General features: G+C 40.5%; 1 protein-coding gene and 2 long non-coding RNA genes across 3 annotated transcripts; 2 read left to right on the top strand and 1 right to left on the bottom strand.

The window, feature by feature from the left end:
* Nucleotides 1-848: 848 nt before the first annotated feature.
* LOC141362973 (uncharacterized) lies at nt 849-43,135 on the top strand. The gene is made up of 11 exons (XM_073865299.1): nt 849-1,207; nt 1,366-1,482; nt 5,813-6,124; nt 25,585-25,887; nt 35,003-35,299; nt 35,663-35,701; nt 36,211-36,507; nt 39,256-39,300; nt 39,652-39,948; nt 40,127-40,165; nt 42,873-43,135. Exons 1-11 carry the CDS (start codon nt 1,024-1,026, stop codon nt 42,926-42,928), a joined length of 1,986 nt encoding a protein of 661 aa, XP_073721400.1. The 5' UTR covers nt 849-1,023; the 3' UTR covers nt 42,929-43,135.
* On the bottom strand, nt 29,723-31,396 carry LOC129447579 (uncharacterized). The gene is made up of 3 exons (XR_012368503.1): nt 30,919-31,396; nt 30,528-30,583; nt 29,723-30,028 (listed from the first exon to the last, which is right to left on the bottom strand). It is a non-coding gene; the product is annotated as an uncharacterized lncRNA (long non-coding RNA).
* Nucleotides 31,792-32,898, top strand: LOC129443997 (uncharacterized). The gene is made up of 5 exons (XR_012368501.1): nt 31,792-32,020; nt 32,125-32,178; nt 32,276-32,366; nt 32,441-32,559; nt 32,643-32,898. It is a non-coding gene; the product is annotated as an uncharacterized lncRNA (long non-coding RNA).
* Nucleotides 43,136-60,948: the final 17,813 nt, after the last annotated feature.

The following is a 60,948-nucleotide window of genomic DNA, read 5'->3' as shown; positions in this document are numbered from 1 at the left end:
AGGAACACAATGTGAAGTTCGTCACAACATGTATGTAGCCCGTTATGTGTGTGGTTCGTCATTTCAAAATATGTGTTCGCCGCGTCAAGTGAACCTGTGTGCATCACATGTCTTGTCAAAATAGGTGCCTGCGGCACACTTGTCTAAAGGGTTTATGATAAAAAAGACTATCGCATTTGCCAGCCCTACTGAAAAATCAAGCAATTTAATTTATGGCCTTTTTTGAAGCTCAACAGATACCTAATAAGGTGTAAATGGTCCTGAAGAGACGTAAAGGATGTTTTGGATAAGACCATATGAAAAGCTGGTAGCTGGTAACCAAGCTGGGTGACCAGCTTATGCTGGCCTTAGCTGGATTTTTCAGTAGGGAGATATCTGCTAGAGATGCAATCCACTTTTAATCTCTGCATTTGTGTATCTCAAAATTGATTTCTGTTTTTCAACAGGTGTGTCTGGTGATCCAGATGAAGTGAAGTCAGTGACGGTGACGGCTGGAGATTCTGTCGCACTACAAACTGACCTTATTGAGCTACATGAGGATGATGTGATCTGGTGGAGGTTTGGAGAAGGTGGATCTAAAGATCTTTTAGCTGAAATTGTTAAAAATAAGATCTGGTATGCACGTGGGAGATTCAGAGACAAACTGCAGATATCAGGCAGCCAGACTGGAGATCTCACCATCATGAACATGAAGATCAAATACTCTGGACTCTATGAAGCAGAGATCAACATCAACACTGGGACAGTATACAAGAGATTTCATGTTACTGTCAATGGTGAGTGTGAATATGTTTGTCAGGATGTTTGCTTCACAAATTAATATTAATCAGCTTTCTTAATCTGTCTGTGTTACTGTCTCTTGTAGAGTCTCCTCCTGTTATTAAAGCTGGACCAAATGAATTGGCATCTTTTACAGTGACTGAGGGTGAATCTCTTATTTTACCCTGTAATGTTCAAACACAAAGAGATGCTCTGATACTGTGGAGATTTGGAGATGAAAGTGCTCTCATAGCTGAAGTTGATATGGAGGACAATAAGATCTCATATATAGATGCTGATGGGAGATTCAAAGATAAACTAATGCTGAATGATCAAACTGGAGATCTCATCATCACTGACAGCAAACCTAAATACACTGGAGTTTATCAACTAAAGATCAGCAACAACAAACAAGCATTATACAAGACATTCAGTGTTATTGTCAAGGGTGAGTATCTAAAATCTCTTCAAATCATGAAGAATCACCATTTGAATAAAAACATTTATCAAAATTAAAATGTGAAACTAAACATTTTATCAAAATTCTGCAACTTATAGCAAGAATATGTGTATATTTAATCTATTTGTCTCTATTTATTACTACAGAAGCAGGTTTGTCATCGGGTGTTATAGCAGGATTATGTGTTTTCTTCTTCCTGGTTATTGCTGCTGTTATTGCTGCTGGATTGATTTTGTATCGTCGCAGGATCTCTGAACTCCAAAGTAAGTTTAATCTTCAGTTGATACAGCAATAACAAACAAGTGAAGAGTTCAGATGCAAAAGCCGCTAAACGCAACCTCTATCAAAAATGAGAAAATGATTGTTAAATCATTCTTGAATCAAAAGATGTGCAGACCACTGGACCAGGATTTTAGAATTTTAGTTACGAGATTTTGGGAGCATAAAACCCACAGACACAAGAAGTGCAAGCTGCTTCAAGCTTATTTATTCTTGTCACACAGTCAGCTAATGTAGGAAGTCTAGGTGTGTGATGTACATACCAATAAGGCAAGAATGTCTGTTTTTAAAGAAATGAAGTAAATCAGGTTGTAAGCTCTTTGGAAAATTACTAAGAGACGAGACACAACCCTTAGGGGGCGTGCATACCAACGCTTTTACGCCCGCGGCCGGCGCATGTTTTCAATTGTTTTCAATGGAAGCTCAGCGTTTTTCAAATAAACCAGCAGCTAGAGGTTTTCTTCCGCACTGACAACCGGCGCCCGGCGTTTTTTCCGCGCTCAGCGCTGAGCGCCGAGAGTTGAGAAATGTTCAACTTTGGAAGAAAGCTCCGCCCGTCAATGTCAGTTCTCACGCAGCCGTCCAATCACAGTGTAGGTGGGGCGGGACAAATATATCAGCAACCAACCGTCTCACAGCTGACGTATCAGAGCTACCAAAGCGCTTAGCTGAAGAAAGCTGGCACTCAGCTGAAAAACAGCTGGCATTCGGCGTTCTCAAGGCGTTTTCAGCCGCGTTTAAAAGTTTTGGTGTGTCCAGCCCCTAAGAGACGAGACACAACCCTTAGGGGGCGTGCACACCAACGCTTTTACGCCAGCGGCCGGCGCATGTTTTCAATTCATTTCAATGGAAACTCGGCGTTTTTCAAATAAGCCAGCAGCTAGCGGTTTTCTTCCGCGCTGAAAACCGGCGCCCGGCGGTTTTTCCGCGCTCAGCGCAGAGAGTTGAGAAATGTTCAACTTTGGAAAAAAGCTCCGCTCGTCAATGTCAGTTCTCACGCGGCCGTCCAATCACAGTGGAGGTGGGGCGGGACAAGTATCACAGCAACCAACCGTCTCAAAGATGACGTATAAAGCGCTTAGCTGAGGAAAGCTGGCACTCAGCTGAAAAACAGCTGGCATTCGGAGTAGTCAAGGCGTTTTCAGGCGCGTTTAAAAGTTTTGGTGTGTCCAGCCCCTTAAAGTCTGTGTAAAGTCCAATATTACATGTGTTCTCAGATTGCAGCAACACAGACAAATGTGATATTAATGATTCAATTTGAATGAGGAAAAAAGCAAGTAAATAAAATAAGTTACCACACCCACTCACGGGAAAGCTGCCACCTCTCTCAACTCTTAAATACTCGTGTGTGTGTTAGGGTTCAGTGTGTCATAGAAACAATTGTCGGAAATGACTTTACACGGTCTGTAAGGGGTAAAACTAATGCTGTAGTATAACTGATGTGAATCAAACATGTAATCACAACAGTTTAATTGATCGCTTATATGCGCACATATTACAATACTTTCATCAAATACTTTAGCTTCAAATCTGCTTAATCTCGGCTTTAGTCCAATTAGAAATATCGGTTTGTTGGCAGAATATGTTAATGTGATGTTGATTGTTCAGCAAAGTACTTGAAGTGCACTGAAAACAAATGTGAAATGACCATGGATTTACATTTAAACTTGCACCCCTTGTAAGTACTTGGACATGAATACAACATTAATGTGTCATGTGCATCATAGCGCCCCAAACATGCGCTTAAGTTTCTTCACTTTTACATTTTGAATTCTGACTTTCATCATTTGTAATGTTTCTAGTTGCATTTTTAGTGATTTTGTGAGTGTTAACAAAATTTTTTGCAACGGAAGATTTGTTAAAAACCAATTAAATGACTGAAGTAATATAAAATAAGGCTGAATATTCACAGAATAATACACTTTTGAACCTAAACATAAGAGTCTGATAAAATGCTCATTTACAAGAAAACATGTCAGACGCATTTGGAGGGTTTTGCACAGTGGCGTAGCGTCTGGGCATGCAGGGTATGCACGTGCAAATGGGCCCAGGCCAATAGGGGGCCCGCCCCAGCTTTTAATTAAAACATTTTTTTTTCAATTAAATTTTTATTTCTGGCTGCAATAAATATATTTTTGTATGCATATCATGTGTAGTGGTTTCTTATTTCTCCATAATGTCTAATTTCTCCGTTTTTTGTTTGCGTTTATAATTTTTTTTGCACTTCGCGGCTGCCATAGACTACTACGCTATAATTTTTTTACATGACGCATCGCCGCGCCAAAAAAAAGAAAGAAAACAGAGTGTGAGAGGTTAATATAGCGGCAATCTACATGAACATTAAGGATGGACAAGTATAAACATAAAAGTGGGGCCTTAAAGAGAAAAGAGAAGGCGGAGAAGTTAGTCACGAGTCAAAAACTACCTAAAACATTTCGTTTTTCTTTACTTAAATCTACCCTTTAAAGTAAAAAAGTAAAGTAAAAATATTTGACAACCTTATTAAAAGTATATGTTGTTAACAGACCTGCGCGCCACAGTTAACAGTGCCAACGGTCAAGGTTGGGGGGGGGGCTTTGGCTTAAGGGGGCCCGTAAATTTGTTTTGCATATGGGCCTGGGACTGACTTGCTACACCACTGGTTTTGCAAATGTTCCTTCAATTTTCTTAGGTGTAATTGTTTGTTTTTATAGTCAATATTTTAATTTCAGTTCTGCTTAATTGATTTAATGTAGAAGTAAATTCAATCTGTGGATGTTCAAGATTGAGCTTAAACTCTTTTAGTCTTACAGTACTACGGTGATTTCGGTGACAGTTTTTGTTATCTGTTGAAATGTTGTAAATCAGGTTTAGTTTCTTGCACAAACCTATGGTTCCGCTTCATAGGACATGAATCTATCGTCAGAGTCTGCAGGAATCTAACATTGGAATACTATTTTTTTTAATTTTCAAAGAAAATCACCCCCAGACTAGGGCTGTGCCGGTTTCAGAATTGGTGATGACGGTTATGACGTGAGTCAAATGTGACGGTTCGTCACATAACCGTCTGGGGGGGGGGGGGGTTGGTTTGCTTGTTTAAATGCTCGTGGATTGACGCGTAAGTGTCATTTTACCATAAAATCATGAATGTGATGCCAAGTGTGTTTTAAATAGTAATGACTTTGAGAAATTTAACAGAAAGCAATTAAATATAAAAAAAACACTGTTGCCAGAAGACTGCGCTGTCACTCTCTGCCCAGCAGAAATGAATCCTCTATCTAGCATAATAATCTTCAGAGAAACAGATTTGTGCATTGGGCTTTTAATGTCTATAATTGTGTCTATATCTGTCATAACACGGACCAGAACAGCACGAAAACAATGTGGATTAAAAAGCGTCTTGAAGAGGTTTTGCTCATAAATGCATGTAAAATAAAGTAATGTGAACTTGAGATTGTGACTGTTATTAAACTGCGCCATATGCGCTGCAAACGCAGCCGGTGTAAAAGCACAATGGCCACGCGCGGCAAACGCTCTCCGCATACGCGCTGCTCGGTGCTCATGCTTGCGATGTGAAACCAGCATTTGAATAAACTAAACACTGATTAGCTACTTGCTCTACGTTTATTTACAATTAACAGCAAGACAACTAGCAGTGAATGTGCTTTCAGGAGAGTTAGTAGATTAACATGGGAGGATTTGAACTTGAAAAGCGGGGCGGAGCCTTTCCGCGGTTAAAACATCTTGGTCGTTCATGTTTATTTGATTCTATAAATTAAATAGAAGGAAGAGATGATTTGAAAGTTGAGACTTTGTTTAATATGTTTAATCTCAAAAGTAACCAAAAAGTGCCCTGGTCTCTCCTGTATGTCAGCGCGTTGTCAGTGTCTGCTCCGCTCTGTATTTTTCATTGCGTGACGTGATAACATGGTGGAGCGTGTAACACAGACTGTTGACAATTGTTTTTAATTAGTATTTAAACATTCTTTATGATATATATTTTTTAATATTTTAATAACACGGGTTTGTCGGTTATAGTATTCTAATGACGGTGTTCAACTATAACCGTCGGTCTCACGGTTATATAATAACCGTCACACCCCTACCCCAGACTTAAATTTTATTATGAATTGCCAAGGACTATGTTAATGTGCTGCTAAGGCACTTGTGGAGAAGGAGTTTTGTTAAATATCTATAAATTAATATTAAACACGTATTGTCCAGTTAATTTTAATTTTGACAAATGTTTATTGATTTGAACAGTTGGTGGTGAGAACTAATAGCCATGTTTATATTTCTCTCTGTGTTTTTCTCTTCTATGTGTTGCTTTGATAGATAAAGTAAAGTCAATACCAGTAGTGGAAGGAGAATCTGTCACTTTACACACTCATATTACTGAACTACAGGAAAATGCTGTGATTGAGTGGAGATATGGAGATGACCAGATCATAGCCAAAATCGAGGACAAAAAGATCACTATAGATGATGAAGTTATTGATGGGAGATTCAAAGACAGACTGGAACTGGACAGTGAGACTGGATCTCTCACCATCACTGAATTCAAAGCTGAACACGCTGGACTTTATGAAGTAAAGATTACCAGCAGCAAAGGAACATCAATCTCTAAATTCAATGTTTATCTTGGAGGTTAGTAGCTCAAATCTACGTAACGATAATTAATGTTTGTAAATCCGACACAATTTCATGGCAATTTGTACACAATTTATGTGGGGACTAATTAATTTTGAGTGCATCCCAATTAAGGGGCTGCAGACTTTGAATGCAAGGCTCGATATATGATGTTTTATTAACGTAGTTCGGGAGGAGCACGTCAAATAAACCACTTAAGTACTTCCAGCTGTCTATAATCAGTAATCAACAGATACTCTAGTACCACCAGATGTCCTCAATCAGTAATCATCATATCTACCCAATCAGGACAAAGGCAAGCCATATATAAGTCACAGTTTGACTCTGCAAAGATCCTCTGCAGTCTTCAGAAGCTCTAGACCATGGGTCTCCAAACTTTTTGTTAGCAAGGGCTACCGCAATGGATAAAATAATCTGGAGGGCAACTTTTTGATATAGTCTACTCAAAAATGTTTGTTTTACTTGTTAATATGTTTTAGTATTGTTTAAAATGTTAACATGCATAAACCAATCCAAGCTAATATAGAAAATATGTAATAAATAAATATTACAATTGTCTAATAATAGAATGTGCTTAGACCCTTGCTCTAGAGTAGATGTTACAGTCTCCAGCACGGCCAGATCATGCTATGGATCATCAGCAACAGCCATCGGCAACGCATGGCAACCTCGCAGCGTGAGCATGGCTCTGCTAGCGGCTCAGACCCAGGATCCTTCTCATTCTAATCATGTTCTGACTGGAAACTGTAGAGCGAGGCTGCCTTCGCTACCGGCACAGGCCCGGAAACCCTATTTGCTTCCTTCTTCCATTATTCGCCATTCCAAAGCGTGAGCATGTCTCCGCTAGTGGAACAGGCTTCTCCTTCTAATCCTGTCCTCCAGCCGTGGCCTGACCGAAAACTGTAGCGTGAGGCTGCCTCCGCTACCGGTACAGGCCCGGACCCCCTATATTCTTCTCTTCCTCCGTCCATTATTCACCATTCCTAAGCGTGAGCATGTCTCCGCTAGTGGAACAGGCTTCTCCGTCTAATCCTGTCCTCTGGCTGTGGCCTAACCGAAGACTGTAGTGTGAGGCTGCCTCCGCTACCAGTACAGGCCCAGACACCCTATATTCTTCCCTTCCTCAGCTTCCTTCCATTATTCACCATTCCTAAGCGTGAGCATGTCTCCGCTAGTGGAACAGGTTTCTCCTTCTAATCCTGTCCTCTGGCTGTGGCCTGACCGAACACTGTAGCGTGAGGCTGCCTCCGCTACTGGTACAGGCCCGAACGCCATATATTCTTCTCTTCCTCAGCTCCCTTCTTCTATTCTCCTGCCCCCCAAGCGAGAGCCTACCTCTGCTTGGTGGAATTTGTATAAAGTGTGTAGTACGTTTTCACCAGCAGGTGGTGCCATATCTAGGCTTTTCTAGTGCTTAGAAACAGTGAATCATTGAAGCAATTAGATTCGAAGCTTCGCTTTACCATCAGTATTCATTGCCCGGCCTCGAGCACAGTTTAAACCCGGCTACGTTGAAAGCCTCCCGTCCCAAAATACTATTTGTGACGACTAATGATGTCTGTTTAGTTTGTGAACGAATCATTATCTTGAACTGGTTCTTTAAGGCAAACAAGTTAAAACCGTTCCCCAATTCGGACTGAATCATTTTAAACATTTGTGTCTCCAAACAGCAACGATCCAGAAGTTACTCACTTTCAGACCTGCTCAACAGCCACCCCGACTCGAAATAAGACAATATTCCCGTGCATAATCTGTATTCACCATACATCTTGGGCATGCATGTAACGAATAGTAAGTGTTCAACATCAGTACGCTTCCATGCTGATACCATTTTGCATAAACTGAGGAGATGACTGACGGGCAAAATGTAAGTTTATTTAACATTAACATAAAATGTATAAAAAAATCGCACAATATCAGCCAGTGGTCTGTTATATTAAACAGGGTTTTCATTAAAGCATGTAACAAGGTGTTAACCCTAATGGCACAGGTACACCTCAAAGACGTCTATTTGATGTCTGCGTTTACATCTGCAAGACGTATTTAGATTTTTTGCTCATTTGCAACGCGTCTCTGAGACGTTTCCTAAAAGATGTCATATCGACATGTTGAAGATGCCTGCAAGACGTTTTTTAATTTAGAATGCATATAAAGCAGCTCATTCTTAAACCTTTGTAAGATGTTTTACACACCAGATGTGTTCCAGATCTCCAGATCTTTAACAGACATCTTGCAAACGTACCTATCTGGGAAACGTCATACGTACACGCATTCAACTTACTGTCGTATAAAGATTATATTTTAGTTACTTAAACACGGCTTTTGATAAACGCTATCCAAGATTTTCTCTTCACTATTATAACATTGATCAAGTTGTAACCCTGATCAAAAACATCAGTCGTGGTGCTCGGCTGGCAAAGTAGGTATCACCTGTGCATTTAAAAGTGATGCTCAGTCATCTGGATTTATGGGATAGAGAATTTTTACTTGCCTGCAAAGATACCAGAGATTTTTTTATATGCTTCTAGAAGCATTTGATGGGTTCCCTTTCAGTCGGTCACTACGACGTCACGTCGTGACCGACGAATTGGGAACTCGCTTAGAGAGACCAATCTGCTTCGAATACTACTAAAACGCCAATGAACTTGGCATTGAGATATTTGCATAATGCTGGCGCCGCCCCGCCAGGTGCGTATATAAGCCATAGGTGCAAATGTAGAAATCAGCTTTTTATCGCTTCGAAAGCCGGCTTTATCTGACTGAGAAGCTACTATCTGCTCTTCTGGGAACGGTTGCTGAAGTTGATTGACAAGCAGTACTAACACAGCGGACGCTCGCAGTATTCCACTGCTCTGCATATTTTTTGTTTTGAGTTTAGTGTGTGCGTTGCCTTTCCCTGTGCGCATCATCAGCTGAGCACCAAAAGAGTGATTTCCCTAAAAGAGTGATACGTGAGAGCTCTGTGTCTTTTTAAAGACAGCCACTCTCTCGTATATTCGGAGATCAGCGTCCTTTTCAGGATAGCTTTTCCTCCGTGCGATCTTGGGTGCGAGAAGTACAGGGATTCCAGTGACGGTCACGAGCGCTGTCTTCGTGCTTGCGCATCGAGCACTCCGAGGCTGCGTTCGTGGAGAGCTTTTGTTCTCTCTGTGAGAGCATAACTCTCTTGGATTGCGGAGCCGACTGTCGTTTCTATGGGAACGACGTCCGCGCCTTTGCAGTGCTGAACGCCGCCATGGTGCGGCTGTCAAGCGCTCGCAGGACGTTCTTCGCATCACTACGCTGAGTAGGACGGAGGATGCGTCCTTCACCTACCGGCCTTCTCATCCTCAGCCGGTTGAGGCTCCGGTGGAGACTGCAGAGTCGTGTTCTGCGATTTCTGCCGAATCCATTGGACCTCCTTCTGGTCCCGTCACTTCTGCAGCATCAGAGGGGTGCCCATCTTTTCCCTCCGAGGCGGAGTCGTCCCGGAGATGGCGGCCGTGCCCGCTCGAGCGGCGGAAACGGTAGAGTTGGAGGGGTTAATCCCTCTCCGCCCGAACCGTCCCGCCCATATGATTGGTATTTCGGAGCTGCCCGGGCCTATATGGTCCTCACCTCCTGCCTTTCCCGACGGCACGAAGAGCTGATGTGATTTGCGGCCGTCTCGGCCGTTCAGCTTTCACCCCTCACCTCCCTCACCTACGGAGCCGCTAAGGACGGGGATCCCTTCAGTAGAGCGGGGGGTTGCGATGCAGCTGCGTTCCTGGGGGGACCACCCAACCCTTCCCTCCCGTGTTTGTATAGACAGTCGTCCGGTTACGGGCGCTGCCCATCAGGCATGCGGAGACGTGGCTTCAGCCCTGCACGTAATAACGTCACTGCAGGTTCACCAAGCAAAGGCTTTAGAGGTTTACGAGGGAAGCCGCGACCTTCAGTCGTGCGATGTCCACCACAGTGTTCAAGATCGCCACCTTTGGCTATGTCTGGCTTACATGACGGACGCAGACGAGAACAACTTCTTGAATGCTCCTGTCTCACAGACCGGCCTCTTCGGTGAGCCCGTGGAGTCGTACAGCTCCGCTGCGAAGACTGAGGCGATCTCCTAGGTCATGCCCCGGCAAAAGAGAGCTGCCCTTGGTCCACCACGCCGGCTCCTCAGTCTGCCTCTCACCGTCGGCGTCCTGCGGCGGCCACCTCTGCTCCCCTCCTCGGACCCCATCTCGGCAGCGCATGGGAACCGGTCGTCAGCAGCTCGCCCCGCCCGCTTAGCCGCTTCCCGTGAAAATCGGGAGTTTAAGTGGCCAGTAACGGGCGACCCGGATTGGCAGAGGATCACTCTTCAGGAGACGGTGATTCGCTCCTTCCCCCGGTAGAGGGTCGGGTGGTAAATTCTTGGTTTGCATCTGTTCCACCGGCTGTCCAGCCGGTACCCACTTAACCACACATAAGAGTGCATTCCTCTTCCCTCTCCAGGTCTCCAGAGGATCGAAAGAGCCGTGAGCGGGCACACCAGCTCACCCTATCTCTCCTCTATCGCCAGCGGGTGTTTTTCCGGAGTCTGCGCTCTCCGCGCAGGAGACCAGACGACCGTCACCCTCAGCGGGCTCAGGTCAGTGTCACACACACACATACTGTAGATGTTTATGCTGTCACAGCAGACGCACCGGCAGTTTCACCTGTCTCGCTTCGCTGCCCCACCGCGGGTACTTCGGTAGTGTCGTTAATTCTCCTCGTACGGTCCCTGGATGCTTCGCTTCAGTTCCCAGCCCGTCTCGTTGAGTTTTACGCACTGTCGGCCTCGGTTACGAAATACAATTACCGGCACTCCCCCAAATTCTCAGGCATTCATTTCACTATAGTGAAAGCGTCCGATGCACATGTACTGCGTGCAAAAGTCGATGTCCTGCTGGCGAAGGACATTTCGAGCCGGTCCCTCTTACCGAGAATGATGATAAGGTTTTTTCCAGCCTTTATCTCATATTACCCAAAATACGCGGTGGGTTACGACCGATTTATTTACGCACCGGCTCTACAAATGTGATCCTTTAGGATGATACGCCGAGGCTCGTATTTCAATATTCAGATCGGTTTGCAGCCTTAAACCTGTAGACGTGTACTTCATGTGTCCATCTCCCCTCGCCTTAGACCGTTTATTCGCTCTGCGTCATGGGGTGGGCATATTAATACCAAGTACACCATTCGAGCTGTCTCTCTCTCCCCGTGTCTCCATGAAAATGCTAGTCACGGCATTAAAATCTCCGAGAGAGAGCGCGTTGTTCGCATTCTGCTTATATTTACGTCAACTATAATGGCTCGTTCTTGGCAGACGTGCGCGAACACAGAGATTTAATGCTTCAGCATCTCGCTCGTTTAAGTCATCAGGTCAGCTGGGAAAGGAGCAACTTTGCCCCGTGCAGAGGATCTTTTTCTCAGTATGGAAATAGACTCGGTCGATTTATTGGCGTGTTTTACAAGAGCGCGCAATCAGTCAGTTCTGACTTGCCTCGGTTTAATTCGAGGGAAGTACGCGGTCTCTCTGAAACAATTTCAGAAGCTCCTGGCATATGACAGCATGCTGCAGCTGTGACACTGCTCGAGCTGCGTCATATGAGACCGCTTCAGCATTGGTTTTACGATCGAGTCTCGAGGAGAGCGTGGCGCAACGGCATACACTGTGTAACCATTACACCTGCGTGTCATTTCAATTTTACCGCGTGGCAGACCCAGCATTTCTTATAGCAAGATATGCCCCTGAGTTGGGTCTCCTGGCATTCTGTAGCACATACGATGCCCCCAGCACGGGATGAGCAGCCACGTATGACGGGCTTGCAGTCTCAGGGGTGTGCATAGCACCCCAACTGCCGCGAGCGGTGCGCTGTATATCTGGGACTTGTACGCTCCGCTGTGGAGATGCGAGGGAAGGATGTATTAGCCGACACCGACAACATTGCGACTGTTGCGTTATTTACCGTTAAGGCGGTTTTTGCGCTCTCGTCACCTGTCGCATCTCGCTCGTCATCTCCTCCTTTGGAGTCAGAAGCATCTGAGGTCCCTTCGTGCCATTCACATCCCGGGTACGCTCAATACAGCGGCTACACGCTTTCCCGAGCTGCGCGCACCGGCGAATGGCGACTCCACCCCCAGACGGTTCAGCTAATTTGGAAGAAGTTCGGTCGTGCGCAGATATATCTATTTGCGTCACCGGACGATACCCACTGTCGCCTGTTTTATTCACTAACCGAGGGCAGCCTCGGCGTGGATGCGTTGGCACACAGCTGGCCGCGGGGGACGCGCAATACGCATTCACTCCAGTGAGCTTAATCGCACAGACACTGTGCAAAGTCAGGCAGGACGAGTAGAGCCTTTTATTAGTCGCCCCGTACTGGGCGACCAGGAATTGGTTTTCAGAGTTAATGCTCCTCGCGACAGCCCCTCCCTGGCGAATTCCCCGGAGGAAGAACTTTCTTTCTCAAGGAAGGGGCACATTATGGCACCCGCACCCCGACCTGTGGGATTTCCATGTATGGTCGTTGAGTGCGCGCAAGGTTTAGGTGATTTATCGCAAGCGGTATCTAACACCATCGACGCGGTACGAGCACCGTCCACAAGACGGGCTTACGCGCTTAAATGAAACCCTTTTCGTCACCTGGTGCTCTTCGCAATGCGAGGACCCCAGAGAATGCTTTACATTGTGCTTTTATATATCTTCAACATAGGTTAGATGGTAGGCTGTCACCCTCCACCATTAAAGTTGATATCGCCGCTATTTCTGCTCATCACTCACTTATTAACGGCAGATCAGTTGGCCAGCATGATTTGGTTATTAGATTTTAAGAGGCGCTCGCAGGCTAAACCCCTCGCGCCCTCCCTCTATTCCTCCGAGACCTGTCCATGGTGCTGAAGCCCTACTACAGGTACCGCGTTCGAGCCTTTGCAGTCTGCGAGTCTGAAGCTTTTGTCAATGAAAACTCTGACTCTGCTAGCATTGGCCTCCGTGAAGAGAGTAAGGGATTTATATGCATTCTCTGTTGACGATTCGTGCCTTCAGTTTGGTCCTGCTGTCTCACTGAGACCCAGACCAGGCTACGTGCCCAAAGTTCCCACCACTCCCTTCAGAGATAAGGTGGTGAGCTTGCAAGCGCTGCCCCCCGGAGGAGGGCAGACCCAACCATGGCTTTATTATGCCCCGTACGAGCGTTACGCATCTACGTGGATCGCACACAAAGCCTTAGGACCTCAGATCAGCTCTGTTTGTTATGGTGGTCAGCAGAGAGGGAAAGCTGTCACTAAGCAGAAGATGTCTCATTGGATAGTTGATACTATCGCCCTTGCTTATAATCTGCAGGGCATTCATTGTCCATTTTATTTGGGAGCTCACTCTACTAGAAGTGTTGCCTCATTTTGGGCATTCGCTCGTGGTTCCTCGCTAACAGACATCTGCAGAGCTGCTGGTTGGGCGACACCTAATACGTTCATTAGATTTTACAGTGTTCGTGTCGAGCCTGTCTCCTCTCGTGTTCTTTCCTCGTTAGGGGAAGCACAGAGAACAGGCTCGCAGGTCGGCTTGCAGCCTCCGACTGCTGCTCCAAACTGAGCTCAGTATGGAAGGCCATCGAGGCAAAAATGCGTAATAATTTGTTTTGCCTTCCTCCGCTGCCTTGGCAGCCTGATGTTGCGGAGCATCCGCTGCCAGCCTTTCACTAGCTGCATCCTCGCGAACCTGTGTTTGGCTCGGGCATCCACATTGCGTCCCACCGGGTTCCTTTGTGAGTATTTTTCCGTGGGGTTAATCCTACTAGCCCACGTTTCCCTCAGCAGAGCACTGCTTTGCTTACACAGCCACGGCTGTCATTTATACCTCAACTACGGTTGACTTTCGCCCACCAATAGCCCTTAACGGGGCGGTGGCTTCCGCAGCGTCCCTATACCGCTCAGATAGGGCGCTTCCCAGTCGCTGGCACTACTGTGGGTTAAAGGAACATCTAGTGCCCGGCCTTCTGCCTTAAAACCTAATTCTCCTTATCCTTAAGTGGAACCGGAGGGCTTTACGCAGACACTGGAAGAGGTCAGCCCTCAGTGGCGTTTTGGTAGGGATTCCCAATTCGTCGGTCACGACGTGACGTCGTAGTGACCGACTGAAAGGGAACGTCTCGGTTACGTATGTAACCCTCGTTCCCTGAAGGAGGGAACGGAGACGTCACGTCCCGTCGCCACAGGGCTGCTCCCTGCTGTTTATCGGCCGGTCACACTTTCCGGCTTTCTCAGCGAAAAAGAAGCTGATTTCTACATTTGCACCTGTGGCTTATATACGCACCTGGCGGGGCGGCGCCAGCATTATGCAAATATCTCAATGCCAAGTTCATTGGCGTTTTAGTAGTATTCGAAGCAGATTGGTCTCTCTAAGCGAGTTCCCAATTCGTCGGTCACGACGTGACGTCTCCGTTCCCTCCTTCAGGGAACGAGGGTTACATACGTAACCGAGACGTTCTCCTTAACAACTTTGCAATTCCTACGTCGTTCACCTTTTAGATGATTTATTAAACATCTCGATCCCAGACTGCATTGGCTTGATGCTTAACCTGCAGCCACAACTTCATCCATCCATGATTTACAGCAGAACCGGACATGATAGCTTTTAAAAACAATACAATTATCAACCTTGCGTGTGTGTATATATTGAGGTCGTGCACTTGCTCGTCCATGCATGCTTTGAATCTGTCATTCAGCGCCTGGAAGATCGTTTTCAAGTTTCATCTATCTTAATAACTTTTTAACACCAATCAAGTTCCAAACTTTATCTCTTAATAACCCCTTTTAACATTAAGCAAGTCTTGCATTTTATTTTCAAAACGAAAATTACGCAGTGGAGTCGCCGGTGTTGGATGTATGCTGCTGGTGTTTATAAGAGTGCCACCAGACCTAGTAGTGGTGCCCGTGTGTGCGCTGGCAGGGTGGATTCGATGCTGGTGATTTTGCTGTGTTCAGATTCAAACAATTTTGAGATCGTTACGAATACAAATACAAACTCCGCTGCTCACCCCTAGTCCACATGCACTGACCATAAAACATAATACAATATACCATACAATACAAACTATACAAGTACACAAAACATTTATAATTTATAAATATCATTATTATCATTATTATTAACCAACATCAATTCAAAAGTCTGATCGACGTAGGATTTCTTAAAGCAACTAAATTTACACACAGCCAGCTATATTGTATACTCAATAAATTTCATGCTGCAACAATTATGTTTTCCCTGCTCCCGCAGAAGTTTAGTTTTTCAACCGCCGCAGTGATGTTTCCTATGCTCTAACGGAGGGTCAGTTTTTTCCACTGCTGCGGTAGTGATGCTTGCTCTAACCGCTTCCACATCAAAAAACCGCACCAAACTCTTATCAGCAAACCAACTCTAACCCGTTCGATTGTCGGAGGGGCTTAGCCATACGATCGCAGGGAGTATTGAACTCTCTTGGGATGGTGCTAGAGCCCTCCCAATTGGTAATAACTTAACGTATTCAAGTCTACATCAACAGGGGCTTACCCGCCCAATCCCAGCGAGTATTGAACTCCCGTCAGACGGCGCAAAAGCCCTCCCAATCTAAAATAACCAAACATTCACCTCGTTGTCAGCAAGGACTTACCATCTAATCGCAGCGTGTATCGAACTCCCGTCGGACGCCGCAAATCCCTCCAAATCTAAAATAACCAAATGTACATCTCATCGACAGCGGGGGCTTACCCATCCGATCACAGTGAGTACTGAAGTCCCGTCAAATGCCATAAAAGTCCTCCAAATCTAAAATAACCAAACATCCATCTTGTCATCAGCGAGGGCTTACCCGTCCGATCGCAGTAAGTATTGAACTCCCGTCGGACGCCGCAAAGCCCTCCAAATCTAAAATAACCAAATGTATCAAAATCAAATAACCAAATGTACACCAAGGCACTCTTCTTAATTATAAAACCGCTTTAATAAAGATGCTAGTTCATAATGGAACTTAAAAATACCACCAACATGTTTCGGCCTACATCCAGGCCTTCAAATGTACCAAATGTACACCTTATAGTCAGCAGGGGCTTAACCGCCTGATCACATTGAGTACTGAAGTCCTGCCAGACGCCGCAAAAGTCCACCAAATCGAAAATAACCAAACATCCACCTCATCAGCGATGGCTTACCCGTCCGATCGCAGTGAGTATTGAACTCCCGTCGGATGCCGCAAAGCCCTCCAAATCTAAAATAACCAAATGTATCAAAAATAACAAAAGGACACCAAGGCACTCTTCTTAATTATAAAACCGCTTTAATAAAGGTGCTAGTTCATAATGGAACCTAAAAATACCACCAACATGTTTCTGCCTACATCTAGGCCTTCAAATGTACTAAATGTACACCTTATAGTCAGCAGGGGCTTAACCGCCTGATCACATTGAGTACTGAAGTCCTGCCAGATGCCGCAAAGTCCACCAAATCGAAAATAATCAAACATCCACCTCGTCATCAGCGATGGCTTACCCGTCCGATCGCAGCGAGTATTGAACTCCTGTTGGACGGGTTCCGATCGCAGCGGTAATTGAACTCCCGTCGGATGCCGCAAAGCCCTCCCAAATAAATTTTCCACCTCATCGCCAATGGAGGGCTTACCCATCCGATGGCACTGAGTATTGAACTCCCGTCGGATGGGTTCCGATTACAGTGAGTATTGAACTCCTGTCGGATGCCGCAAAGCCTTTCTAATACAAATCGTCCACGTCATCGACAAACAGGGTCTCACCCGTCCGATCGCAGCGAGTATTGAACTCCCGTCGGACGGGTTCTGATCGCAGCGAGTATTGAACTCCCGTCGGATGCCGCAAAGCCCTCCTGATATAAATTGCCTACCTTATCATCAGTGAGGGCTTACTCGTCCGATCACAGCGAGTATTGAACTACCGTCGGACGGGTTCCGATCACAGTGAGTATTGAACTCCCGTCGGATGCTGCAAGACCCTCCCAATATAATTGATTCACCCCATCATCAGTGAGGGCTTACTCGTCCGATCGCAGTGAGTATTGAACTCCCGCCGGACGAGTTCCGATCGCAGCGAGTATTGAACTCCCATCGGATGCCGCAAAGCCCTCCTGATATAAATTGCTTACCTTATCATCAGTGAGGGCTTACTCGTCCGATCGCAGCGAGTATTGAACTCCCGTCGGATGGGTTCCGATCACAGTGAGTATTGAACTCCCGTCGGATGCTGCAAGACCCTCCCAATATAATTCATACATCCCATCATCAGTGAGGGCTTACTTGTCCGATTGCAGCGAGTATTGAACTCCCGTCATGTGGCTCTGATTTTAGCGAGTATTGAACTCCCGTCGGAGGCCGCAAAAAGCCCTATAAACCGTCTACATAATTTTCAACCGAGGCTTTCCTGTACAATCACAGTGAGTATTGAACTTCCGTCAGACGGTTCCAATCGCAGCGAGTATTGAACTCCCATCGGATGCATAGCAAACACAGCCAACATCAGCCTCATCATTTCTATTTTTGGGGGGTACAGTTCCCGGCTGCTGTCCGAATAAGTTAATTTAGCTTTTTGGGGGGATACTCTGCGTTCGGGCCCATTTCCGAGCTCAGAGCCCTTTCCCCGGACAGCACGCCAAATACGTTTACTAATTTAATCTAACCAACTTATTTGTAAGTGTGAACTCGTGAAATGATGTTTTATTAACGTAGTTCGGGAGGAGCACGTCAAATAAACCACTTAAGTACTTCCAGCTGTCCTCAATCAGTAATCATCATATCTACCCAATCAGGACAAAGGCAAGCCATATATAAGTCACAGTTTGACTCTGCAAAGATCCTCTGCAGTCTTCAGAAGCTCTAGACCATGGGTCTCCAAACTTTTTGTTAGCAAGGGCTACACAATGGATAAAATAATCTGGAGAGCAACTTTTTGATATAGTCTACTCAAAAATGTTTGTTTTACTTGTTAATATGTTTTAGTATTGTTTAAAATGTTAACATGCATAAACCAATCCAAGCTAATATAGAAAATATGTAATAAATAAATATTACAATTGTCTATTAATAGAATGTGCTTAGACCCTTGCTCTAGAGTAGATGTTACAGTCTCCAGCACGGCCAGATCATGCTATGGATCATCAGCAACAGCCATCGGCAACGCATGGCAACCTCGCAGCGTGAGCATGGCTCCGCTAGCGGCTCAGACCCAGGATCCTTCTCATTCTAATCATGTTCCGACTGGAAACTGTAGAGCGAGGCTGCCTTCGCTACCGGCACAGGCCCGGACACCCTATTTGCTTCCTCAGCTTCCTTCTTCCATTATTCGCCATTCCAAAGCGTGAGCATGTCTCCGCTAGTGGAACAGGCTTCTCCTTCTAATCCTGTCCTCTAGCCGAGGCCTGACCGAAAACTGTAGCGTGAGGCAGCCTCCGCTACCGGTACAGGCCCGGACCCCCTATATTCTCTTCCTCAGCTTCCTCCTTCCATTATTCGCCATTCCTAAGCGTGAGCATGTCTCCGCTAGTGGAACAGGCTTCTCCTTCTAATCCTGTCCTCTGGCTGTGGCCTAACCGAACACTGTAGCGTGAGGCTGCCTCCGCTACCGGTACAGGCCCAGACGCTCTATATTCTTCCCTTCCTCAGCTTCCTTCCATTATTCGCCATTCCTAAGCGTGAGCATGTCTCCGCTAGTGGAACAGGTTTCTCCTTCTAATCCTGTCCTCTGGCTGTGGCCTGACCGAACACTGTAGCGTGAGGCTGCCTCCGCTACCGGTACAGGCCCGAACGCCATATATTCTTCTCTTCCTCAGCTCCCTTCTTCTATTCTCCTGCCCCCCAAGCGAGAGCCTACCTCTGCTTGGTGGAATTTGTATAAAGTGTGTAGTACGTTTTCACCAGCAGGTGGTGCCATATCTAGGCTTTTCTAGTGCTTAGAAACAGTGAATCATTGTTGAAGCAATTAGATTCGAAGCTTCGCTTTACCATCAGTATTCATTGCCCGGCCTCGAGCACAGTTTAAACCCGGCTACGTTGAAAGCCTCCCGTCCCAAAATACTATTTGTGACGACTAATGATGTCTGTTTAGTTTGTGAACGAATCATTATCTTGAACTGGTTCTTTAAGGCAAATAAGTTAAAACCGTTCCCCAATTCGGACTGAATCATTTTAAACATTTGTGTCTCCAAACAGCAACGATCCAGAAGTTACTCACTTTCAGACCTGCTCAACAGCCACCCCGACTCGAAATAAGACAATATTCCCGTGCATAATCTGTATTCACCATACATCTTGGGCATGCATGTAACAAATAGTAAATGTTCAACATCAGTACGCTTCCATGCTGATACCATTTTGCATAAACTGAGGAGATGACTGACGGGCAAAATGTAAGTTTATTTAACATTAACATAAATGTATAAAAAAAAATCGCACAATATCAGCCAGTGGTCTGTTATATTAAACAGGGTTTTCATTAAAACATGTAACAAGGTGTTAACCCTAATGGCACAGGTACACCTCGAAGACGTCTATTTGATGTCTGCGTTTACATCTGCAAGACGTATTTAGATTTTTTGCTCATTTGCAACGCGTCTCTGAGACGTTTCCTAAAAGATGTCATATCGACATGTTGAAGATGCCTGCGAGACGTTTTTTAATTTAGAATGCAAATAAAGCAGCTCATTCTTAAACCTTTGTAAGATGTTTTACACACCAGATGTGTTCCAGATCTCCAGATCTTTAACAGACATCTTGCAAACGTACCTATCTGGGAAACGTCATACTTACACGCATTCAACTTACTGTCATATAAAGATTATATTTTAGTTACTTAAACACGGCTTTTGATAAACGCTATCCAAGATTTTCTCTGCACTATTATAACATTGATCAAGTTGTAACCCTGATCAAAAACATCAGTCGTGGTGCTCGGCTGGCAAAGTAGGTATCACCTGTGCATTTAAGAGTGATGCTCAGTCATCTGGATTTATGGGATAGAGAATTTTTACTTGCCTGCAAAGATACCAGATATTTTTTATATGCTTCTAGAAGCATTTGATGGGTTCTCCTTAACAACTTTGCAATTCCTACGTCGTTCACCTTTTAGACGATTTATTAAACATCTCGATCCCAGACTGCATTGGCTTGATGCTTAACCTGCAGCCACAACTTCATCCATCCATGATTTACAGCAGAACCGGACATGATAGCTTTTAAAAACAATATACAATTATCAACCTTGCGTGTGTGTATATATTGAGGTCGCGCACTTGCTCGTCCATGCATGCTTTGAATCTGTCATTCAGCGCCTGGAAGATCGTTTTCAAGTTTCATCTATCTTAACTTTTTAACACCAATCAAGTTCCAAACTTTATCTCTTAATAACCCCTTTTAACATTAAGCAAGTCCTGCATTTTATTTTCAAAACAAAAATTACGCATTGGAGTCGCCGGTGTTGGATGTATGCTGCTGGTGTTTATAAGAGTGCCACCAGACCTAGTAGTGGTGCCCGTGTGTGCGCTGGCGGAGTGGATTTGACGCTGGTGATTTTGCTGTGTTCAGATTCAAACAATTTTGAGATCGTTACGAATACAAATACAAACTCCGCTGCTCACCCCTAGTCCACATGCACTGACCATAAAACATAATACAATATACCATACAATACAAACTATACAAGTACACAAAACATTTATAATTTATAAATATCATTATTATCCTTATTATTAACCAACATCAATTCAAAAGTCTGATCGACGTAGGTACGAGGATTTCTTAAAGCAACTAAATTTACACACAGCCAGCTATATTGTATACTCAATAAATTTCATGCTGCAACAATTATGTTTTCCCTGCTCCCGCAGAAGTTTAGTTTTTCAACCGCCGCAGTGATGTTTCCTATGCTCTAACGGAGGGTCAGTTTTTTCCACTGCTGCGGTAGTGATGCTTGCTCTAACCGCTTCCACATCAAAAAAGCGCACCAAACTCTTATCAGCAAACCAACTCTAACCCGTTCGGTTGTCGGAGGGGCTTAGCCATACGATCGCAGGGAGTATTGAACTCTCTTAGGATGGTGCTAGAGCCCTCCCAATTGGTAATAACTTAACGTATTCAAGTCTACATCAACAGGGGCTTACCCGTCCAATCCCAGCGAGTATTGAACTCCCGTCAGACGGCGCAAAAGCCCTCCCAATCTTAAATAACCAAACATTCCCCTCGTTGTCAGCAAGGACTTACCATCTAATCGCAGCGTGTATCGACTCCTGTCGGACGCCGCAAAGCCCTCCAAATCTAAAATAACCAAATGTACATCTCATCGACAGCGGGGGCTTACCCATCCGATCACAGTGAGTACTGAAGTCCCGTCAAATGCCATAAAAGTCCTCTAAATCTAAAATAACCAAACATCCATCTTGTCATCAGCGAGGGCTTACCCGTCCGATCGCAGTGAGTATTGAACTCCCGTCGGACGCCGCAAAGCCCTCCAAATCTAAAATAACCAAATGTATCAAAAATAACAAAAGGACACCAAGGCACTCTTCTTAATTATAAAACCGCTTTAATAAAGGTCCTAGTTCATAATGGAACCTAAAAATACCACCAACATGTTTCGGCCTACATCCAGGCCTTCAAATGTACCAAATGTACACCTTATAGTCAGCAGGGGCTTAACCGCCTGATCACATTGAGTACTGAAGTCCTGACAGACGCCGCAAAAGTCCACCAAATCAAAAATAACCAAACATCCACCTCGTCATCAGCGATGGCTTACCCGTCCGATCGCAGTGAGTATTGAACTCCCGTCGGACGCCGCAAAGCCCTCCAAATCTAAAATAACCGAATGTATCAAAAAATAAGAAAGGGACACCAAGGCACTCTTCTTAATTATAAAACCGCTTTAATAAAGGTCCTAGTTCATAATGGAACCTAAAAATACCACCAACATGTTTCGGCCTACATCTAGGCCTTCAAATGTACTAAATATACACCTTATAGTCAGCAGGGGCTTAACCGCCTGATCACATTGAGAACTGAAGTCCTGCCAGACGCCGCAAAGTCCACCAAATCGAAAATAATCAAACATCCACCTCGTCATCAGCGATGGCTTACCCGTCCGATCGCAGCGAGTATTGAACTCCCGTCGGATGCCGCAAAGCCCTCCCAAATAAATTGTCCACCTCATCGCCAATGGAGGGCTTACCCATCCGATCGCAGTGAGTATTGAACTCCCGTCGGATGGGTTCCGATCACAGTGAGTATTGAACTCCCGTCGGATGCCGCAAAGCCTTTCTAATACAAATCGTCCACGTCGTCGACAAACGGGGTCTCACCCGTCCGATCGCAGCGAGTATTGAACTCCCGTCGGACGGGTTCTGATCGCAGCGAGTATTGAACTCCCGTCGGATGCCGCAAAGCCCTCCTGATATAAATTGCCTACCTTATCATCAGTGAGGGCTTACTCGTCCGATCACAGCGAGTATTGAACTACCGTCGGACGGGTTCCGATCACAGTGAGTATTGAACTCCCGTCGGATGCTGCAAGACCCTCCCAATATAATTCATTCACCCCATCATCAGTGAGGGCTTACTCGTCCGATCGCAGTGAGTATTGAACTCCCGTCGGACGAGTTCCGATCGCAGAGAGTATTGAACTCCCGTCGGATGCCGCAAAGCCCTCCTGATATAAATTGCCTACCTTATCATCAGTGAGGGCTTACTCGTCCGATCGCAGCGAGTATTGAACTCCCGTCGGACGGGTTCCGGTCACAGTGAGTATTGAACTCCTGTCGGATGCTGCAAGACCCTCCCAATATAATTAATTCACCCCATCATCAGTGAAGGCTTACTCGTCTGATCGCAGCGAGTATTGAACTCCCGTCAGATGGCTCTGATTTCAGCGAGTATTGAACTCCCGTCGGAGGCCACAAAAAGCCCTCCAAATATAAACCGTCCTAATAATTTTCAACCGAGGCTTTCCTGTACAATCACAGTGAGTATTGAACTTCCGTCAGACGGTTCTAATCGCAGCGAGTATTGAACTCCCATCGGATGCATAGCAAACACAGCCAACATCAGCCTCATCATTTCTATTTTTGGGGGGTACAGTTCCCGGCTGCTGTCCGAATAAGTTAATTTTGCTTTTTGGGGGGATACTCTGCGTTCGGGCCCATTTCCGAGCTCAGAGCCCTCTCCCCGGACAGCACGCCAAATACGTTTACTAATTTAATCTTACCAACTTATTTGTAAGTGTGAACTCGTGAAATGATGTTTTATTAACGTAGTTCGGGAGGAGCACGTCAAATAAACCACTTAAGTACTTCCAGCTGTCTATAATCAGTAATCAACAGATACTCTAGTACCACCAGATGTCCTCAATCAGTAATCATCATATCTACCCAATCAGGACAAAGGCAAGCCATATATAAGTCACAGTTTGACTCTGCAAAGATCCTCTGCAGTCTTCAGAATCCCTCCACCACCCCATCACCTCTCACTCACCAGGTTAATTCCTAAACTGGGGGGGGGGATACTCTGCGTTCGGGCCCATTTCCGAGCTCAGAGCCCTCTCCCCGGACAGCACGCCAAATACGTTTACTAATTTAATCTTACCAACTTATTTGTAAGTGTGAACTCGTGAAATGAAGGCGGCAGACTACAAAGCAAACTGAAATAAGACGGTCTAGCCTAAGGGGGAGTTGCGTCACTTGATATTGATATGACATTAATTCACATCACTAAAACATCATTTATAATAGTAAAACAGTCACAAGAACCTTTCATTTGCAAAATATGCACTTTTATTTAACTTCAGTTTTGAATGTTTATTTTAAAATATCCAGACGTCATGGGCGCACATTGCATCTTGGGATAGCCAAGGCTTGGTGCATCCCAATTCAGGGGCTGCTGCCTTCCAAAGCTGCAATTGAAGGCAAATAACGCCTTTTTTCTCCCTAAAACCAAAGATCCATCGATGTCCATAGAGATGTATCCATAGATGAAGGAATCACTCTGTGAATCCCAATAAAAAGTGTTTATCCCTATGCTTGTCAAAGTTCACCGGTCTTGAATGTAAAGTTAAGTGCAACGATGTCACATCGTGTAGATGATTAACATACACTTAAAATAAAGCAATGAAAATAAGTATTTCTCTGGTGTGATCTGTTTACGAGACTCTTCTACCATTAAAAGGAAGCAAAAACACACTTTGGAACTGCAGTTAAGCACTGCAGCTTTTTAATTTGGAAAATTGATCATTTATTTTATTGTGACCTGACAATTAAAGCAACACAAAAGAGTTTTTCTTTTACATTAAAATAACGCTTCCAAAACAGTTTCAGTCATTCATTCACTCTAAACAGGGTGAACAGCACTTTCACATTCGCTTTGCAGCCCTCTATCGGCCAAAACCAAACTAAAGAAGTTTCCAACCGTCGGGTAGCGGTCCTGTAGTCCGAGTGAATACTACAAAAACTTGCTTTACGGCAGACCTACAATCCAATCAGAGCCAGCTATGCCTCAGTATTTATGACAGTGGGTAATGGCAATTACGCTTCTAACCTGTAGGGGGGCAAAGAGCCAAAACTCTTTGGTGTTGCTTTAAAACACCTTATGAGATATCCCCACTGATATATTTAAGCAGCATGCAAAAAACATCTCAAAAACTTTTATACAGTACTGACAAGAGCAAAGTCCAGTAATAAAGCGAGTGCTCGTAAAGTGTTAAGATTAAATGGAAAAGCAGTAGTATATAAATATAGTTTTATTAACTTCCTTCCTCTTCCAAACAAATAACACCACAACAGACACTAAATATGAATAAAAAAACAAGTAAAAGTTTCATGACACCAAATAAATACTATATTCATATAGTATATATTCTATATTCTTGACTGAACTAATCTTAAAACTACACTTTGTGACCAAGAAACTGTAAAATTAAGAAATGACTATTCTGTCTATTGAGTTATAATGACAAACATAATGACACAGCCGAAAGGGTTACCTGTCAATCTGGCCTTCAAATCCGTGGTGGAAGAAAGAAGTTCCAAAACAAAGTGGCTTTTAAAATAACTTTTAAAATAACTCAGTTTTTTTTCTAGTTTTCTTTTTTTTTTAAATGCAATACTGGCTGTGATGATATAGACCTATCACACTCCTACTCGAGCGATATTGCTTAAGTATTACTCAGATCCCAGACAGCAGACGGATTTGGGCCAGATCTGTGCTGAAGTTGGCAGCTCCAATGCGGATTTGACCCAGAGTTGTCTGCTGTATGGGATATATCCTATAATTCTTCTCAGAAACTGCTATAGACACTCTTCAGGCTTCTCTAGATATGCAGTGCGATTTTTATTGTAAATTTAATCTGTATTGTTCTCCAGTATAATGGGTTGATCTGATGTGATGTTGATCTTTTGTGTTTTTCTCATCTATGTGCTGCTGTTATAAATGAAGCGAGGATCAGAACAGGAAAGGTGGGGGAATCTGTGACTTTAGACACTTGTGTTGCTGAAATCCAGAGAGATGATGAGATACTGTGGATGTTTGGTGACATGCCTATAGCTCAATACACTGGAGGCACGGATAAACCTACATTATATAAAACTGATGAGAGATTTAAAGACAGACTGGCAATTAACTATCAAACCGGAGATCTCACCATCAGAAACATCAGACTTGAAAACAGTGGAGAATATAAAGTACAGATCAAGAACAGCAGCGGCACCAAAGATAGAAAATTCAATGTCGCTTTCTCTGGTGAGTAGATAAGTTTCAGTTTGTTTGTAAGAAATGCAGCCCCCATGGCAGAAAAACACATTTCCTGAGTCAAGATGCATAAGATGAACATGCATTTGTAAATAAAATGTCCTTTATTAATTATACAGATTTATATTGAATTTATATGTATGTATTAAACTACATCTGTCAAGATTACTAACAGTACCTGGATGAGGCTGTGGTGTTTATTTCAGGTGGTTGTTATCTGAGAATATCACCACTGGCCAATCAGAATCAAGTATTAATGCGTTCACCTGTTTTCTGAATGAAACAGTGCAATCTATGAAGGGAGGATCTGTTACTCTACCCACTAAAGTTAAAATACAACAAGGTGATAAGGTGGAGTGGACCTCAGAAGATAAAACCACACTTGTAACTGGAATGAATGGAGACGACAGCGAGACTACATTTGAAGATGTTGAGAGATTCAAAGACAGACTGAAGATGAACCCTGAGACTGGAGATCTTACCATTACATATATCAGACAGACAGATGAAGGAGTTTATACACTACAGCTAACCAAAGCTGATGGAAAAATCACATACAGAATATTTAATGTTGATGTCATTGGTGAGTAACTCAACACTTATGATATAACAATTTATAAGTCTTATATCAGCATTATATAGTAAAATTGAATATTGTCATGTGCAATAGTTTAGACAGCTCTGGTGATGTGATCTATGTTAAATAATTGGGTGATTTTTGTTTTAACAGCCAAAGTTTATGGAAACTTTCTAAAGCAGCAGAACTCAGGTAAGAGTCCTTTTTTTTATAAATCTTATAGTTGTAATAAGGACGCTTAAGAAGCGGAATCCATTTGCAGTCGTTTTTAAAAACAATCCAAGCAGTCAAATCCAAAGCAATAGGCAAACAGCATAAACGTGAAACAGGCAGAGGTAACACATAGGTAGGCAAAACAACAGTATACAGGGATAAGGTCACGGAGTGACTTATATGGCGGAACCTAAAATGACGGAAATAAGTCCACCCGGACCATTGTCTGTAAAACACGCAGCCAGTTCCGGTAACTCTGGGCAACAACAGGTGTGTAAAGCGAAGGTGGCGATTGAAGAGTGGACATTACGGAGAGAAGGAGGAGTATAAATAGGGCATCAAGAAACCGGAAGGGAGAGTTTTTTTTCGGGCAGTTAGCATTCGGGTGAGGGATCCCTCTGCTGGCGTGGCGTTACAGAATTTTCATCCATAGGAGTGACTCGTGACACTCTACAGGGACATCCCCTTGATCGTGGTGCTGGATGGTCGGGTCTGGCTCGTTGGAACTCCTCGATGAGTAAAGGATCTAAGATATCATGAGAAGGATCTTTCCTCAAGTCCATACCCCTCCCAATCCCCCAGATATTAAAGCTGACACCCTTGCCATCTAGAGTCTAATTAACTCCTTTAGTGCATATTCTGTTAGCATTCGGGTGAGGGATCCCTCTGCTGGCGTGGCGTTACAGAATTTTCATCCATAAGAGTGACTCGTGACACTCTAAAGGGACATCCCCTTGATTGTGGTGCTGGATGGTCGGGTCTGGCTCGTTGGAACTCCTCGATGAGTAAAGGATCTAAGATATCATGAGAAGGATCTTTCCTCAAGTCCATACCCCTCCCAATCCCCCAGATATTAAAGCTGACGCCCTTGCCATCTAGAGTCTAATTAACTCCTTTAGTGCATATTCTGTTAGCATTCGGGTGAGGGATCCCTCTGCTGGCGTGGCGTTACAGAATTTTCATCCATAAGAGTGACTCGTGACACTCTAAAGCATACATGGGCATCGAGGGCCACAGTCCTGCAGAGTTTAGCTTTAACCTTAATCGAACACACCTGAATGTCATTTCCAAACAGTCCTGAAGACTTCAATTAGATTTTTCAGCTGTGTTTGATTAGGGTTGGAGCTAAACTCTGCAGGGACACTGGCCCTCAGGACCAGGAGTTGCCCACCCCTGCTCTAAAGGGACATCCCCTTGATTGTGGTGCTGGATGGTCGGGTCTGGCTCGTTGGAACTCCTCGATGAGTGAAGGATCTAAGATATCGTAAGCAGCTACCCAGGATCTTTCCTTAAGTCCATACCCCTCCCAATCCATCAGATATAAAAGCTGACCCCCTCGCCATCTAGAGTCTAATTAACTCGTTTAGTGCATATTCTGTTAGCATTCGGGTGAGGGATCCCTCTGCTGGCATGGCATTCAGAATTTTCATTAATATGAGTGACTCGTGACACTCTAAAGGGACGTCCCCTTGATCGTGGTCACTGCATGAAAAGTGGAATTTTCGTCAGAATGTGGCACTGTAGATTGCTGTGAAACTCCAAGTTTACGACTGCGCACGACAATTTGCAGCCAACACCGAAAACTGCCGTAAGTTGTCAGAAGTTGACGTGGGTCTTGCTTGGAAGTTGTCCCCCCTTCCCCTAATTCTAGGGGAGGCTTTAACATGTAAATGAACATGCTGTGAGCTATACAAATGCAAATCAGGGTAGCAGCTGGGGGAGTTTTACTCAGGTAACATTCTGACAGGTTTTAATCTTTGATTTTAAGAAAATCTTTGGTATCAGTAAAGCAAAATTACAGACTCTTAAATTTTAGTTTGAATTTATTTATTTTTAAAGTATGCTACACTGTTAACACATTGTCTTCATGATGTAAACATCACTTAATATTTTGAGTTATGGACATTTACTTAAAAAATCTTAGTTCATTTAACTTTTAAGTGTATAAAATTAATTAAACTAAAACATTCAAGTGAATGAACTTTAGCAGTACATGTTGTAAGGAACACCCATAATCCTTTGTCTCAGAATATTATGATTATTTAAGCTTTTTTACAGAATTAAGAACTAATAAGAACTTTAACTACTTAAATATTTGTTAAAATGTCATAGAGGTTTATGCTCTAATATTATTCATGTTGTTTAGTTTAAAATTATAAATTACCATTTTTGTAAATGAAAGTCCCCGTTCAGGTGATCAGTGTTTATTGACATAAACAACACATTGTATTGTATTGTGTTTCAGTGGAGAATCAAGTTTATTTAATGACTGACTAAGTCATGAGTTTTGTGTTATAATACCATTTATAACACTAAGAGAATTATAATTATACATTAATTAAAAATATAATTTTTTTCAACTCAGTTTACTAAGTGGAGATGTTGGACAGAGTAATTCAAAATCAACTTTAAGTTTAATGACAATCATTTATCAAACTTTTCTTCACCATTTATCACAATACTTACAAAATATTTTTTCCTAATAATTTTTAAACTATCCCTTTAAGTAGATTCAATTTCTCCAGGCTAACAGTGTATACTAACTACTCTGTATGTAATTAGCAATAACCAATGTTAGGTAAAAAAGATACACCAAACTATTTATTTCAACAATTTTAATTGTTTTAACAGAGTTTTAATCAGGCTCAATTTGTGCATTCTATGCAAACGCCATCAAACAACATGTCAAACAACAAAATGTCTGTCCGGATGGGAATGAAGCAAGGTAACTTGTGCAATTACATCACAGCTCAAATACTGTGCATAGTGGCATGACTACAGTTTATTGAATTCACATACTGGTAATCCTGCCATACTTGTCCATCATTTACATCTCCTAACACACTCTTTGGCAGTTCCCGCTTTCGCCTTTCATCTAATTTCTCTTCAAATCCAAGTCTTTTAACAAGTCCTCCCAGAGACTGCACAACACTCTTGTAACAGTAAGAACATATTGGATGGACATACTCTTCACCGCTCGAATATGTAGCCTATCTTAGCAAGGCAGAGCCATATTTCTTCCTTAATGCAGACCTCTGCTTTGGGTGATTGTAGAACGGGATGTGACCACAAGTCCTGCAAACCTTTGTACCATCCCGTCTGAGCTCATAGGTTTCAGTAAGCATGTACACTGTCATACATTTTGGACAAACCACATACTGTAAGAAGTCGTCACGGAGGATACCAGTCAATTTCATCATGGCCAAAAGTTTCATCAACAAGTGTTCTGTTTTTTTCACTTCTGGACTGATCACTTCCATGCTCCTCCCCATCTTGTATGTGAGGATAGGCTTCACTCTGCTCCTCAGCAAGGATTTCCCCCTCTTCATCCACATAGTCATCCTATGGAAATTTAAAGGACATATTTAAAACACATGCAATGCACATACTCAGCACCACCATTAGACCATTAGAGATTGAAAAGTCCATCATGAATATGGCCATTTGAGATTGAAAACCCCATCGTTAATATGGTCATTTGAGATTTAAAAAGAACATAATTAATATGGTCATTTCTCATCAATATGGCCATTTGAGTATGAAAAGATTTGAAAACTGTAGTTGGAAAAGATCATGTGCATCTCAAACAGCTAGCTTTATCTTAGTGCAATGAACCAGTTAAGTACTTTGTGGGAACTTCATCCACTTCAACTTCATTTTAGTTTTTTTTATACTTTATAAAGTGTGTTTATACTTTAGTTGCTTTCATTAGTAAACTAACAGAAATTTGAGAGTGGAAAACAATAATGTGGGTGAAACATGTTAGGTTTTCCCATTTTAGCTCTGGATTAGCATGTACTGAACTTTATACTGGTATATCCAAATGTAATTTCATGCTTACCACACAACAGGAGATGTCCAGGAAAAGATGAATGCTTTGGTCATCTGCTGTTTTGTCTGAAAAACAACAAACAGAAGATACCGTTATGCATTATAACGCGATATTCCTATTTAATTATAAATTAATTTATACTATTAAAATAACAACAACAGTGATAATCAACCACATTTAACTAGACCAGGGGTCTCCAACCTTTTTGTGAGCAAGGGCTGCCACAATGGATAAAACATGCTGGATGGCTACTTTTTGATATAGCATACTCAAAACGTTTTTGTTTAACTTGTTGATTTGATTTTATTTTATTTACTTGCTGATATGTTTTAGTATTGTTTAAAATGTTAACATACGTAAAGCAAGCCAAGCTTATATAAAAATATGTAATTATGCTCACCGTTGTCTTAACTGCAATTCGCTGGGTGCATTTCTTCAAATTCTTCAATCACTTTTTTTCTGGGTCCTCGGATTGCTTTTCACTTTCACCAATCTCTCTAACTCCAGTAAAGTTATCCTCCGGGTCTTTACACATGACAGGACATCACTCACAGCGGGTTCATGACTGGATAGCAGCAGGCTCTGTACGTTATCTGACCTGACGTAGTCCTTTTGGATTTTTTCTCCCAAACTCCATTTTTGAAATAGCGCTTTCTGTGGTGTATGACACAGTTCAGTGTTGCAATGTTCACAGAAGCGCCAAGGTCGTTTCTTCAGTCTGGGGACTTCCATCTTTCAACTGACAGCACACTGTGTTGATATCACACAGAGCTCCCGGCACATCGCGTTTGTTGTTTATATCATAGATATGTATATAAAGGCTAGATGGCTCGTCCGCGCTGCTGGCCAATTGAGTGCAACGTCCGCATTTTGGCGGCCATCTTACGACAGGGCGCTCGCTCACTCGTAGCATTAAGTTTTAATGATGCAGGTACTTTTAAATGACCATAACTTGCTTAATTTTTTACCGATTTTCAAACGGTTTGGTTTGTTATAAACGTCAAGGATGTACCTATGACACTGCATACCTATACTACAAATAAAAAATAACTTCATGAAACATGTTAAAGCATCCAGAATTATAGCCACGTTAATAAAGTTTGTAAAAACCCAAACCGTTTGAAAATCGGTAGAAAATTGAGCAAGTTATGGTCATTTAAAAGTACCTGCACCATTAAACTCAATGCTACGAGTGAGCGAGCGCCCTGTCGTAAGATGGCCGCCAGGTGATGCCGTTAGGGACTCCGCCTTGAGCCATCTAGCCTTTATATACATATCTATGGTTTATATCATACGCATGCGCGCACGTCTCACAAGATTTTCCTTATATCAATAACCTCGCGTCTGATTGGAGGAGCCCGACAGGCTTCTCGCCTTCGTCCAATCGCGTGCGAGGTCATGGCCACGGCTCACACAGCAGTACAAGAGGGACATTAAGATGTTTGGTTTGGTGTTTGTAACTCTCCAAGAAGAGAAGACGGGTGCACAATCCCAAGATTGCGGTAAGAATAATTTTATGTAAAAGCATATTTTTAAGTAGCCCAAGCTAAAAGCCCAAGCTGTGTGTTTTATTGCTTAGAGGTGTTTTTGTCTTGTAATTTTTTAGGAGGCTGTACGGCGTCTCTGAGGCACACTGCAGGCGTTTTGAACCAGAACAAAGGTAACGTTACGGTTTAAAGAATATGCTTTTATTCTTGTATAAGGAAATAGATACGTTAATAGATCCGAGCTTAAACCCGCACATTTTGTTTTCACAGACTAACGTCGCCTCATAACGAAGCCGTGACCTCCTATTTGGTTGGGGCTATTTTAGCAAGTCCACATTTAACTGCTGAGAATGACGACATTGTTTTTCCTAATTTCTTGTTTAATTGTACCGTGACTCTGTTTATTAATACCAGTCTCATTTAATTGTTTTCCAGCTGCCTGTAAGACGTATTATGAGTCGGTTCGCCGGAGCTTCAGATACAAACAACCTGAACTCGCATCGCGGGCGGAAAATGCGAAAAGTTTAGCTCGGAGTCGATCCAGAAGAAAAAGGGTAAGATTTATTATATTAGATCGGTTTTTTGTCAATGTGAGTATTTTTCTGGTCACTTATTGTCTTTATTGATTATATTACAGTTGCTGGAAGCGAGACGAAGTGTGCTGGCTGAGGGTGAGATGGACATTTGAAAGTGCGCCACCATAGATCTCATGTCTGATGAAGACGGCATTGTTGACGGGGTGTCTGGATGGATTGTGCGGCCACCGCCCTCTCGCAGCCTGGAACTCTCCGAGCTCTGTGCCACGCTGCAATTCAGATTAGAGGCGATACCAAAGTACAGGGGAACTCACCATATATGCCTGCAAAAGCGACTTTTTTACAACGTTTTTGAGTTTTTTTCTTTTTCTTTTTTCAACACTTGATAACTTTGAAAAAGATTTTTAGGGATCTTTCCCGAACGTCTTAGGCACTTTTTGACGTGTTTGGACAACATAAGAGGCATTATGCTGCTTTGTACATAGTTGTGTGTTTCTAATTAAAGCTCTTTCTTTGAATAAACAGCTGTGTGTTTATAAATAAACCTCTTTGTTTTCTCTTATATTTCTTGATGGTGTGAATAATGAAGTACATAGCACAATGACATTATTATATAAAAAAATAATATCACATAAATTAAATATTTATTATTATTATTATTATTGGGGTTTACATTTATAATGAGCCAGGGTGCCCAATAACCCCCCTCTTTAGAGTAACGGCCCGACTTGAATTTACTCACTCGGTATTGGCTGAAGCCACTTCTTTTAAACAAGAAAAATCCCTTGTGATTGGTTTGAAGTGATCTGCCAACCATTCACGGGAGATTTTACTTGTTTAAAAGTAGTGGCTTCAGCCAATACTGAGTGAGTACATTCAAGTGGGCAGTTACTCGCTGCTATTCACATGCTAATTAGACTAGAGACGCTCTACCTGGCCGGCAGAGGTTTCGCTGCCATTCATATGCTAATTAGAGGCATCGTACCCCCGCGGGGCTCTCCACCTGCGTCATGGTTCGTTTACGACAATTTGTGACACAGACGAACGCGACGCTCGCTGCCTGTAAATTGAGGAAAGCTGCCGAAAATTAGGGAGATTTTCGGGAGCCTACAGGCGCTTACGGGGACGAAAATCCCACTTTTCATGCAGTGGGTGCTGGATGGTCAGGTCTGGCTCGTTGGAACTCCTCGATGAGTGAAGGATCTAAGATATCGTAAGCAGCTACCCAGGATCTTTCCTTAAGTCCATACCCCTCTCAATCCACCAGATATTAAAGCTGACCCCCTCGCCATCTAGAGTCCAATTAACTCCTTTAGCGCATATTCTGTTAGCATTTGGGTGAGGGCTCCCATGAATGGCTTGATGTTACAATAGTATATGATATTTTTTCTACTTGCTCACTCAAGTTTGCCCACTACTCAAGTCTCTTGTTTTTATTAATGTAAAGCTGCTTTTTAAAATGTTCCCAATTAAACAACTGGGAAAAGTGCTATATACTGTATTAAAATCTACACAGTGCATCAGATTTACAAAAATGTGATCATAATCTGGGTCAGTATGTATAAAGAAAAAACACAAATTAAACTGATCTTGTCATCCTTTATATCCTGAGCCTGATGGGGATTTATGTTTTTCAGTCAATGAACTTAGACATGAGACTGTACTTAATAGAAAGTTTCTATCAGCTGTGTCAGACAGCAGATCTTGTCTTTGTATTTAAACTGATGAGTAAAATCCTATGAATGATGTAGTAAATATAAACTGTATGTTCTACACACATGGACTTTATCTGATGTTGATCTTTGTTTTTTCATCTATGTGCTGCTGTTATAAATGAAGCAAGAGTCAGAACAGGAAAGATGGGGGAATTTGTCACTTTGGACACTTGTGTTACAAGAATCCAGAGATATGATGAGATACTTTGGACGTTTGAAGATATGCGTATAGCTCAATACATTGGAGGCACTTATGAATCTACACTATATGACTATATTGATGAGAGATTTAAAGACAGACTGGAGGTAAAACATCAGACCGGAGATCTCACCATCCGAAAATTCAGAACTGAACACACTGGAGAATATAAAGTACAGATGAAAACCAGCAGTGGGAACAAAGAGAGAAAATTTAATCTTGCTTTCTATGGTGAGTAGATGGATGTATCTGAAAAGAAAATGGCTTCAGTTATTGTAAGGAATTATAAAATACAATCATCCAGTTGTTATCACAGAATAAATCCTTATAGAATGATCAGGACGTTTTGTAAACCCAGACCCTTCCAATTTTCATTTATGGTCAAATTTAAAGTTTGTGACACCTGAATTATTACGTGTTATTGTGTTAAATTCAGGCTGTTGTTATCCGTGATCCTATTTGGAATATCACCACTGGCCAATCAGAATCAAGCATTCCTGAATGATGTTTTATGTTTGTTTTCATGTGTGTTTGTTAATTGAAACAGTGCAAGCTATGAAGGGAGGATCTGTTACTCTACAAACTAAAGTTAAAATAGAAGAAGGTGATGAGGTGGAGTGGACCTCAAAAGATAAAAGCACTCTTGTAACTGGAATGAATGGAGACGACAGCAAGACTTCATATACAGATGATGAGAGATTCAGAGACAGACTGAAGATGAACGCTAAGACTGGAGATCTCACCATCACAGATCCCAGACAGACAGATGAAGGAGTTTATACACTAAAGCTGTTCAAAGCTGATGGAAAAATCACACACAGAATATTCAATGTTGATGTCAGTGGTGAGTAACTCAACACTTCTGATATAATCATTCACTTCATCTTATATCAACATTCTCCTTAGAACGTATTAAAATGTGGCGTAGTTTCTCCACTATTTGACAGCACTGGACATAAAAGGGAGGGGGGGCACACTGAACTACTAAAACCCATTTGAAATAGACCAATTTCCATATTACAACAAACACCAAAAACACAAGGCTGTCCAATCTACAACTTCAACAAAACACATACCTTACACCCAAACCAACGGAAGAAATCAGGAATGATACAGTATATAAACCTACAATTCTTGTATATAAACATGTAATTTATATTTACCATCTATCATACTACAACCAAACTTCCTATTCTAATTTTAACAGCCAAAGCTCAAGGAAACAATCAGATCCAGCCGATCTCAGGTAAGATTAATTAAGTACCTGTCAATCTTGTAATCTCTATGACTCAGAAATCAAAATGAATTAATATTTAGGAATGATTTTAAAAATAGATTTGACAGCTGACCTACAAAATGACAGAAACTATTTGCCTCTATATACGTGGACTCAGAAAACGAGATCATTGTCCTGCATCAGATATTGTATCTTCACTATGTACTTTAAAAGAGAAGGGTGAGCTGTGGACTTAGCCGTCAATTGCAATTCACAACCTTACCCTTAGATGAACATTTGGTTCAGTCATTTTTAAATAAAAATAAATGAATTATACAGATTGATATCAAATTATTTATTTGTATGCATTAAACTGCAACTCACAGTACCCGAAGAACGAGGCCGTGATATCAATTTCGGGTGGTTGTTATCCGAGTACATTGCCACTGACCAATTATTTCTCCTGAATCAATCAGTTTTCCAAGTTTTCTGAATGATGATTTCTGTTTGTGTTTATGTGTGTTTGCTGCCTGATACAGTGCAAGCTATGCAGGGAACATGTGTCACTTTACACACTAAAGTTAAAATACAAGAACGTGATAAGATGAAGTGGACTTCAGAAGATAAAAGCACTCTTGTAACTGGAATGAATGGAGACGACAGCACAACTTTATATACAGATGTTGAGAGATTCAGAGACAGACTGAAGATGAACGCTCAGACTGGAGATCTCATCATCACAGATATCACAGAGCAAGATAAAGGAGTTTATACATTACAGTTGATAAACACTGATGAAAAAATCAAATATATACTATTTAAAGTTGATGTATTCGGTGAGTAACTCAACACTTCCTGTATGCTAAATCTTTAAAACCAAAATATGTATTCAATGTATTCATACAGTGTTGCTTTACATTATTTATTTGTCAGTGCATCAAACATAATTGAATATTGAATTACTGTTGTAGCAATCCAGGCTAAACAGATGAACTAAGGATTTAATTTTCAAAGACAAACACTATAATAAAGACAGATTTAGTATTACCACATTTTTTTATTACATTTTATCCATGCAAGTGTCAAAGCTTGAAAACCCTTGTCCAGCATGAACTAATTTAAGCAGTAATGTGAGACCAAAACACATTTATTCGTGTCTGCTCCCCAGGGCCGGCGTCAAGGGGGGGCATTCGCGGGTCGTGCCCCCCCAAACAGGTTGTTGTGCCCCCCTACACAGTTTTTGATTAATATATATCAAGAATAATTAAAATAAATTAAACATTGAATGTTTCATGACTTTTAATGTAATCAAATGAGGAAAATATAGTTGATATAGGTTTTCTTAAATTAAAATAGACCAGTTTCTCTCATTGGTTGTATTGCCGGGTTTCATGCGTCATTAGGCTTTAGCATATTTGTGACTTGATACTAGCAACGTGTTTTTTCGCTGCATTTTATGGATCGTGTAAAATATGGATATTAGAACATTTAAAAACAAACCAGCACCGCCTGCTCCATCTGACTTCATCCAAACACCGATTGGCTCAAACTCTGAGATTAGAGGTTGAGGTGGAATTTTCAAATCTACAGGACACTGTTTTAAGGCAGTTTAATGTTCATACACGCCGGCTTCAGCTTTTTTAAAGGTAAGTTAGCGTTGTTTTATTTTACGTAAGCTTAAATGTGAAGTGTGGCTATAGACTGTTATGGTAAAGAGGCTTTCATAACGGCTTTTACTTAGGACGTGATGTGCGCTGGGCTGCGCTATGAAACCCATTCATTTCAATGGCTTGCGCCGCGCGAGGGCAGTTTGTTGTTGCGTCGAGCAAAGCGCAAGCGCAGTGACAGTCTGTAACGAGTCTGTAATGAGCTGACAGTCTGTAACAGTTATATAAGTGTGTGCTTGCACTGTATTTGTTGTTTTACCTTGCCTTGTTTTGCAAGTTATTGTTGCTAATTGCGTGCCCCCCTGTCAGTTATGGTCTGGCGCCGGCTCTGCTGCTCCTATGTGTCTGAGATTGACAGTGCTTAATATTTCTTTAGACAGATCCATCTTTTCTATCCATTTTCCATTAAATGATCTGATGTGATTAGTTTAAAGCTTCTTTCTACTCTATTTACATTTACTTGCAATCCTGTGTTTATATGAAAATTACTGGTTCTGACCTTCTTACAAAAGCACCTTCAACATTTCCATAACATTTATCTAAGATTCTATTTAGCCTCGTCAAACATGTCACACACTGTTTTAGATTCAGCAGGAACCCAGATAGCTCACAGTTATTACAATCTCCAAGGAGAAACACTGGGTCGTCTGCTTAGTTACACAACGTGCTGTTGTAACTATCAGCAATGCTGTAAAACCCTGACCTCATCTCAGCTGGAGAGACCAGCTAGATCGTGTCCTTGGGACAGTGATCTCTGCACGTAGTATGTGCGCACCGGCAGCTCTCACCATGGTGAAGGGAATGCCTGAGAATTTGGGGTGGATGTCAAGCAAAATCGAGACAGACCCTGCGTAAAAGCCAAAATGATGGGCTGGGAAGCTGTTGCCAAGACCCAAGATACCAAACAAGAGGGGTTAAAGGGGCGACCGGTGTCCCCGCGGCAAGCAGAGGTGATCGCTGATGCATGCTTTTTGACCACACCGACAGAAGTGTTGTGTGATGTAACACACACCTGGCTCCGCTGATGGGAGGCTGGGCAGGTGAAACTCCATTGTGAGGGTCCCAAGTCGCTCGACACACCCACTGACGATAGAAGAGGAGGACGATGGTGGTTCTTGGAGGAATACAGGATTTTCCATGACCGGGTCTTTAATAGGGCTCGGCAACTGAAGGGAGGGGGTGACGTTCCCGGAGGTATGAAACCCTTCTCCTCAAATCCAAGAGGGTCATGTTCTCGCAGACGGAACACGTGCCCTCCATTAATGCAGCGTCTGCATGCTCTATACCCAGGCACGAGTGATCGTGGCCATCCTGGGGACCAACATACTTGCCGCATCCAGAACTAGAGAACAAAGACAAAATGACATCTCTAAAAAGACACTCTGTGCCGTGACACGAGTGAACGACCGTCTTTAAAAAGACAACCAACTCGTGCTGCTCTTTTTAAGGAAATTACTCATTTTGATGAGGCACACAGCGAAGTGGCAACGCACACATTCAAACTCTTCAAAGTTCAAAACTTAGAAAGAGATGGAAAAAATGCAAGCCTCCGCTGCAGTGCTGTTTGCTCAACCAACTTCAGGCAAGCAGAGAACTTCCAAGCAGGAGAGAGCTTCTCACGTGCAGATGATCTGCCGACTTTCGAAGCAAAAAAGCTGATTTGATTTGCACCTGCTGCTTGTTAAATACTTGTGCAACAGGGCGTCATTAACATTATGACCACCTGCCTGTTATTGTGTACTGTAGGTCCTCCTTTTGCTACCAAAACACCACAGAATGGACTCCACTGGACCTTTCTTTTAGAACCAGCATTCACTTTCTCGAACCACTTACCGGTTCTCCATTTTTCTTCCTTGGACTACTTTTGATAGGCACAAAGTAACTGTTTGAACTGACTGGATGATGTTTGTTTTACAGTACCAGCCAAAGTTGAGGGAAACATTCTGAACCGGCAGAACTCGGGTAAGATTCAGTACACCTGTCAATCTCTGAATCTTTCTGACTAACAAATCCTTCTGAATTAAGTTTCTGAATTAATTTTAAAATTTTAAAAATAGATTTGACAGCTGACCTACAAATTGATTGTTTTAGTGCAAAAAGCATTTGTCTCTATATATGTTGATTCAGACAATGACATATTTGTCCTGTGTTGGCTATGTTGAAGCTTATTTATGTGCTTTTAAAGAAAAGGGTGAGCTGTGGACTCACAGTACCCAGATGAGGCTGTGATATTTATTTTGGGTGATTGCTATCTGGGTAGTTTTCCTAAATTATGTTTTCTGTTTGTTTTCATGAATTTGCTGTTTGAAACAGTGCGAGCTAAGAAGGGAAGATCTGTCACTATACTTACTGAAGTTAAAATACAACATGGTGATGAGGTGGAGTGGACGTCAGAAGATAAAAGCACTCTTGTAACTGGAATGAATGGAGACAGGAACAAGACTTCATATACAGATGATGAGAGATTCAGACGCAGACTGGATATGAACCCAGAGACTGGAGATCTCACCATCAGAGATATCAGTCAGACAGATAAAGGAGATTATACATTTCAGCTGACCAAAGCTGATGGAAAAATCGCATACATAATATTTAAAGTTGATGTTAATGGTAACTCAATAATAATTCACTTCATCTTATATCAGCATTTACTAAAACAGTAAAAAGCATTTTTACATTACTAAATAAAACAAATGTAAATACAGCTAGTGGAAATCAGAAATTGTACGACAATGATCCTTCACAAAGTAACTCTGTTAACTGATTGGGTGATTTTTGTTTTTAACAGCCAACGCTCAAGGAGACTTTCAGATCCGGCAGAAATCAGGTAAGAGCAGTGTTTGATTTGGGGGGGGGGGGGGGGGCTGGGGTGGTCCCTGACCTATAAACATTGAGGTCAGGGGGTATCCTGTTTTTTATTAAAATTAAAATACTACATGAATTTCAAATTTTCATGCTGTGCTGCCACAAAGTGACACTGTGCATTATTTGTCCCAATTTCACAATTCAAAAGATTTCTGTCTGAATAAATGTAAACTCACACTGTTTTCTGGAGGAATTGAAAGACAAGTGTAGATTATTTTCATTTTGTTGACGGTAAAATATAATTTTTTGATTTATGATTTTAAGCAGTAGAAAATAAAGTGTTTTAAAAATTTGCATTGGCAGAAAGAATATACATGAAAAATGACATTTTTATTAGATTTACATTAAAGGAAATTTGTAAAATGTGATCATGATTTATTAATTAAGTTATAAAGTAAAATAATGTTTTTTCTTCTTGGTTATTGCATCACCCATGTGGTGAACGTGATTTCATCAAGTAGGATGTGATCTAGGGCTGCAACAACGAATCGATTAAATCGATAAAAATCGATTACTAAAAAAGTTGGCAACGAATTTCATTATCGATTCGTCGTGTCGCGTGACGCAGAAACGTTTAATTTAAAAAAGAAAAAAGAAACACTTCAGTTAAGCGCGGAGCGGAGTGAACACACTCGTGCTGCGCCCAAACAGCATATTTCTATACTATATAGTAGGCAAAGAGTACGAGAAGTAGTGCTTTTTGCCTACTATTTAGTATGGAAGTATGCGGTTTGGGACGCAGCGTCGGTCTTCTCTCGTGCACTGTTGCTTGCAGAGTCCGGCGCCTCATAGACAGGGTGGAGAAAAGACAGGGCGGCGGGGAAAAGATGAAAAAAAAACGTAGATGTCAGTTTTTACTCATCCCAAACGTAAGCGCGTCACCTGGAAGTTAGCCGGCAAAGAGGTAAACAAACAAAGATGACACGCTTATGCTTTATGGACCGACGACAGCGGGTAAAAAAGTTTCTAGAACGAATAAAAAACTCCAATGACAAACTCCACTGATATTAAACAATGAAATAAAACTTTGAGAGAGAGTTGTATGAACGCTTTTCCCTGTCATGGACCTGTACGTAAAATCATCGCGACGTCACTCTCCTGCTGCTCTTTCCTGCGCGCTCCAGCTCATGCCGAGCAAGGAGACGCACGTGCCCGACCCAACATACAGTAAGTGCCGCCATTTGTTGGATAAACATCGTCTTACATTTTTTTAAGGCGAAGTAATGAATGGTGTATTTGCATTTTGCGCGGGAGTAGAAGACGCATTTTCCATTTTCACAAGACGCATGTATGTGGCCAAATGTAAATGGAACAGTTTTAACAAATGAGATAGCTATCTGATCAGAGAAAACACATGAATTCAAATATAAAGGTAGAAAGCTGTCACTGGGGCAGTACCCTTTATAAAAAGTCCATCTAGGTACAAATATGTATCTTTGAACTGGCAATATGTACTTTTGAAGTATTAATATGCACTTTTTGGGTACAAAGGTGTACCTTTTTGAAAGAGTACTGTCCAGTGACAACTTTTGTACCTTTATTTTTAAGAGTGTACTCGTATACTATCTTTTTGATCCCACCAAGAGAGGCTTCTTGATGGGAAATGCATCATAAAAAGTCTATATATTTGGCAGATGTAAAGCATACATGTGTATTTTTTTGTGTTAGTACATTTTTATTTTATTTTATTATTATTGTAACAGCTCAGGAATGTTCAAGGAGCAACATGTTTGTGCAATTTCTAAAGATTTTAGTTCTGTTTTGAATAAGGGGTTGGAAATTAATGCTTTTTCTGTTTTTTTATCCGATTCATCGATTAATCGAAAAACGAATCGACAGATTAATCGATTATTAAAATAATCGTTAGTTGCAGCCCTAAAGTGATCCTGGATCAACATTTTGTTGGTTCCTAAAATTTTGCATACGACTGTAAGTGCACAAAAACTAATCTCATCAAGTTGAACTCTTTCCCTGCCAGAATAAAAAAAAAGTTGCCAGCATTTTGTAGGATTTTCATATAAGTTTAATGCCTTCCAGAAAACGTTCTTCTTTAAATATATAAACATCCAATATATCAAATGAAAGAATAGACCATTTGCTTTTAAACAAACAAAATGTTTCATCCTACCTTCATTTTTTACATTTTTATCACCTCTCAAATACGGGTATGTTTCCTTAAAAATACCAAATTTTGAGCAAAAAGCTGAGATAATTGCATTTTTGTGAAGGACTTTTGATAGAGATCAGATTCAGAGCGATCCTTAAAACATACACATTGTAAATATGGATTGCTGTAAAAACTCGTCATTGACAGGGAAGCGTTTTCTTTTAATTGACGAGATTAAGTACACCTCTCAATCTATAAATCTCTTCGACTCACGAATTAAGAATTATTTTAAAAATAGATTTGACAGCTGACCAACCTTTTAAAAGAGAAGCTAAAACGCATCAGAATAAGTTTTACATATTAAAAAAAATGACTGTCCTATTGATGACGCTCATTGTTTTAACAGATTTGCAAATGTAATATCTAAATATTTTGATGGTCAATTGTTGACATTATTTTGTCAGTCTTGTTCTCCATTAATACACAACTTTCTTTCTCTTTTTTCTTTCTTTCTTTCTTTTCTCTTTCTCTTATCCCTGATTTAATTTGTGTTTCCTGACAGATTCAGTAGATGTCAGTGATGAATCAGTGGCGGTTAAGATGCCTTTACTAAAATAAGCAGCAGTTAGATCCTCATCATCAGCAGTGTAACATCATCAACATCTACAGCATACCTGTCAACATTTGGATTCCAAAATCTGACTGTATACTGTGGGTTTGTCGAGAAACAATCCTTAAATTTAGTTTTGTATAAACAAAAATCTTTTTGGGGGTAACGTTATTTAACCAACTAGCCCATGAGCATTTGCCAGGTTCTGAAGGACCCAGAAGGTCGCATACGTCATCAAGCCTGGTTTATTTAAGTTAACTGAGCATTACATTCGCAAGTCATAATCATGTTACAACAAATTACGATTAACTAAGAATAATAATCAATATTTTAAATTTAATTTTAATGTTAATAGTCTTTGTACATATGCAGCCTAGAAATGTGACCCTTCGGAGACTTCAGCCTTCGGATTGAGAAATGTATAACATTATAACAAATCACGAACAGCCTTTTAATGGTAAATTTTGTTTTCTTAAAGGCGCTCTATACACGAATCTGTGTGACGTCACTTTTTGTTGATGTTTGAACTGTTTTCAAACAAACGGAGCATAGCTAACTCCTCCCGATCCCCCTCCCTTTCATGAACGCGCCCAACCCCCACCCCCAAATCCTTCTTGGCGTTTATTGGCTGGAACACTTTGTTTTGTTTCGTGGTGTAGGTTTGGCCACTGTGTTTATATTGAAGTTTGTGGAGGCTGGGCTGTTTACAGAGATTGCGTTTTTTACAGTTTGATCAGCGTACAGGCAGCAAGCAGATAGTGAGGAGATGATTTCTGTATGTAACAAAAAATGTTTTATGGTCTAAAACGTGTGAATTCGCTCAGAGCACCTTTAATGCAGATTAATCCGTTATTGTGTAATTAGAGAAGCTATTAAACGTGATGGCTGTATATAGTGCATATTTATGCATAAAACGTATGGATGGAGTGTTTTTGGCTCTGTGATTCTGTATTCAATTAAATTCAATAAATTAATTTATCAACTTGTATTAATAAAATGCATATATTAATGCTTTTAGGGCTTAATAATAATTGAAAGTGATCGTTTGTTCTTTGTATATTTATAAATGGAAATGGAAAATTCCTTGCTGACCCACATCAATATGGATGTAAAAAAGCAAAACAGAATAGAAAATACCATTTTAATCTAATATTTTTATTCTTATTCTTGAGATATTCTTGCAAATAAAGTGATACAAAAATCTGTATAGACATACGTGTGTGTGTGTGTGTGTGTGTGTGTGTGTGTGTGCGCATTGTGATATTATTAAGTTTACAGGCTATTGTGGATTTTTGTCAAATAAAAATAATTCTACTCTAATTGTGTTGTGAATTTAATCTTTAAATTAGAAAAAATCAGAGGATTAGAAAATCATTACGAGCCTGGTTATCAGTGTTGTGAAAACTTTTATGGAACTCTACAACTTATAATAAATTTACAACAATTTACAATCTACAACTTATAATAAAAACTAATATAAAAGCAATTCAAGGTATAAATAGTTTTTAGTTTAGTCAAATACCAAAAAGACCAGACTCCTTGAAGCCGGTGAATATTTTCTCCCCAAAACAGCAAGAAAGAAGCGGGTGAACATGCATGCATCATTGTTTATTATTGTATGCTTGTATGTATTAATTTAACGTTCATCGATGAAAATAGGATGAAAATTTGAACAGCGTGTCAGTTCTACGTGGAACGCAAGCGCTGTGATTGGTCCACCAGAACCCCTCCCGTCAGGTAAAAAAAACTGCATCATAGGTATTTCCGTTTGCGACGGTGAAAACAAAGATGAGCCAAGTTGAGGAGTGATTTAACTCAAACTGCAACAAAAGTCGCTGTTTATTTACTTCCATCATTGCTGGTCGTCTCAAATCATACACAACAAGTTGCTGTTTCTTCTTCGTTTGTGGGTTAAACTTGCCAAGCTGCTGCTTCTTTGACGGTCGTGCTTTTACTGTGGTTACATGCGTGGATACTGCCTACCAGCAGTCTGCGCGTGTGTTTGCACGTCGACGTGGACAATGACACACAAGTATAAATGAAAACCGACGCGGAACCTATGCCGTCGCGGCTACGCCGTAGGACCTACACACAACTATAACGAGCCCTTAAGATTAAAGGAATCTGTTGTTAAAATCAGGGGTGCAAAGTCAAAGCTTTTTCTGCCCCCTGGTGGCTTGCTGCAGTATATCCCTGCCTAACCACTCCCTTTTCATGTAAACAAATGAAACTTAAGATAAGTAATGGTACACTTTAAATAAATTCCCCCAAACAATGTTTTAAGTTATTTTCTTAATGTTATATTAGTTATTTCTTATCATGTTAATGTACTTTTAGGTATTTGTTTTTTGAATAAGTCTGTTTTAATTCAGTTTTAATTCAGTTTTAATTTAGTCAATTAAGATGTTGTCAGCAGCCATTTTTTAACACTCTGGGGTCGACTGCGGGCGCCGCAAACTCTTTATTTTTCAATCACTCCGCAAAGAGACTTAGATAACTCTGCTGATTTTTCACATACAGATATGATTTAGACATCATTTAAAACATTAACCCTCTGGGGTCTAAGGGGTTTTTACGGCCCTGGGGAAGTTTTGACATGCACTGACATTTGTGCTTTTTTCAGTTGCTTAAAAACATATTAATGGCAAAAGTCTCATAACACTGTGTTCATCACAAACTGGGCTACAATATCATATAATCAACATGTATGTACATGTTTGTATTTTTGAGAGAGAAAATGTTTATGCGTGGTTTTTGAAAAAGCTAAATTTTTAAGTCACTGATATAACTCCACAAAACTCATTCTAAACATGTTTTCCTAAGACTTTTCAAAACAGGATCTAGTAGTCTAGAGTTTTTTCTTCAAAATGATGTGAAAATCATATGGCCTACTCATTCACATAAAGCAAAATTTTGATTAACAATTTCTAAGACACTTTTGCTTGGGAAAGGCTGTATGCGTGGAGGCGGGAAAGCTCCTGAATAATCAGTGATTGACAGCTGAGAGACAAAAGAGTTGAATAATGAGCCACATGAGCCTGTGGGGATGCTCAACAGAAATGTAACTTTCTCTGTAGTAATGATAAGGTTTACTTTTCAATATAATGTAAATACACACACACATTATATATATATTTCTATTGAAATATTTTCTATTAATTTCACAAGTATAAGTTACCTTTTAAAAACCAGTAGCCTAATCATGGTAAAGGTAGGGATGGCTGACGTGAAAGATCCCGAAGCGCAGATGTGTCGAAACACTGATCCGAAGCGTGATTCAAAACACCCATGTCACGTGACTATGACCAAACGAAGCCTCGAAGTGTTTCACTAAGTGTTTCATCAGGTGTGGTCTGCCGAATCAGCGTTTGATTGGCACAGTCGGGAACAGACAACACAATCGCACATCTGTATAAAAGTGAAATAAACGCATATTGACCTTGTGGGTTTTGTGAGAGGAGTTTTTCAAAGGCTGGAGAAATTATCTGTAAAAAAAAGTAGGCTAAGTCCTTCCACACACAGCAGATATTTATGTGTGACATGGTGGCTTGATATATTTTATTAATTTCTTATTGTTTATGTGGTATTTATCTCTATTCAATTTATTTATTAAATAGACCAGCTTATAGTTATTGACAATGATGAGCCTAAAAGTTCATGTAGTTGTCAAACAGATGTTAAAACAACAACAAAAAATATGTAACTTCATTGTGACAACGGTAATAGTAATGCGTTTTCCGGGGTTCGATCCAAAGGGTTATTGTATGAGAGTCGATGATACTATCTACTCTCCCACCCGGTCACTTGCGTCAATCAATCAACATGTGGGATACAATTTGTCAGCGATCGTCTAAAACCTTGTCAAGGCTGCGCTATGGCTATACGTGCAAATGACCACTAGGTGTCACTGTGGAGGCGGTTTCGAACTATGTTTCGAAGCCTCGACACAATTGATTCAACTGTTTCAGTGTTTCACGAAGCCTCGCTCTGCCCATCACTAGGTAAAGGTACTGTTTGGCCATCGTAAAGTGAACACACTTCAACACAGGGTTAGTGTTTGGTTGGCCAGCGAGAGGTTTACTTTTGTGCAGTAAAAAGCTCAAAAGAACAACTGCCTATCGGTGTCTGGACTCTTATTTGTGTTTTTGTAATCATTAGAAACACAACAAGGGACACGCGTGATAAACCTATCAATGTTTGTTTACAGTCGCCGCCATTACCTCACGTGTTGATCATGAATGTAGTGAATGTGTGCACACGCGAGTGATCCTGTGTTTAATAAACATGCTGTGCGGAGATATGCGCTTAGACGCAACTAAATAAGGATTGTACTGTTTGTAATCGCGTATTTTATAAGAATACCAAAAAGCGCGTCGAGTTTCCTTACTCGCGTGTTTGTGTATGTGCGTTCCCGTCGCGTCAACTGTTTGACGGAAGACAAAGAAAACACTCGCGTCTGGAGATACTGACACACATACGCAAGTAAATAAGGATTTAGATGTCATGTTTGGTGCAATCGGATGGAACCACAAGGAATGGAGAGAATGGATTGTGGATTGCGTATCCATTGACTGCAGAAGGCACGAGTCATGCATATGGATGTTTCTGCTCGTTAACTTCAATGGCGCGGGGGTGTGGCGATCTCTTCTCATTACAGATAATAAGGTAACTGGAGAAATACGGTCCTTCTCCTCCATCTCATACAGTTTACACCGAATGACAATATCTGTTTTCAATCTCACTTACATCATTTAAAAGAAGACATTCCAAGCATTATGTAGACATTTATCTTTTGTCTCTACGACAAGTATTCGTTAAGTTACAGTTTATTTTTCTGACGCGTTTCTGAAAGGACTTCACTGAGGGAGAGAGAACAAAATGCGCATCATGTTTATTTTCGTAATTTTGCGAAAAGCACAACATTCTGTTTTTATTGGGAGTGGACAGAAAAAAACTAGACACTGTAACGTTTTAAATGATGTATAAATCATATCTGTATGTCAAAAATCAGCAGAGTAATTTAAGTCTCTTTGTGGAGTGATTGAAAAATAAAGAGTTTGCGGCGCCCGCGCCGCCGTCGACCCCAGAGTGTTAAAGTGTCTAGTTTTTTTTCTGTCCACTCCCAATAAAAACAGAATGTTGTGCTTTTCGCAAAGTTAAGAAAATAAACATGATGCGCGTTTTGTTCTCTCTCCCTCAGTGAAGTCCTTTCAGAAAGGCGTCAGAAAACTGTAACTTAACGAATACTTGTCATAGAAACAACAGATAAATGTCTACATAATGCTTGGAATGTCTGCTTTTAAATGATGTAAGTGAAATCGAAAATAAATATTGTTATTCGTTGTTAACTGTACAGGGAGTGCAGAATTATTAGGCAAGTTGTATTTTTGAGGATTACTTTTGTTATTGTACAACTACAGTGCTCTTGGTCAATTCAAAATGTTAACAAGCCCTCAAACCTGAACATTTAAGTAGTAAAAGTGAAATTTTGGCTTTAATAAGAGAATATTTCTATGTACATCATTATTAGGCAACTAATAGTGTGCAGAATTATTAGGCAACTAAATGAAAAACAAAGATTTTACCATCTCACTTGTTTTTTTTTCAACTGTTAAAGTGAGAATAATAAACAAACTCTACATTTACAAAAAAAATAATAAAACAATAAAAAATATATAGACTCAGTGACCAATATAGCCACCCTTCTTTTCGATAACAGTCACAAGCCTTCCATTCAGGGATTCAGTCAGGTTCTTGATCTGGTCTGAACCAACATTTTGTGCAGCCACAACCACAGCCTCCCAGACACTGTTCAGAGAGGTGTACGGTTTACCTTCACTGTAAATGTCCTGCTTAAGAAGGGATCAAAAGGTCTCAATAGGGTTTAAGTCAGGTGAAGAAGGGGGCCATGTCATTAGTTTTTCATCTCTAAGGCCTTTACTGGCCAGTCATGCAGTGGTGTACTTGTGATGTATGTGATGGAGCGTTGTCTTACAAAATAATCAGTCTTCTTGAAAGATGCAAACTTTTTCCTGTACCACTGCTTGAAGAAAGTGTCTTCTACATTACAGGCAGGCAGGCACAGACAGGTATTATTAAACATGAGCTTGTTGGACCTTTTTGGGTTGAAAATGGAAATAAAAAACAACTCTCAGACCTACTGCCAATTTTTAGAAGACACTTTCTTCAAGCAGTGGTACAGGAAAAAATCTGCATCTTTCAATAAGACTTTTTTATTCAAGACAACGCTTCAGCACATGCATCAAAGTACTCCACTGCATGGCTGGCCAGTAAAGGCCTTAGAGATGAAAAACTAATGCCATGGCCCCTTCTTCACCTGACTTAAACCCTATTGAGACCTTTTGATCCCTTCTTAAGCAGGACATTTACAGTGAAGGTAAACAGTACACCTCTCTAAACAGTGTCTGGGAGGCTGTGGTTGCGTCTGCACAAAATGTTGGTTCAGACCAGATCAAGAAACTGACTGAATCCGTGAATGGAAGGCTTGTGACTGTTATCGAAAATAAGGGTGGCTATATTGGTCACTGAGTCTATATATTTTTTAATTTTTTATTGTTTTATTTTTATTTTTTGTAAATGTAGAGTTTGTTTATTATTCTCACTTTAACAGGTGAAAAAAACAAGTGAGATGGTAAAATCTTTGTTTTTCATTTAGTTGCCTAATAATTCTGCACACTAATAGTTGCCTAATAATGATGTACATAGAAATATTCTCTTAAGAAAGCCAAAATTTCACTTTAACTACTTAAATGTTCAGGCTTGAGGGTTTGTTAACCTTTTGAATTGACCAAGAGCACTGTAGTTGTACAATAACAAAAGTAATCCTCAAAAATACAACCTGCCTAATAATTCTGCACTCCCTGTATTAGAAGTGGGAAATGTACCGTCTTTCTCCCGTTACTGCATTATCTATAATGAGCCACGCCCCGCTCCATTGAAGAGAAGAGATCATCCATTAGTCAACCCCACAGTCAATGGAGACTCCGGCCGTTTCTCAATATGCGTTCTTGTCTGTACTTGTGTTCTTGTGGACTTGTGAAACGTCATCAGTTGCGGACCAAGTACTGTTCCAAATCAAAGTTCGCATCAAGCCCAAGTTCACATAAAATCCCCAGATGTGTTCTTGATCCGCCCATTTTATCGAGGATGCATCAGAAGAGACTTGTGTGGACTTATGACAGCGAAGTTTCCCAGAATTTCGCGTCAGGAGTTCGTTCTTCCGAGTCTGAACTTGCAAGGTCGAACTACGAAGGACACAAGTCCGAGTTTAGCGTACCTGGTATAGGGCTTATTCGATCTACGTCATCAATGTTCGCGGCGGCCATATTGTTGACATAAAACTGTCAGTCTGTCAATTGACAAGCGAGGCAGCGTGGGTATTATGCATGGTATTATCGGTGTAATTTTTTTAAAACCGCGCGATGGTGTGTGGTGTAATACACGGATGTTCTAACAACAGCAAAAAGAACCCCGGAATTAGTTTTTATGCGATACCGACTGTCAGAAAACATGAAAGGAGACAGAGGAGTTGAACCAGCGAAGGAGAGACTCTCAACAGCAAAGTCTGTCCCCATCATTTTACCACAGGTAACGTTAGGGATATATGCTCACAGCAAAGTCTGTCCCCATAATTTGATCACATATGGTTAGCTGTAAGCAGTGGCTGAAACTGCTCTTTCAAATAAGCTGCCATAAATTGAGACAGTTACTAAATTAGTATTAAAAACTATGAACATAATAATAGGTCTGGCATTGATACTAGGTAGGGAATTAAGGGCCGTTCACATAGTTTTGAAAATCGTTTTATATTAAACAGAATAGCGGAGCTCACACCAAAACTATAACGGTACAGATACAATGAACGACATCATTGGGATCACTTTCTGAGCGATTTTTCCCACCTGATTAAGGATAAACCATTGAAATCTATTTGAACTTCAAGTGCACGGCCACTTAAAATGACAGTGAAGCTCATTGCTGAGGTCTATAACATTACATTACCTCCAGTTGCTGTGAAAATTGACTACGTATTGCTTTTTAATCTATTACATTAACTAACTGTTATGCCAAAAGGTAAGAGATTACACAAACTATTAGATTCACTGTTTAGAGTTACGCGAAACGCAGCGTGTTGAGGACATCTGCAAAAGTTTTTATTACAAGCAATATTAAAGGCAAGTGATTTGCGCGAGTGCCGTGAGCGAATTAGCATAAACGTATTGTTTGGTGATGTGGACGATGATATAGTTATCGTTATAGTTATCGTTATAATGTGAACGGCCCTTCAGTGCTTGTATGATGAATGCGGATACTTTATGAACGATATAGTTATAAATATCCGGATAAGTTACGGCTTTCAATAAGGACGGATCTTTACTCAAAGCTATTGGGTCTATTTGATATTGTTCCACAATAATCAAGCTCATCTTCTCTTAATACAGAGGAGATGAAGCCATTAGGCTACTGCTCCCCTCGACTCAAATCTACGTGAGGCTATGAGCAGGACAGATGTCATGTCAACAAGATGGCCGCGGCTAGCGACTTCCGGTGTTTGCGAAGCCCTATTGAGAAACGGCTTCCGTCTCTGACTGCAGCCATTCAGTGCTATGTTGAGTTTTAATCCGAGTGCTGGAAACATGACATCTACTTGTTTACTTGTGACTGTAACTAAAGACGCGAGTGTGTGTGCTTCATCAAACAGTACGTCCAAAGATCAACGTCCAAACGCACACAGGATGCCTCATATTTGACGCACTTTGTGGTATCATTATAAAAGATGCGATTGCAAACATCACATCTACTTATTTACTCGTGCCAGTTATTTCCAAACAGACGCGAGTGTGTGTGCTTCGTCAGTGACGCGATGTCCAAACGCACACACAAACACACGATGCCTCATATTTGACGCGCTTGGTGGTATTCTTATAAAAGATGCGATTGCAAACATCACATCTACTTGTTTACTCTCGTAAGTAAAAGTTATCTTTAGACGCTAATGTTTTCTTTGTGCTTCGGTCAGACGCGATCGACGGGCAAACGCACACACAAACACACAATGCCTCATCTAAAGTGCATCTAAACACATCTAAAACCCTGTTTGTTCGCGTATATCTCTGCACAGTAAGTTTATTTAACGCATGATCACGCATTGGAAGGCATTTCTTTTGTGTTGCTTTCACAAACAAACACGTAACAATAATGGCGTCGTCTTACTGCATAAAGGCTCATTATGCAAGTGTTTTGTTCTTCAGCTGTCAATCACAGATTATTCAAGAGCTTCCAGCCTCCTTGCATATTGCCTTCCTTACCAAAAAGTGACTTTGAAATTGTAAATCAATATATTGTTTTATGTGAATGAGTAAGCAGAATGATTTTCACATCACTTTAAAGAAAAAAACTCTAGACTACTGTACTAGATCCTGTATTGAAAAGTCTTGGGAAAACATGTTTAGTATGGGTTTTGTGGACTTGTATCAGTGACTTAAAAATTTAGCTTTTTTCAAAAACCACGCATAAACATTTTTCTCTCAAAAATAAAAACATGTACATGTTGATCATATAATATTGTAGCCCAGTTTGTGCTGAACACAGTGTTATAAGACTTTGGCCATTATTATGCAACTGAAAAAAGCACAAATGTCAGTGCATGTCAAAACTTCCCCAGGGCCCTAAAAACTCCTTAGACCCCAGAGGGTTAAATATTTTGTCGTCTATGTCTACAACAACATGAATATAAAGGTATTTGGTAGCAGACACTCGCGATCACAGACAGGTTTTTTGAGTTTATAACAGTACAAATAAAATGCACTTGAGATATCTTAGCCCGCATGTAATTTTGCTGTTTGATTATGGCAGTGAATACACAGCAAGCATTTACCATTTAACGCGTTTCACCTATAATATAAAATTTAACTACACAGTGGCCACACTACAGTATATTCATCCTAAATCATGGAGTATAGTATGTTTTTCACGGTCGAACGCACAGCCTGACAAAGTGTGGTTAATTTGATGCATACGTGTAGATAGACGTTCGGCGCATAGTGTACAATGGGTTTAAAAACTCAGATGGTGCATGTACAGTACACGTTCTGAAGAAAATTAAGTTGAAATAACTTTAAATATTTTAAGTGTTACCAATGGAAGTAATTTAAGTTGACCCAACTTTTAACTTTTTACAGTGTAATGTATTTATTTTGATTATCTGCTATTATAAAGATCAGTCAGATAACCCTTACTTTAACAGTACGTCATACACCATAAAGTTGCCCATTTATCCGGAAGAATCTTGACAATCTGGTTCAGGTGAGTTTTTGTAAATTTCTGAAGAACTCCAGAGAAAGTAAATTCCTCAGGGTAGGGTTGATAATCATATAAATAGACACAGCTGATGAGATCTGTTCATAACCTCAACTGAATATCTTGATTTAATCTGTTCTTATTAGAATCAACAGCAGGATGAAGACGATTTTTACAATCATTATTTTATTCATTTTCCATATGTGTGGTGAGTGTTTAGTTTTACCATGCTTTCACTTTCGCATTATAAACAGTAAACATTTACTAATCTTATACTTTAGATTTATGTTTTACAAAGACGACTTAGAAATTAAATCAAATGGCATTTGTTTTACAATATTGCATTGTTTTAAGGAAACTTTTACACGAAAATCAAGAAATCAAAGAAACAGAAAAAGTATTATATATATATATATATATATATATATATATATATATATATATATATATGTGTTTTATTGTCCTTAAAGAAAAATTGTACTACTTTTGTACTGAGATGATAAGACATTTTTACAAGAGTATTTTTACAAAGCATCATAATATTTAACACATCACATTATACTAAATATTTTTAGTATTCAGTACTATTAATAATAATTTTACCTTTTATGTGTAGTACATTGCATAAAAACCATATGTACGATTTATATGCAAACAGCGCTGTGCAAAAAAGTAAGCATATGGTGCATACGTGTGCATCACCTGAACTGCACCACTGGGTATTAGTAATTATAACAAAGTTAATAAAAGGAAAGTTAGGGATTGTTGAGAATTAGTCAAGTCAACAAGTGTTTTTTTTTTTTTTTGAAGACTGTGGGGGACTCATTGTATGAGAGGAACAGAATGAATAAACTTTTTTGTGGTGATGGCACAACCGGGTATCTGTTTACTGAATGTAAATTGTTCTTTTTCACTTCGAACATATATAATGTAAGATCTGTACCAGCATAACAAAAGGTTTAAAGGTCCACTGTGTAGATTTTCATTTTTCATTCATTATTTTCATTCAGTTCATCATGTAAGGTCTTTAAACACCAATGATATTTCAAATCTCCATCTAGAGATGCATTTTTTTCTCTATTAATCTCTATCAGCAGGTGTGTTTGGTGATGATGTGAAGTCAGTGTCAGTGATGGCTGGAGATTCAGTCTCACTACAAACTGATCTCACTGAGCTACAGGAGGATGATGTGATTTGGTGGAGGTTTGGAGAAGGTGAATCTAAAGATCTTTTAGCTGAAATTGTTAAAAATAAGATCTGGTATGCACCTGGGAGATTCAAAGACAAACTGCAGATATCAGGCAGTCAGACTGATCTCACCATCAAGAACATGAAGATCAAATTCTCAGGACTCTATGAAGCAGAGATCAACATTGTCAATGGAACAGTATACAAGAGATTTAATGTTATTGTCAATGGTGAGTGTAAATATGTTTTGCTTTACAAATTAATTTTGATTTAAGCTTCTTAATCTGTCTGTGTTACTGTTTCTTGTAGCGTCTCCTCCTGTTATTAATTCTGGACCAAGTGAAGTGGCATCTTTTACAGTGACTGAGGGTGAATCTGTTATTTTACCCTGTAATGTTCAAACACAGAGAGATGATCTGATACTGTGGAGGTTTGGAGATGAAAGTGCTCTCATAGCTGAAGTTGATATGGAGGACAATAAGACTTCAGTATTTGATGGCACTGATGGGAGTTTCAGAGACAGACTGAAGATGAATGATCAAACTGGAGATCTCATCATCACTGAAAGCAAACCTAAATACACTGGAGTTTATCAACTAAAGATCAGCAGAAACAAACAAACCTTATACAAGACATTCAGTGTTATTGTCAGGGGTGAGTATCTAAAATCTTTCATAGTAAAGATTATTAGCTGTGTTTAAATAATTCAGATCATAACATGAAGAGGTACTACCAAGGAGGATTAGGGCCAAGCTAAAATAAAAAAATAAAACCATCTCGAGATTAAAGTCATTAAAATGCAAGAATAAAATCATTATTTAATGAGAAAAAAGTCAGAAAAAATATAATTTCGAGAATAAAGTCGTTAATTAACAAGAATAAAGTCGTTATGTAACGAGAATAAAGTCGTTATTTAACGAGAATAAAGTCGTTATTTAACGATAATAAAGTCGGTATTTAACAAGAATAAAGTTAAAGGCGGAGTCCACGATGTTTGAAAAACGCGTTGGAAAAGGAGACGGGCCGACTACCAAAACACACTTATAGCCAATCAAATCAAATCAAATGCCGGGTTGCGTATGTGTGGGGCGGGTCTATCAACAGAAGGTCCAGATTCTATTGGGGTAGGGGCGTGTTTGTTTAGGTGATTTCAAATATCAACATTGGCTTTCAAACATCATGGACTCCGCCTTTAATATATAGCAAAAATAAAGTCGCAGAATCTCAAGAATTAAGTCAATATATAACAAGAATTTTCGATTTTAAACTTAACTCTTCTTTTGAGCGTTTAAAATATGAGCCTTTATTTACTAAAATGTAAAAGTAAATATTTTTGTAAACCCTTCTGCAACTTATAGCGTATATTATGTGTATGTTAAAAATGATGTTGATTGTTTCTCTTTGTCATTACAGAATCAGGTTTGTCATCGGGTGTTATAGCAGGATTATGTGTTTTCTTCCTCCTGGTTATTGCTGCCGTTATTGCTGCTGGTTTGATTTTGTATCGTCGAAAGATCTCTAAACTTAAACGTAAGTTTAATCTTCAGTTGATACAGCAATAAGAAGTGAAAGTTGCTTTAAGCTTCACTGTAAAAAAATTCAGTAGAAATTACAGTGTTATTGCAGCTGGGTTGCTGGTAACTTAACGTAGATTTAAATTTATGTTATTTACTGGCAACATTTTGTTCAAAGTTAAATGAACATGAAACATTTACAAGTCTTTGTCTTTACAGAGTAAAACTAAAAAAACAGTATCAAACAAAACATTCTGGGAAACAACATCTGAAGCAAAAAAAAAAAAAAAAACAGAAAAAGGTTGATGATGATTTCTGGTTCCCAGAATGCTCTGCATGAGGCTGTTATTGTATAGTTTTATTCTGTAAAGATGAAGACTTAAATCTACGGTAAATTACCAGCAACCCAGCTGCAATAACATTGTAAATTCTACTGAATTTTTTTTACAGTCTTGTTTATTCTTATCACACAGTCATCTTATGTAGAAAGTCTTGGGTGTGGTAGTTTTCTATGGTAAAGATGTGTGATAAAGCAAAAACATTTGCTCTTAGAGAAATGAAGTAAAACAGGTTGTAAACTCGTTGGAATTTTACTGAGAAAACACTCAACGGTTAAATGTTATCATAAATCACTTTTTATATGTCATTCCAAACCTGTTAGTCCTTCGATTACCTTCGGAATACATTTTTAGATATTTTTAATAAAAACCATGAGGCTTGTGACTGTCCCGTACACTGAAACTAAACGCATTGAGCGTGTCCAAAAGAAAATGCAATTCCCACCGGCAATTGAATGAGGTCGTTAGTTTTGTTTTCTTCGTGCACAAAAGTGTTCTTATCACTTTATAATATTCTTATTCAACCACTAATGTCATATTGACTTTTTTAGCGATGTCTTTCATTCTTTTCTGACCTTGAATAGTGTCCATTGACTAAAAGTTTATAGGGCAGTCACAAGTCTCACGCTTTTCATCTAAAAATGTTTTCTGGGCTGCGTTCTCCGATAACGTTGTCTCTTAGCGCGCTACGAAGACTCAAAAGGTACACCTTAACTACAGGTATACATTTTCTACGTGTGTTCTCCGAACTATACCTTAGGATGTTGCTTAAGGTAAACCTTCTTAAGTTCTACCTTAGCAGGTGCTGTCCATGGTGGAGGTGCTGAATAGGTTGATATCGATGCCTCAATTATCCATTGTGCGCTCTTTCCTTCACAGCGGTATAGGTAAAGTATTGAGAAAACAATGTTCTTTATAAAGACGCGTTTTAGAAATAGTACAAACTGCATTTATCGGGGCTCATTGAAATGTACATGCGGAAATAAATATGCAATTCCAAACTCTCACAGCCATAAGTGTGTTAATGTTCTCCACAACGTATGCTTATTATCCACCAGCCGTATCACATTATTGGCACAAATCGCTCATGTGTGTAATTTGATGATTTCCTCAATAAAAGCGCGAACATGAGAGACATACCGACATTCACTATATGTCTGGAAAAAAGTCAGCAAAAAGAGATCGCCCAGCTTCACTGCTTCCGAAATGTCTATACTGCTTGATGAGGTGGAACACCACAAATGTGTATTATTCGCTAGTTTCCGCACAACGGTCTCCAAAAAAAAAAAAAAAAAACATCTGGAAAAGCATAGCCATGAAATTGGCAGCGTCTGGTTCCTGCCCATTGAGACAGTGGGATGTGATCCGTAAAAAAATTGCACGATTTTGCCAGCGCTGTGTCGCTGCCATAGCTGTTAAGTTTGTGTAAACTAATCTTTCTTTATATAGACTATTAAGCCTTTTCTGTCAAATGATACGCTAGCTGATGTGCCTTATGATAGTAATTAAAAAAGCTAACAACCATTAGTGGATGGAAACTTTATTAATGAAAACATTTCCATACACTGGGTGTAGGCTACAGTATAACAACTTAAGTATTTTATGTGTGAAATTTTAAAGTAAAGTGAAAATGTAATTTTAATACTAAATCAGATGTTATATTAAATGTTCATATAATTTTTTCTATATGTAATTAAACTGTGACGTAAAAAAGCTTTTTGCGTAGTGGTGGCCAGCCACTAGCGGTATAAACCATCAGCAGCGATAAGGTATAGCTAATAGCGCTCCAGACCAACCTTACGAATGTATGACTTACAGAAGGTATACTTAACTAAGGTTTCGGAAAACACGTACTCTATTATCGATAAGTTACTTCTTAAGGTACAACTTAAGAACGACGTAGCGTTAATGTAGTTTCGGAGAACGCAGCACTGAACATAATCAAAGGACTCATCATGGATTTCAAATGACATAGGGGTAAGTGATTTATGATAAAATTTTCATTCTGGGGTGAACTACACCTTTAAGGTAAAGGTGCCTAAACTTTTTCTTACCAAGAGCCAAAAATCATCCAATTATCCTTTTTCCTTATCTCGGATCTGAACTCTTCAACTTTCTTAATTGTATTAAGGTAGTTTTATAGCCTGACGTTGTCATACTCAATTCTAGTCAGAATTTGAGTCTGATACCGCTTCATTGAGCTAAAATTATGAGGCGTGTCTCAACCGAAAAATGCCTCTCCACTCAATTGGATAGTCCTATGACCAATCAGAGCAACGGAGTGTGTGACGTACGTTGAAATGTTGTCTTTTGCAGCCTGACCGAACTGCTAGTAATTTTGCTACAATGATACTAACATCATTGTGATTATACTAAGTCTGAGTTAGCGAATGTACACCACCACCTACTATGTTTACAACATTTCATTTATATCACAACATTAAGTATTTACTAAGTCATCGAGTAAGACTATCTCTTACCATTTGTACGTTAGGTGAACTTCATCCACGACGATACCCATTATGTTGGCTTGAAAAATATCGGAGCCTAGCATGTCCCTCCACTTATTCAGCAGTCACGATTCCGGGCTTACGAAAAGAAGCTGGCAACGACCGCTAATTATATCCACCTCGTCGTGCACGCCGAGTTGCATCGCCGTGATACCCATTTCAGTTGCTTCTTTAACTTTGTCCTCCATAAGTGCGACCAACTTTTGCCGAATGCCGTAGGAAGGACGGCAAAAACATAAACAAATGCTTTGATCGTGTTTCTCTGTCGATAATATTAGAACAGACTCAATGTCAGAATCCACACATCTGAATTCACCAGCGGCAGCCATTTCATTGTAAACAGATTCAACACACGCGCTCTTTGGTGACGTGGTTGATACGTTACTGTTGGTCATCTGTCCATCATTGTATAAAGCCCGCCCTCACAATTTGATTCGTCGACCAGTTTTGGGACTCACATAGTAGCTCCTCAACGGAAAAACGCCAGACCGATCTTCCCGTTTTTCAAATTGTGGTGGGCGGGGCTAAGATCGGCTGGCACCCAGGCTAGTAGTTTTAAGGTGTATTGTTTATTTTCATAGTAAATATTTAAGTTGTGCTTAACTTTAATTAAATTAAGAACTGTAAATACAATCTGTGGATGTTTAGTATTGATTTTAATCTTTTTTAGTCTGTCAACCAACTTTTAGGGGTGGTTTCCCGGACAGGGATTAGTTTAAGCCAGGACTAGGCCTTAGTTTAATTATGAAATATAACTAGTTTTAACAAACATGCCTTACTAAAAACATTACTTGTGTGCACTTTCAGGCAAAACAAAGGGCACTGATGTATTTTAAGATATGTCAGTGCAAGATGTTTTCAGTTTGGACAGCTCTTACATTTATTGTAGTCTAGGACTAGTCTAATCCCTGTCCGGGAAACCGCCTCTTAAAGTACTACGGTAAATTCTAGGTGACAGCTTTTGTTACCTTCATAAGACATCAATCTATCGTCAGTGGTTTCAGGAATCTTGTATTTCCTACATCTGCTTTTTTGACTTTTGAAAGACACAGCACCTCCACATGTTTATTTTATGAACTGCCAAGGACCATGTTAATGTGCTGTGGAAGCACTTGTAAAATTTATTTTTATCTCTCTTTCTCTCTTCTATGTGTTGCTGTGATAGATGAAGTGAAGTTATTGTCAGTAGTGGAAGGAGAATCTGTCACTTTACACACTTATATTGAACTACAGAAAGATACTGTAGTAGAGTGGACGTATGAAGATGAGGAGCTCAAAAAAGAAGGCAAAAAGATCACTATAGATGAGGAAGTTATTGATGGGAGATTCAGAGACGTACTGAAACGGGACAGTGAGACTGGATCTCTTACCATCACTAAATTCAAAGCTCAACATGCTGGACTTTATGAAGTTAAGATTACCAGCAGCAAAGGAACATCAAACTCTAAATTCAATGTTTATCTCAAAGGTTAGTAGCTCAAAACTATTTAACAATAATGAATGTTCCTTAATCCAACACAATCTCATGGCAATCTCACATATTTTATTTGGTGCCCAATCCGTATTAATTTGTACAACCATTTTTGTATGTTTTTGTTCGGTTGATGTGTGATTAGGGGTGGGGTTAGGGGAGGGTCTTCATCATTCTTTTTATAATCATACTTTTTTGTTATTCACTTTGTTCGAATCTACAAGAATTAGCTAACTCATAAAATACTACATATTCCTGTAAGATTAGGCCGGTAAATCAAGTGATTTACTGGTATTACTCAAATATATCATATAATTCTTCTCCATAAATGCATCCATTTATTAGCTTTTTTAGATATGATTTGCTACTTTTATTTTTTTGAAGATAAAAGAGAATGACGTATAATTCCTGATGTTGATTTATGTTTTCAGTAAACTAAGATCTTGTATTTTTATTTAAACCGATGAGTAAATTCTTCTGAATAATCTTTATGTTGTAATATAATCTGTGTTGTTCTCTAGTACATTGACTTGATCTGATGTAATGTTGATCTTCTGTGTTTTTCTCATCTATGTGCTGCTGTTATAAATGAAGCGAGGGTCAGAAAAGGAAAGGTGGGGGAATCTGTGACTTTAGACACTTGTGTTGCTGAAATCCAGAAAGATCAAGCGATACTGTGGATGTTTG

The sequence above is a fragment of the Misgurnus anguillicaudatus genome, unplaced genomic scaffold, assembly GCF_027580225.2.
Source record: "Misgurnus anguillicaudatus unplaced genomic scaffold, ASM2758022v2 HiC_scaffold_31, whole genome shotgun sequence".
NCBI classification, from domain to species: domain Eukaryota; kingdom Metazoa; phylum Chordata; class Actinopteri; order Cypriniformes; family Cobitidae; genus Misgurnus; species Misgurnus anguillicaudatus.
The sequence above is the reverse complement of the archived record's forward strand: the minus strand, read 5'-3'. Positions and strand labels throughout refer to the sequence as shown.

Coding starts and splice junctions, on each gene's coding strand:
- LOC141362973 (XM_073865299.1), top strand. CDS start 1,024: ATGGAGGACAATAAGATCTCATATATAGATGCTGATGGGAGATTCAAA. Junction 1,208..1,365: donor ATTCAGTGTTATTGTCAAGG/GTGAGTATCTAA, acceptor TTATTACTACAG/AAGCAGGTTTGTCATCGGGT. Junction 1,483..5,812: donor CAGGATCTCTGAACTCCAAA/GTAAGTTTAATC, acceptor TTGCTTTGATAG/ATAAAGTAAAGTCAATACCA.